Below are 63,307 nucleotides of genomic sequence, written 5' to 3' on the forward strand. Positions count from 1 at the left end.
TCCTAAATGGCTAAACCCTATCCTAAACCCTAAGAGCATCTCAAGTAGTCTTTCCAAAATCTTGTATAGTTTGGAGAGTGAACAATTTTTTTTATCTTTTAACTACCTACTTTTTCAAATACGCTTTTCAGCAGATTTTTTATTTTTTATCTATCTCATTCAAATATTATTTTTTCATTATTTTTTTCTTTTTCTTTTTTTAATTTCTTTTTTCTTTTTTCTTTTTTCAATCTTCCTTCGTTTATTTCTAATAACTATATTTTGTCAAATACCCAACAGCCATATTTTTAAAATCTCCCAATGATAATATTTTTTATTTTTTCTAATGATATTTTTTTAACAAATCTCATGAATCACTTGTGTTAACGATATAGTGGCTTGTAGGTCATCAAATTTTGACTAAAAATGCTATATTCACAATATTTTTCACAACATATTCATAGTAAATCTTATGTGATAAGTTATTGTTGTTTCTAATTTGAACTCATCAGTCACCACTGAAATTATTTTTTTACTCACCAATAACAACCTATCACTTAAAATTTATTGAGAAAATATTGTGACAACCTCTCTTTTTAATTTCTTATTCTTTATTTTATTTTCCCCTTATTTTTTTTATCCATACTATTTTTTCTTTTTTTTTTTCTTTCCCTCTTTTTTGTCCTCCACACATGTACCCTTACTCTTTTTTTTGGGTAGTTACACTTTACCCACCTGTAATTTGCCTCAAATTTAACTTACCCACCTTTGGTTTCATTTTTGACACTTTACCCACCTGTGGTTTATTCCATTACTACTCTGTAACCTACCTCCTTATTTGACGTTACTCTTAACACGTTTTGTATCAAAATCAAAACACAAAACAAATCAAACACTCCTCTCCCCTAAAAGACACTCTCTCTCACGCTTGCTCTCCCACTTGAGATCTTAGACCCGTTTATGAGATTACTAGGCACCACCCAAGAGGTTCTTTCCTTTGGCTATTTTACTAAGATAGGCTGGTGGATAAGAAGCAAAGCCTAAGTTTTCAGTTTTGATTGAAGGAAAAACAGAAATGCAAACTTCATTAGCAAACAAGTAAAAGACATTAACGTAAGAGGGTGAGAGATTTTTGAGAATTAATCATATGTACTAGTGAAGTTCGAGGCAAGCTTTCCATTGCAAAACCTTCCCGTTGGTTTGTGTTTCACAAAGTCTCTTCCATAAGGAAGGAAATTTGATTTTATAATGGTCTTTAGGTCATTGTTGTTACCCACATCAACAACAAAGTCCCCAAATATGATCAATGCAGTAACCAGAGGCTGCCTATTTGCCACAAAGAGCAATAGAACCAGAAAAAGAAAGGAAGCCAAGAAAGAACTTAAGAAGCCCATTATTATAGTCACCAATGTGGCCGACTTGGACAATGCAAGTGTTGAGAACCTCGATAGCATTTGGGTCATGAGTATTGAGAGGCTCGCGAACCAAACCCACCATTTCTTGACTACTTATAGTGCCTGAGTAGTATTAGATTCCAACTATATTAACGATTATGAAACCCACCATGAAAGTCTCTGGCGGAGGCTGTGATGGTGGAAAGTACTGTAGACGTGAAAACTCATTTGGGTTTTGCCACTATTCTAGACTCAAGAAAAGTGATACTGGGTCCACTTTGTCTGCCATAAAAAACATAGACACAGATCTAAGATCTCAAGTGGATGAACAAGCGTGAGAGAGTGTTTTAGGGGAGAGGAGTGTTTAATCTGTTTTGCGTTTTGATTTTGATACAAAACATATTAGAGTAATATCAGATAGGGAGGTGCCAAAAGGCCTTGTAGCTGAATTGGCACCTCCCCATGCACAAAGTGCTTGGGGGTATGGGGGAAAAGGGTTCGAACTGTGGGATTAATAGCATGTTGTAATTATTTCTCAAAAAAAAAAAGAAATCAGATAGGGAGGTGGGTTACAGAGTAGTTACAGAATAAACCACAGATGGGTAAAATATCAAAAATAAAACCACATATGGGTAAGTTAAATTTGAGGCAAACCACAGATGGGTAAAGTCTAATTACCTCTTTTTTGTTTTTTTCCTCATTTCCTCTTTTCTCTCCTACCACTTCGTCCAAAGTCTCTAAGCAACTGCATCAGTTGATGCAAAGTTGTGCAAAATAGAAAAAAGTTGCTCATTTTATACAATTTGAGCAAAAAAACACTCACATTAGTGTGTGTAAAATTGTGCATTTATGCACAATTACTACAGTAACCGTGCATATATGCACAGTTACTATATGCACGGTTACTATAATTTTTGTATTTATTATTTTACATTTTTTCTCTCTCCTCGCGTTACTTTCTCCTTTTTAGCTTCTACTCTCACCTCTCTCTCTTTTATCTTCAGTCCCTTCACATCAATAGCTTCACCGACATGATCAGCATAGAAAGGAGAAGAGATGACATCTTGGCCTGAGCGATGACATCTCGGCCCGGTGAGGCCAATCACGGAGGTTTTTCCGATACCGGACTAGGCCTAATCAATGACATCTCAGCCCTAGAGAATCGAAACCACGACGAAGCTCGTTACTACCTAGACAACTCCAGCGCCTCCTTTGGTGCCTTGGGGTTTTTGTGTGGGGTCGTGGTCTCGATTTTGGGTTTAGGGGTCTCGGTTTTCTGGGTTTTGGATTTTTTGTGGGGTGATGGTGGTTGAGTGGGTTGATGGCGGTGGCTAGGTGGGTGGGTTGATGGGTAGTGGCTGGGTGGGTATGGATTGATCTGAAGATAAATATTTTATTTGAATAAATGTGTATAATAGACAAACTGATGTGGGTGTTTTGTAAAAATGGGAGTGTAAAATAGAAAAAGTAAGTTTTAGATGTGCAAATTTACATAAATTTTGCATTCACTGATGTGGATGCTCTAAAGACAATAGTAGGGCTCTCTCTCTCTTTATTTCACTCTCTCATAAACAGAGATCGCCGGCAGATAACTCGTCCTCCTCCCCACAGCAACTCAGCCAATAACAACCCTTTGACTCCTAAAACAAAGTCAAAAAAGCAAAAACACCAGAAAAATTCTTCCTTTCATACCCAAAGCCTCACAAAAGTATACAAAAAGCTCCCACCAAAATTTATTTTAATTAATGGACATGTCAAGATTTATTGTGAATCAATTGTTGATTTACAGCTCTGACGGACCCATTTTTTTATTAAAATGTGTGGGCCAATGGATGTTGGGCTTAAATCTAAAAGAGGTTTGGACCAAGGCCTAGTGTAGATTTCAGATTTAGGCTAGGTTGATCAGATGTAGGCTTGAACTAGAAGATTGAACCAACGATTGGGCCTAAGGGATTATGGGCTAGCATAAAATGATTTGGGCTTGGTAGGTTTTGGTTCGAGCCTAAGGCTGATTGAGGCATAGGCTGGACCTCATAAATGGGTTGAGCTAGACCCGACCTAACCCTCCTATTTCCTCTCTAACCCAACCGGCCCTCTAGCACATTCTAACCCTCTCTCTCTCTCTCTCTCTCTCTCTCTCTCTCTCTCTCTCTCTCGCTGAACCTCCATGGCCGAAGCTCAAAGAGCTCATCACCATCGCTCGATCTTCCTTTCACCGAAAGCTCTCTCTCTGAACCAATCTTAGCCTAAAAGCTTTCCCTCCTTCTCTTCGATCTCTCCGATCTAGAGCCAAGCAAAACCTCCAAACTCCATCGTGTCAAACACTGACCACCACCACTCAACGCCTCACTCTTTCTCTTTCTCTCTTAGTCTAAACCAAACCAGAGCCAAACATTTCTCTCTATTCGATTTCCCAATCCCTATCTAACTTTCAAACTCTCTCTCTTGATCTAGCTCCTAGGAGAGCCCCAAGCGGCGCGTGAAGGATGGATCGGTGGTCTGGAGGCCAAGGAGGGTCTTCTAGAAGTGAACTCTCTTCGTGTTTACTAATTAGAGCTTTTATTCTCACTTGAAAATCACACATGAGTAACACTATAGGCACAACAATTTTTAAAACAATTTAATTAATTGAAGTTCATTGATTCTCATCACTTAATTACCACATAAAAAAAAAAAAAAAAAAAAACCTTGTATTAGACAAAATGACTATCGACAAACATGGCACAACATGCCAAGCCATATAGAATGCATGTAATAGTATTAGTAAGAGCATTAGCATTGGAGAATGCTAATGCCAAATCTAAATCTAAGGGAAATTTGGAATTTTAAGCCCTAAAACCATATGCATTGGAGAATGCTAAACAACAGTATTGCAATTTTTTTTGCAATACTGCTACAGTGCCATTCTAAACATAGAATTGCATTATAGCAAGTATTGTAAAAAACTAATAATATTTTATCTGACTCTCTCTCCTCTGTCTCTCATCTCTTGTCTCTGTCTCTCCATCGCTGAACCTAAAAACCAACACCACGCGAAACAGCCACCCAGCACCATATCACGCCAACCCAAAAACCGAAACAACCATCCACAACCCAACACCACAGGGCACAGCCAACAATCCACGACCACCCGCAACCCATATCACGAATTCGCAACCTAGCACAGCCAACGATCCAAGAGCATCCCACCCGCAACCTACAACTCATATCACGAATTCGCAACCCAGCACAACCAACGATCCACGAGCAACCGCAACTCGCAACCCATATCACGAATTTGCAACCCAACACAGCCAACGATCCACAACTACAGAGCACAACCACCCACAACCCTGCACTACAGAGCACAGCCACCTGTAACCCATATCACGAATTCGTGATCCACGACCTACGATCCACAACCGGAGTAGTGCGAGTACAAACCACAATCCACGACCCATGAAATTTTGGGTTTTATTGAAGCCGAGTTGTGAAATTTAGGTTTTTTTGTTTGTGGGTTTTGCTGATTGATGCGTTTTTGGTTGATCTATGAAGTTTTTGGTGTTTGAGTTGATGGTTATTGTTGGACTATTTCACCACCTCATCGGAAATGAAGGCTCCGGTGGAAGTTATAGATGGAAGAAAGCTGAAAATAAGAAAGAGGAGAGAGATGGGAGAGAAAAGATATAATTTTTATATATATTATTTTATTTTGTAAATATATTATTTTAATGAGTAAAAGAAGAAAAATAGAAGTTTAGGATGTGAAGATATTGTAAAATAGAATGGTACAATAATAAAGTGAATTTTTAGAATAATAAAATAGAGTAACATTAACATTTTTCAATGCTACTGCAGAACAGCGTGTGTACCAAAATCATGTAGGAGAGCAGGTACGCTTAGCCAGTTTAGCCCGCCTCTCTCACCAATAATTCTCTCTCAGACAAAAAAATAAAAATAGAAATCAAAACAAATTCACTACTTTTATTAAACGCAAAGTCCATTCCCAAATTTCAGAGTCACCCTTCAACTTCAACCCATTTCTCTCTCTCTCTCTCTAAATCGAAGCTTCGAGAAACATATGGAGCCACACAAATCGATCAAACCCTAGATTTTCTCACCAACCAAACACCCTACTGTCCCGAGGAAAAAAAATCATAACACCTCTAATTCCTTTATTTCCCCTCAAATTGACCTCCGAGATCGCGTTCCTCGCGCCGCGGCGAAAAAAAAAGGGTCGGGTTTTCAGGGAAAATCCTAATTCGAGGCCGATATTTCCGTGTTGCGAGTCCACGTTGGCGAATTCGTCTTCGTCTTCTTCGTCTTGCTCGACTCCGACCACGACGACGTCGACCTCGATGACCGAGACGGTGAATGGGTCCCACCAGTTTTCAAGATCTCGGGGTACTCGCTCTCGAAAGGCATGGGGATCGGAAAGTACGTGGCGTCCGATACTTTCGTCAGAAAAATTCTTCCTTTCATTCCCAAAGCCTCACAAAAGTACACAAAAAGCTCCCAGCAACCACTACAACAACAACAACCACTTCAACAAACAACTGCAGCAGATCAAGCAAGAAAAGCAGAGAAAAAAAGGAGGAAAACTGAGTATCCAGAAGATGGGTAACATCACTTCCTATTTTTGCCTGTGTCTACTTGAAACCAATTTTTATGCACATACTCGTATTATTTGATTCACACAACACAAGCATGCATCTTTCAACCTAAAAAGGTCATCTTTTTTTCTTTTTTCTGTCAGTTCCGTACACAGAACACAAGACACGCACACAATACACAATACAGGGCACAAACACACACAACCCAGCTCATAAAACCCACAAATACCTATTTCAAAACAAACCTCAAAAACCCAAAATAAAAATCTTTTCTCAAACCCCCTCAAAACCCAGATCAAATTTCCAATCACAGCCAAAACCAAATCCCAAATCCTCAAACTCACTAACTCAACCAAACAATAGAAAGAAAGGCTTAAGGCATAATCTGATTTGGGTTTAAGATAGAAATAGAAAGAAAAAGATTTAAGAGAAGAGATAAGATGGTGAGGTGGCGTTCTGTCATTGGTCTACAGAGATTTCCTTTAATAGTTTGGGTTTGGACTGGGTTGGACCCATTTGGGTCAGCTACATCTATAACTAAAAATCACATAAGCCCACTCCACTAAAAATACCAAGCCAATTCTCTCCTTTAGGCCCAATCCGAATGCCTCTAAGCTCCAGCCCACATTAAAATTTAGCTTCACCCAGACCCAATCCAAAAAATCACACACATAAGCCCACCAGCCTTTTAAAATCAAAGTCAAGCCAAGCCCAAAAGTAAAGCTCCATTTTAAATCCATTCCACCACAAGGGCCCAATCCGGATCCGTAAGCCAAACATCTTTCAAAATTACAAACCACCCCAAATATTTTCAAAATTACCCTTTAACCCAAAATTTTTCGAAATTACAATTTGACCTCAGGATTTCACAAATTTGCAAAATGACACCTAAAACCTCAAAAATTGCACAAGGGCTCTTGAGGTCACAGAAATGCCTTTTTCTTGTTTTGCCAAAATTAAAAAAGATTTCTTCAAGATTAATAAATTTTCAAATGACATCATTTCCACACTTCACAGGAATTGAACATTTGCATTGTCTTTTTTGCATGAGATCAAATGCTTTGGGAGAATTAATTGCAAAACTGCATTTAGTATGCTATGCTTTGGAGTGAGGTTAGCTATACTTAATTCCTTACGCAATTTACATTCCTAGTGTATGTTATGCTATCATATGCTTAGTAAATATTAAGGTTTACCAATTTACATTCCTAGTGTATGCCATGCTATCATTAGGAGAAATTATACCATACTCATGGTGGATTAGTCTACCATTCCACTAAAAGACTTACAAATTTAAAATAGTCATGTCATTCCCATATGATTAAAAGCCTTAAACAAGGAGGTCAAATTTTGTTTAATTTTTTTTCTAATATCATAAAATGACTTAGCAATTTTAAATAGATGGGGAATATTTTAGTGTGAAGTGGTGGACCAGTAGGCAAAGGTAACGCAGCCCACACATGAGGACAGTATAAGTATATAATTTTTCATAGCAAATCAAAAGGTGTATTAGTAAATCAAAGATTGAGATTAAAATTTTTAAAAATCACTTTTAATTTCAACCCTTGAATAAAAAATATTTTTTTGAGTAAGACTATCAAATTAAATTAGAGCGAATTGTCGAGAATACCGCTAATTTAATTTGATAGGCTTACAAAAAAAAAAAAATTTGCATTTTTTTAGGATTTGTTCTCGGGATTTGTTTTCTACATGCAACTCATTTCCCTAACAATTTGCATTTCCCTAACAATGCAAATTTCTACAATCTGTATTTTCCTAACAAATGCAAATGGTTTGGGAAATGTAAATTGCATTTCCCTAGCATTTTAGGAAATTATATACTAAAAATTGTTAGGAAATGCAAATTGCATTTCCTTAACAACTCAAATGATTGAGTTGTATGTAGGGAAATGAATTTGCCCAACTAATTTGTATTTCCCTAACAAGATTTACATTTACATGACTAGATGCGTGTAAAAATTGACTTGAGGGGCTCCATAGCCTTGGAGCTTGACAAAGTCAGTTTCTACAACGCAACTTAGTCATGAAAATGCAATTAGATGCAAATTGTTAGGAAATGCAATTGTTAGTTCCCTAACAATGTAATTGCATTTCCTTAATAATTTTAGATTGGAAATGCAATTGGATGCAAATTGTTAGTAAAAGCAATTGTTAGTTCCCTAATGATGTAAATTGTAATTCCTTAATAATTTTAGGGAAATGCAATTGACGAGGGATGAAAGCAAGCATACAATTTGTATTTGTTAGGGAAATGCAAACTGTTAGGGAAATTCAAATTGGTAGGGCAAATTCATTTCCCTAATAAGTCATTTTCCCAACAAAGGTACCTAGCATTTCAAAGGTAGCTCAAATTTTTTTAGGTTTTCACCTTTGTAACATCATTAAGACTCTGTTTACTAGCCAAAGTTCCTCAAGAGTCCTCAAGTGCTTTGGAGTGAAGTACATCCTCTCACCATTCACCACCTCAAGAATCTCTCACCACTCACCACCGGCCGTGATCGACCAACCCCACCCATTTGTTAAATCGAATTATATAAATTCTTGCAGACTGTAGGTTTTCTGTAACAAAATTTAACCATGTTTTCTGTTTGATAACAGAGCATTGTGCGACATGTAGTTTAGAATAGACTTTTCATTTAGTAGATTTTATATATACGTGTAACAATATAATTGGCTATAGAGATTAGATGCGTATATAGTGGAGATTAGGTAGAAATTAGTTACACTCTTAGATCTTGTATAAATATCTAATGTTCTCTGACTTAGAGAAGTAATGCAATACCCAGTTTTTCATCAAATTTTCACACTCTAAGGGGTAATTATCATCTATCTTATACTTATAGTATTTTATCTTCATATGAACCAGCGCTCTATGGGCCGTAGAATATAGGGATCTCTAGCTCTACAACTGTTGCAGCTAACTTTTTACTCTAGGCTTGGAGTACAACAGTATCTAAAACTTTATCTTCCTTGCCCTATATCTACAAAAAAACAAATTTCAATTTAAAAAAAGAAATCTCAATTTAAAATAATACATTGTAACACTTCAAAATCTATATTACCTTCAATCACACCTAAAAAAAATCTCTCAGTCTCATCTGATGAATTGAACTTAGGAATTTTGATATTCTCCTCAAGGTCATTCTCTACAAATCCTTTCTCCTTAATCATATGGCCTTCTAAACACCTCCTAATAGAGCTAAACATAACTTTAGTTCTCTCGGAGTGCTTCTCTACAACCTCCACTTCTACAGAAGTTGCGGGATCCTTTAGAACTTCTACTTTATAAGTATCGTCGCTCTTCAAAGCCTTCCGAAAGGTTCAAACTTCCTAATTCAGATTTTCTTCCTCTTCAAGAAGGTGGTAGAGGCAGCCAATTTGTGGGCAACCCTATTCACCGAGCCATGAATTACTCCAAACCAAATATTATTTGGTCTTACTACCTCTGCTCTTAACCTACTCAAGAAACTCCAATTTGGATCAGAATATATATCTCTCTCCATACCCAGAATTTACTATCCTCGGCAATGTGGTCAAATTTGTCTCCACATGCAATTCAGTCATAGATTTTGGCTGAGCCAAAAAAGTAGTCCAAAGCCTCAATGACTCTCCCTCTAATTGAGTGCTTTTCTTGAACTTGTATCCCCAGCACACTCCAACAAACAAGGGGATAGATCGCTGGTCCCTCGCTATAAATGCTGTGGCAGCCATCTTCTTTGGATGAGCTTTTAGCGCACTGCATCACAGGACATTGTAACTCTCTTATTTGCCGAGGGAATCCATAGCCTTGGATGAAACTTGCATCTCCCTAACAATGTAAATAAATCTAAAATTAGAAAATAACAAAAATTGGAAACTAGGATATTAGAAAATAAAAAAGATTAGAAATATACTTCTGCTACCACTAATAACATCAAACTCTTCAGCTTTAAATGTTGACTGTTTTGTAAACCGCAATCATCGAGAATTCACAAAAAGGGCAATGGCTATTGCAACAACATCCTTAACTTGCAACAAGATATATATATATATATATGTATAAAGAAATAAGATAAATGTAAAAATATTAAGCATACTAAACACTAAATTAATATGCTTAATATTTCTTTATATATCTTATTTCTTTATATATATATATATATATATATATCTTATTGTAGGCTAAGGATGTTGTTACAATGGTTATTGCCCTTTTTGTGGATTCCCGATTGCGGTTCACAAAATGGCTAGCATTTAAAGCTGATGAGTTTGATGTGATTAGTGGTTGCAAATGTATATTTCTAATATTTTTTATTTTTTAATACCCTAGTTTCCAATTTTTGTTATTTTGTTATTTTAGGTTTATTTACATTGTTAGGGAGATGCAAATTTCATCCGAGGCTATGGATTCCCTCAACAAATAAGAGAGTTACAGTGTCCTGTGATGCAGTGCTAAAAGCTCATCCAAAGGAGATGGCTGTCACAACATTTATAGCGAGGGACCAGCGATCTATCCCCTTGTTTGTTAGAGTGTGCCGGGATACAAGTTCAAGAAAAGCGTTCAATTAGAGGGAGAGTCATTGGGGCTTTGGACTACTTTTTTGGCTCAGACAAAATCTATGACTGAATTGCACGTGGTGACGGATTCGACCACATTGCCAGGGATAGTAAATTCTGGGTATGGAGAGAGATATATATCTTTTGATCTGAATTGGAGTTTCTTGAGTAGGTTCAGAGCAGAGGTAGTGAGACCAAATAATATTTGGTTTGGAGTAGTTCATGGATTGGTGAATAGAGTTGCCCACAAATTGCCTCTACCACCTTCTTGAAGAGGAAGAAAATCTAAATTTGGAAATTTGAAATTAACACTTAGTTAAAGAACTTGACAAGTTTGTGAGGGAGTAATTAGAAAGTATATCTCGTCATATTTCAATTTGTTATATATATATTTTTTAAGATCGTAAGGAAGATAACAGCTAAAGAGTTTAAGGAGGTTTTGCATTACAGAGTGCCAAAAGATTTATTAAGCTGAAAAGGTATCCGTATAAATTTTTGTTTTTGAAGCTATGTGTTGCCTTGGTTTTTTGAGAATTCTTGGGTGGACAACATAAAAAATAGCTTTTGTCCCTTGAAACTAAAGCCTTTGATATAAAAGCTTTTATGTATAGAAAAATGTTTTAACAGTTATTAGCTTAGTAACCTACTTGCCCTTATTAATACTTGTTTGTCCTCGAGCTCTTTGGCGTCCTCGGGCGGGGCTCATGGCCCAATTTATCCCCCCATTACTAATTGTTGTTGAATATTAGTAACTGATGTTACTAATATTCAAACACCTCCAAAGAGTGCTCCTATTTTATCCTCTTTTTTTTTTGCAAGACCAAGCTTGAATGACTCCCATTCACCCCTCATCTTGATAAAGACTTAATCATAAGTATTATTTGTATCATCATTCTCAAACAACTCGTCTCCATAGTTTAGAAATTTTGAAAACGCGTTTCTCTCTACTTCCATAGCATTTGTCTAAACCCAAAAAAACAAGAAAAGAAAAAAGTTAGAAATTTAAACATTTTTTTAAGGTAAGAATTCATTAAAAAAAATTTACCAAGAAGCGTAAATTGGTTTGATCAAACTTGAATGAATTTGTTTCTAAGACATTGGTCGGTCCCATTACTTGGAACCTCTCTGCTGTGAGGTGGTCTTCCAAGTGATAATGCTTAAGAGCCACCTTAGAGCGATACTTAGGGATGTACTTTCCCAATATGTGAACGTATCCCTGTCGTAAGAAAAAAATAACAATGATATCATAATTTTAAACTATAATAATTATAATACCTTCTGTCATAATTCATAACACTTACACAATCATTCTTAGTGTCAATCATAGTATAGCTATCAAATCCTTTTTGCATATTCTTCCTAAATGATAATAAAATGTATATATTAGCGGTAAAATTAAAATTAAATTATAAAATACACCAAATATGAAAAATGTTATTGAAAAATACAAATGGTTTCATAACTTTACCTCTTCTTAAAAACACAATCATTCTCATACTCAGAAATTGGTTATTGAGAAGAGGTAAAGTTATGAGACCGTTTGTGTTTTTTAATAACATTTTTCATATTTGGTGTATTTTATAATTTAATTTTAATTTTAATGCTAATATATATGTTTTATTATCATTTAGGAAGAATATGCAAGAAGGATTTGATAGTTGTACTATGATTGACGCTAGGAATGATTGTGTAAGTGTTATGAATTATGACAGAAGGTATTATAATTATTATAGTTTAAAATTACGATATCATTGTTATTTTTTTCTTACGGTAGGGATATGTTCGCACATTGGGAAAGTACAACCCTAAGTATCACTCTAAGGTGGCTCTTAAGCATTACCACTTGGAAGACCTCCTCACAGCAGAGAAGTTCTAAGTAATGGGACCGACCAATGTCTTAAAAACAGATTCATTCAAGTTTGATCAAACCAATTTACGCTTCTTGGTAAATTTTTTTAATGAATTCTTACTTACCTTAAAAAAATGTTTAAATTTCTAACTTTTTTTTTTCCTCTTTTTTTTGGGTGTAGACAAATGTTATGGAAACGGGTTGTTTGAGAATGATGATACTTCTAATGAAGTCATCAAGATGAGGGGTGAATGGGAGCCATTCAAACTTGGTCTTGCAAAAAAAAAAAGATAGGATAAAATAGGAGCACTCTTTGGAGGTGCTGTGAGGGAAAGGTTTGTTTATGTTAGATCCTAGCATTAATTGTTTTTTCTCCTTGATTTTTTTCTGCTCATGTGCTTCGAAAGCATACTTGGTAGGATCATTTGTGCCTTTTTGGTGGTAGAGCAATATATCATGTTTTTGAACTCTTTTTGATGTTTCTGGGTTGTATTTAGAGACTTTGTTTTTGGTTACATGCTTGTATTTACCAGATCCAAAAAGTGAATTTTTAATTCTACTTGGCGTTTGCATATGCACTATGAGACTATGACCGATTTGGAAAGGTCTGTAGTTATATTGTTTGAAAACAAGAGAGAACGAGAGTGCAAACTTGGACTTGAAGCCGGACATGATCGAACTCCAGCAAGAGTCTCTAGGGACTGCCGTGGGTCCTCTTTGGTGAAGGATGGGAAATCTTTGCGACGAGATTCCCCACACCATGATGCTTTACATATGTGGATCTTGATGTTTTATTTTGTGTCCTGCTCAAGTTCTAAATATATTGCTGCATGTGTATCTTGCAGCCCTTATACCTAACTTGGTGTTCTCTTATGCTATTACTTCAATGCTTTTTGCAAAGTTTATCTTATGCTTATCTAGAACATGCTATTGTACCTTTAATCTTTTTCGTGCAAGTAGCAGTTTGTGATTTTAATGGTTTTTGTTAAACAATATAATACTTTTTTTGATGAGTAAGAAAAATTTTATTGAAAAAGACTACTTCATGCAAGATGAATGGAGTACCATAAAAATATGTACAAGAAAGAAGAGTAGAAAAACAATCTGTTTGGAGAAAGCTTTGGTTGGAGAAATTTTTCAACAAAACCTTCTAACTTGAAGTTGCTGGATACGTTGTGTGAAACATGTTAGTGGTACCATGGTATTCTTTAGGTTATTAATAATTATGGAACAATTCCATATTTTGGAAGGTTATGTGTTAATGTTAGCTATATTGTCGTAGTCTTTGGGTTTTGTTGTTGTAAGTGTGCTTATGGATGGTTATGCAACACTGAGTGACATGTTTTGGAGTTATTATGGAATGATTTAATATTTTGGATTCATTAGTATTATGATAATGTTATATTTTGTCCAGAAATATTTGCAGGTGTTTATTTCTTCTCGTGAACTTATTTATTGATACCTGGATTGGTGTTCAATTTGAGATGTTATTCAAACTTCCCTTTTCATACCCAGCTTGTTTCTTCTAATATCTATGATTGTACATGTCCAGCTAAGATTCATGCCATATTTGTACCAAATCTGCCTACGAATGCAACTGTTGAACAACTTGAAGCGGTTTTCAACAATTTTGGGCATATTAAGCATAATGGTATTCAAGTTAGAAGTAGCAAGGTATGTTTCATATTTAACTTTGTTAACTCCATTTAGATTTCTTATTTATAATGATGTTCACATGTTTTTTATTTGGCTATCTTCTATCCAGCAACAGGGGACATGTTTTGGTTTCGTGGAATTTGAATCTGCCAGTTCGATGCAAAGTGCTATTAAGGTATTGACTTTTCTGTTTTATATTCTTTGCCACCTAATTTGTTGTTATCTTGTATATTGGGGATTAACCTTTTAATTGACAATAACTTACCTGTCTAAACTACCATTGTACAGTCTAAGCTTCATTCTCACATTTTCCACCAAGCAAGGACACACAAAACTTCATCCTCTGTTTTCTGTATGGCTGCCATGATTAACTTTTCTTACTTTGTGGATATGTGTGCTACGCTTGTTAACTTAATGTTGTGAAGTAACTTATGTGTTTTTGTCTCATGGATTCGGTTATTTTATGTGATGAGAGTCTGGAGTCTTTGAGTGCCTGCTGGATGGGCCATGGCTACCTTTGTGCTTTCTTTTTCATATGGTTGGAACTGATGGTTTGCTGTTTCTTGCAGCTAACAATGACAGAGGGAGGTTTCCTGGATGGGCTGGTTATCGAAATGATAACTTTAGGGGCCGTGGAAACTTCAATGGTGGGAATTTTAGTGGAGGCTGTGGCTATGGGGAGAAATGAATTTGAGAGGCGAGGTGATTTCTCAAAAGAAGTTTACAAGATGATTTACAAGCTTCAGCTAAAGCTCAAAGAAGTGGTACTATAAATAGATTAACCTTTTTAATCATTGGTGATGTCTCAGTATAATTTATCATAGTATCCCTTAAACATTCATGATCAATGTATATTCATTATTTTGAACTTGTATAAGTAGATTAAACCTTTTTAGCCATTCATCTGTCTCTATGTAACTTTTGGAAGTTAATAAAAAAAAATGTTTTAAATTTTTACTGGTTATTTATTTATTTTCCATTTTACGTTGTGCCAAACACTGGAAAATATTTTACATAACATTTTCATGTACGCTGCCGAACACTGTAAAATGAAAATATTTTCCTGCAAATATTTTATATGTAAAATATTTTACATCGAAACAAACGGAGCATAAAACTTCAAGTACTTACTTGAAATGCAGTGAACTTGAATGGAGATGCATTTTGGAAGAATCCATCTTTGAGCCACCTCTCAGGTTTGAATGAAGCTGCATCAAGGCCCTAGTTGTATTCCATTCTACCTATTGAGTAGGGAACGCAAGTTACCATGCCTCCTGCTTTTACTTTGGTTTCACCCGGCAAGACATCATCTTTTAAAATGCCCTTGGGGTCCTATAAACAGAAAATGTTCATTCATTGAGTATGCTCTTGAAAGGAGCTTAGAGAAGTATAATTTCTACGAAAAGCAGGTCAATCCGCTTCATTCATTGAAGAAAGTTGTAGTCCAGTATAGAACATGAAATTCTAAGTATTCCATAGCTTACATGCTTTGGAACCATAATGCAGCTTTGTCCGTTCTGCCCTTGGGGCAGAGCTATGAATTAGACCATTTGGAGTAGCTATAGGTGGACATCAAATGTTTTTTCCTTTGGATTTGCTTCTCGCTCTTCAGCACACTCCAAAAAAAACTTGGAATCATTTTAACATGCAAAAGAGTAGCTGAACAAGGGAAGCAATGTCCCATTCAAGTCATCTTTTATGTTAACTATTCTTGTTTTATCGATAAAAAGATAGGGTATTTAAACTAGTTTACTTTCCCGGTAGAAGGTTTCATAGCATGCATCAATTGAATAGGAAAAAAGAGGCTAAACCTGTGTGACTGCCGGGTACAAACGAAGTGTTTCTGTGATCACTGCATGCAAATAATATAACCTCCCCAGAGAATCATAATTCAAGAGTCCTGCAAATTGTGTTACTCTTGGATTGAATGATTCAGAGTCCTCAGTGTCGCACTGAACCAATGACACATTCTCTTCTTTTGCTTGATCTTTTTCAAAAGTTTTGAGCTCCAAGTAAAGCTTCTCAGCTACATCAGCATGGCCATTATCATGTATGTAGCCCATGAGAGAGTAGTTGCTGTTGTGTCACGGCCAGCAATCACAAAATTCAGGACAACATCTCTGAGATTCTTGTCTGTCGAATTGCTTTTCACGTCTTCACTTAATTAAATAAATCTTGACAATGTATCATGGTTTATCTGATATTTTTATCGTGAAAAAAAATTTCTTAATAGTGAATTTGTACCTTTCAGTAATGCTAAAGAAACAAGCTTTAGAAAAAACATAAAGAGTTTCTATCATTTTACCACATTTTTTATGGGAAAATGGGCATTTGTCCCTAATTTATAAACTATACAGCAAAAGACCCATGTTTTGAAATTATTTAGCAAAATGCCATTGTTTTTGAAACTTGATTTTGACAAAATCGAGTTCTATATAAAACTCAATATCTTCAAAATCGAGTTATATGTATATTTTTAAGTGAAACTCGACATTAGCAATGTCGAGTTTCACTTAAATTTTCAAAAAAAAATTAAGTGGCAAAATAGTCATAAAACTCGACATTGTTATTGTCGAGTTCCACCTTTAACTCGATTTGGTTAATATCGAGTTTTAAAAATGGAAGCATCTTGTTAAATACTTTCAAAATAGGGGTATTTTGCAGCATAGTTTAAAATTAGGGGCAAATGTCCATTTTTCACCCCTTTTTTTCTGCCACTCTCTCTAGCTTCTACTATTTCTGCTTCCCTTCTCCGAATAACTGAGTAGGTGAAGTCATCAATGATTTTAATGCACTTATCAAGTAAAGCTTCTCTGCCCACAACCAGGAGTTTCTTTATTTTTCCACAGTGGATCAATGAACCGAAGTGTCACAATGATGTTTGCACTGTCAAAAGCCTGAGCAAAGTGATTATCTGGTGGATTTGGACCCAAAGTCCCAATTCCAAATCTAACCTTACATATGGAGTCCAAAGTCATCCTCATCAACAAATCCTAGAAAAGAAATTTTTTATATTTTATTTAGATAAGGCAGTACTAAAGGGTGGAGCTTTTGAAAATATGAATTTAATGTCATTCCATTATGAATTTATTTGGTTTGATGTTTTTGATTTTTACAAAACCTGAGTTTTAGATTTTTTTTTTTTTTTTTTTTTTAATGTTTTGGAAGAAGAGACATAAAAGGGGAGTAAAAATGAATATTTACCCTTGTTTTGTTAGAGATTGGTTATGAAACCCCTAATGGAGCATACCTTAAGTGGGTAAAGTTGCACTTTTCAAACCACGGATAGGCAATATAAATTCGGGTCAAACCACATGTGATTTTACTGTAATTATCTTCTAAAAACAAATCTTGGGTTAAATATCTGTATACCATTGCCTATCCATGTTGGCTCTCGATAGAAATGAATTTGGGGTCTTAGTATGCATAGTCCATTCAATTACACCAGCAACAAAAGCCAAGGTTTATCCATCTGGTTCAGGAAAAGAAAATTTATAATATGTGATGATGTCGAAAATCGTAAATGCACATATTTGACAGGATCCTTTCCATATGAAGATTTTGTTGACTAGGGTTAATCGTGGAGCATAAGTCATTTCCATTTAAAGTTCCTTGAGGATCAAATAAACCATGTAGGTGCCACGTGGCTTTGCCACCGTCCACTTAGTACCCGTCCACCATAGGCGATCCATCCACCATAGGTCATCCGTCCACCTACAATACGTGTCGTTGTGTTGCACCATCTCTTTGTCCATTAACCTAGTGTAGTCGCCTGTGGTAGTTCCTGTAAAATTGGACTGTCCACTTTGATTTTATCCTCTTCAACATGTAATATATAAGAGAGGACAATCCACAAGGACTTGAAGACAAATTTTTCAGTACAAATTTGTGATTTTGGGTCACTATCATTGCTATATGTAATTTTATTTACAACACATGTTACTAAGAGGGAGCCAGGGATGGCTCGTTTGGGCTGCCATTAGTATCCTTGACACCCAAAAGACGAGGGGGCAGCAAAAACAACCTAGCAGACCTAATAAAAATATAATTTGCATAGAAGACTCGATATCACCAGGGCAGTGCTTCATTTGAAAGAGCCAGCAACGTTACTTCTGATTGTTTTATGTTAGGGCACCCATGATGTGCTAATGCAAATGCTATACATCACTAGCTAGTTGCCTCCGCTATTTCATCACAAAGTTAAACATTGGGAAAATAAAATCTTAAGGGATGAGTAGCTTGATCCAAGTTATCCAGTTATTCCATTTGACGAACATCCATGATAGGTCATCTGTAAGAGCGATGATCACAACTGCGTCCTTTGTAGAGACGAATGTAGGGGCAAGACCCCGTCGACACGATCAAAGGCATGCGTGCACACATTGATAGCACAGATAAATGCCAGCTGGGCAGCTGGCAATCCATAACTATGCCGAGACAGTTACAAAAGCAGTAACGGCACAACAATCATCTGTTGTGCCTTAACTGAGATTATCACTACCCATTAAATGCAACGGTCAGGAGAAAAATGCTCGACCCAGCATTTAACGAACATAATTGCACCAACTTGAAGAAAGCTATAAAAGGTGAACCCAGCACTAAGGTACAGGACATGGAAAATTACGAGAGAGAAAGAACTGTGAGAAAGTTTATTCTGGGAGTACGTAATCTGACTTAAGCATCGGAGTATTCTTAGCTGGCCTCACGCCGGCGAAAGACATTCCTTTGCTTTCTTCTTGTCTTGACAACAGGTCCTGGAGATTGTCCATTGCACTGACGAGGAACATACTGACGAGGTACATTTTCGGCTTCATCACCATCAGTGGATAAATGGTTATATAGCTAATGGATCTCAGTTTGGTTGCTGTAGCAAACAGTGGTAACATTTATAAAAATCCAAATGTATTTCCCCCACAAGTAACCTTCCAACTAAAAAAAAAAAAAAACAATATTGACAAAGAAAAGAAAGGGAATAAAAGGAACAAGGTCATTTCAATTCTCTATTCACGTATGCAAGTTTGTGTCAACATTACAGAATTACCCTGTAAATGTAGGTATGTTATATGTACTACATTTCATCCCTGGTTTATACAGGTTAATAAGTCATTACAATAAGAATACAACATAATGAGTTGAATGGTTGGGTTTACATGAGACTTCACACCCTAGATTGATTGTCATCAACAGAAGATTTGATGTTACCATAGAAACTGCTCAGCAGGGTGGGAAAAGGGCTAATTATAGCAACTGCCTTGGATCTAAAGTCCAAACTTTACAAGGATTGGTTACTAAGATCACTACCAAATTCAAACAATAGCTTAGATCTTCAATCTTCAATCTCCAAATGCCTAATGTTTTTGTGAGAATGTAAGGTTCAATCAATAATAAATTACATAATAAAACAGATTACATACAAAAGACAAGTCACGAGGTGTTCCAAGATCATCATTAAGACTTAGCACGAACAAATGGTCACCATTTGAAATTTAACTGAGCAAAGAGAGATAACAGAGAATCAGAAACGACCAATAAGCCTATTGCCATCTTTAAATGGTTAGTCATGTTATGTGTAATTCAGTTAAAACATCCTCTGCACATGAAGTATCTTGTTTTTCAATAAAAAAAAATTATATTAAAAAGAAAAAAAGAAGAAGAAAGGAGTCAAGTTAGATTGCAGTTATTGCACTCTGCGAATTTGTTATGAAATGTAACAAGGAAATCACATCATATTCTACCAAGTTCATTTATGGAAAGACACTTGGAAGTTGGAAGTCAGAAGTTCAGAAAAAAAAGGGGGGGGGGGGGGGGGGGAGGAATTTTAACTTGCATGATTCTAATGAAGAGGTTCCAAAATTTTAGCTTGACAAGGTGGTAGGCTGCTTATGAAGCATATAGCTAAATTTGACAGCTAATAAGGTTGTAGCCTCGCCTACTCCCTCACTGACTCTCATACTAGCATTTCCAGCAGGGTCTAAACTAAACTAAAAGGAACACTATGAGTTCAAAGGCAACTTATGCAAAATGTAAAAAGAAATCAATCATGAACCAATGTACTAGAAAACTAACTTGGGAATATAAATGCTCATAAAACTTATTAATAGCACAAGACCGAGATGTGGAAGCCCAACCATGCCAAATAGTTTCATTCCCTGGTCTAGAAGTTCTAAAATTCCCATGACAATCCAAAGGGTCTTTTTGAGGGTTCATCTGTGCTGGTTGGAATTTAGTACCATTCATTGTATGGCAGATAAGGATGTTGTTAACCCAGTTGTAGCCTCAGAGGAGCAGTTCTAGTTAACTGATCCAGCATGCTATTTTCTTGCCAGAATTAGGAATTTCTGAATTTTCACACGTGCCAAAGAAACCAGAATAACTCCAAAGGGGGGAAGTTGAAGAGCACTCCAAATCCTTATCAGAAAAGACGGCTTAATCTTATGAGTTAACCATAAATATTAGATTAAGGCATCAGTCATGAATTCTTCCATGGAATATCATCATACTTGTGTGTAAACTTTCACCCTATCATATGCTTCTCATATAATAATATCTCATCCAAAAATAAAGATAATCACTACAATAGTGAAAAAAAAAAATCAATATTAAAATTCTATTTGGCGCATGACACCACCAAAGTGTCAATATTTCTTTCTCTAATAAAAAATCAAGGGTGTAGATGTGCAGCTTATCAATTAAAAAGAAAAAAAAAGACATACTATGCCACTTACAAGTGTATTGAGGATTCATAACAGATCATAAAATATTGAGACTAAATCTTGATGATTGTTGTTGTTAGATGCCATTGATAACATCAATTCACATTTTTATACATGGCGAAACTTGTCCTCTGAGTTGACATAGCTAAACTAGTTATAAGTTCTACAAAACCAAAACAAGAACTCATCTCCAAAGACAAGCAAAAGGATAATAAAAATACCCCACATTACATCAAACACCTCGCATGGCCTTTCACAAAGAACGTACCGTACTCTACTCTTTGCTGCAAATCTCGATTTTGAGGGCCCATTTCTAAGACCTTTCACCCATATACAGCAATGGTTCTGATGATTCGAGGACCACCCGAATGAACCCATTCAGGCAAGCCAGTGATGTCAACCTTCTTGAAGCCTCGTCCATCCATATCATAGAAAAGCAGCCACGCAAGACTCTTAGTCTTATACAAAGATAGCGGCTTTAGCAATATCTCGCCTGTGGAAATAGTCCCAATAGGAACAGGTTGACCACAATTGATCCAACTAACTGGGTAGAGTATTCTCTTCTTAACCCACACATGATTGTGGTAATCCTTTAGTATCCACATATGCATTATGTAATCTCGTTTATAATCCGTGTCACCAATCAAAGCCAAGCGCCCACCAACCTCAATTAACCGTTCATATTTCAAACGTATCGGTACATAGGTTTCTTCTTTGTAGTCATGGGGAAGTGGTATTAGTCTAAAGTTTTCATCTTTGAGATCAAAAGCCACAATGGAATCCCCATAACATGTTAACCAATGTATTGCACCATTAATACAGAGACTTTCCCCACCATTACCAAACTTGGTACAATCAAAAGGCAGAACAGTGTTTATCTTTCTCCAAGACCCCTTGCCTAGTGTCAAAACCATGCACTCCATATTAATAACTCTAGGAATTGATGGTGGAATGGGTTCTATCCATTTCACACGAAGGATTTTGTGGAGTTTGGTTATAGGGTCGAAGCCAAAATGGGTTTTGATGTCCCAAGTAGTTGCAGTTGCAACAGGGATTGGAGGATCAAAAGGAAGAGTGAGAGTTTGTTGGGTGGTGGGGTTGTAGGTGAGAATAGGGTCGTGATCGTTAGGGCCGTGAAAGCAGAACAAGGGGTTGAGATATCGGGAAGAAGTAAGACCCATGGGATGGGAAGGGAGTGTGAAGAGTGGGGTGGGGGATCCCAGAGATAATGAATCATGGATTATTGGGATGGAGAAGAAGTGTTGGTGGAATGTGTCTTCGTTGAAGGCAGACAAAAGGAGGTGGGTGTTATCAGATGTAGATGTGGATGTGCATAGTTGACGAAGGTGCAAACATCGGAAGGCTCTTCTGAAACGCATCAAGGACATGGCCTGCTGTTGCTGACTCTCTCTAAAAAAGATCCTAGAGAGAAAGGGAAGACAAAAAGGAGTTCACAAGTCTCTCTTCTGCCCTCTCGTTATTCCACAAATAAAAATTTTATAGATGTCTATTTATTTAATTAATTGTTAATTTTTTTTTTGCCATTCTTAACTCAGCTACCGTCTCTCTCTCTCTCTCTCTCTCTTTCTCTCAAAAAAAAAAAAAAAACAACAGTTAACACATCCCACCACCGGTACCACCACCATTTTTCATTGACACCACTTTGTCACCTTCAATAGGTTGCCAAAAAACAAAACAAAGAAAACCTTGAGAAGAAATCCGCAATAGTCTTAGTCTCAGTCTCCTGTTTCTTCTTTATTCGTTCTTTCCAAAGTCTTTATTCATTCTCAACCAATAGGTTGATAAGTTGTAGGCCATCCACTACCAACGGGAAAAATGTAGGAATTATATGCACAAATAATCTCCTCTATGTGATTTTGTGAACAAGGTCATTAAAAAATATATGTATTGTTAGGTGTATATGTGTAAGTGAAGTCTTACATTGAATAATAATAAAAAAATGAGTTATTAATATAATATAGTTGAGTTTATACCCATTGGGTTTAAGCCTTTTGGGGTAAGTGTGTTTCGCAAATGAATAGCAGAGACGAGTCCCTTTCATAGTTGGAGTGGTGACAGTATATTGCACCAAGCAAGCCCATAAAACCCACAAAAACGATCTGGAAAAAAAAAAAAAAAACCAACAAAGGAGTATTGTTAATGTTCTTGACCCATGGAAAGGCCTTGAAGTTCAGAAAGAGACAGAGACTCACACGTGAAGAGGAGATTGCACACCTTATTTAATGGATAAGGCTGTTGACCGGCACTTTTGGAATCAATTTCTCATTCACACTTTAATGGTTTTCGGTAAGTGTCCATGACCTAGTAAACCATTTTTCCAACAAAAAATTAGAGCATAAAATTACCAGATTATATTCTTTTCATATATTTATTTTATACAAGATAGAAATTCTATTTTAGCCTAATCTAAGTGTATGTGTGTGTGAAGCTCTCTCCCAGAGACTTGAACCACGATCCTTGCCCCTCACACCTCACAAGTACTTATACTTGTGGAGTGGTTATCGTGTCAAGGGTGTGTAGTGGTGAAAATTTTACCATCGCGCTAACAAGTTTCTTCTTCAAATCTATGATGGGTACCCACCACCTCCTTGTCATTTTCAAATCTCTTAATGGGTTTTAATTATAGATTATAGCATTTGCCAATGAAACAAATACCAATACCTAATAATGGCGACGATGAATGGTTGTGTCAGGCAGTGTTGAACACATCTCTAATTGCTAGTGGGGCTGATGATGGATGTTAGGGGTAGTAGTGGGCCATGTGATGTCAACAAAAGATGGTGATGGTGCTAGGTGGTGAGGATCTGTTGACTGTTATGTTTTTTAAAATTTTTATTTAATTAAGATAACTGAATTATGAAAGACAGAAAATTAGCAATTAATTAAAAAGATAGATATGTCAAGTAAGACCAAGATCTGTTGAAGAAAATGATGCTTCTAGAATCTCAGTACATCCTCGATCGAGAATTGCATATTCAATTGTTGATCTAACTTAATTTTAATTAAGTTTGCATTACAAGTGGGTTTTTGTAACCCTAATTAGAGAGCCTATATAAATGCCCATTAAACAAGACTCTTAATGAGGTTGTAGATGCTAGATAACTTGAGTTATTTAGAGAGAAAACCTAGCCTCCACTCACGGTTTTAAAAACAAATAGAGAAAAATCAATATGGTTAAAGTGTTGTTGCAGTCATAATGCAGATTAAGGTTGAAGCCATAAAACCATCCCAAGCAGTGGTAGAGCTAGAAAATTTTTTTAGAGGGGGAAGCTAAATATATATATATTAATTATTAATTACTTATACATGGAATGTTTGAAATTTTGATTTGAGATATGATATTTTATTGTGTAAACAAATGTATTTACATTAAATAAGTCTTTACATCTTTGCCAAAAAAAAGGGTAAGTCTTGACATGTCTAAAAATATACAAGTCAATTTAATAAAAACAAAATATAATTAAATTATGTGTGGACACATTATATACACTTTAATTTAATGAGCTATGAATGACATAAGAGTAATTAGAGGGAGTAAAAAATGTGTTAATCAACTATATAAATGCATTACCATCACGCGCCCTTGGCGCGATGGTCACTCCAAAAGTATAAGTGCTTGTGGAGTGTGAGGGGATAAGGGTCAGGGTTCAAGTCTCCCAGAGAAAGCTTAGCACACATATACACTTAAATTAGGCTAGAGTAGAATTTTTATCTTGTATGTGTGTGTATATATATATATGTTAGGACATATGTGTTTCACATGTTAGGAATATATGTCACTATTTTATGTAATTGGCTAATCCTTTGACAAAACGCACTTTACTTTTATTTGGGTAGATTTAAGATGTGTTTAATACTTCTAGAAACAAGGTTTCAAGTTCAAGTGTTAAAACCATGCAAGTCTGTCCAAGAGTCAAGTGTGAAAGTGTTGCTCATTAAAGCTCGACAACTAGCATCTATCGAGATTTAAAGAAAGTAGTTTCAGCCCGTGACTCAACAGCTGCTCGACAGATAGGGTATCTGTCAAGGTTTATGAAAAACAGATTTTTTAGTTCTGTTTTCATCCAATCTGTGGGTATATGTTTGAACTTTCTTTTCTCACAACTCTAGACATATATAAAGATTATTTTAAGAGCCATCAAATGTGACACAAGTTGCATAAGTGTGGAACAAAGTTTTGTTCATGCAAATTGTGATCGGAGACAGAATTTGCCTTAGTTCATCTCTCTCTTGAAGAAGCTGCTATGTTTGTACACCGTAAAGTTTTGTAACCAATAAGCTTCTTGATCTTCATCATGTGATGAACTGAAAAACTTTGCAGCCAACGTCCTTCTCTAGTTGGTGATAGAGTCATGTACTGAGATTCGCGTAATTGGTTAGTCACATATTGAGAGCCGTGCATTGAAATGAGAGATTATCACTATAGAACAAGTCCAATTGGGTATTGGAGTAAGGGTTCAACTGTAGGTTGGTATAAGGTATTGAGATTCCTTTACTTGTAACTGCTTGTTGTGATAATAGTGAATTCTCGGAAGTGGTGACATTAAAATCACTCGGTGGGGTTTTTGCCGTGTAGGTTTTCCCCATTCGTAAACAAATCACCGTGTCAATTTAATTTCCGCTACATACTTAATTTAATTGGTGATTTGTTTGTGCTGCCACGTGCAATTGCATGTTAATTTGATTAATTAATAAACTTGACTAATTAATCAATTAATTCATCACAAGAAGTCAATACATTTTTGGCCTATCAATATATATATATAATCTATATAAATGAATTACATGTTTTTATTAAAAATCTAGGGGGCCGTTATTAAAATTTATGTCCAAATTTATTTATTTATTTTACTGAAAATACAAGAGGGAGGGAGAATTTTTAAAAGGTCAAGGGGGGCCATGTCCCCACTAGCCCCCTTTCCTTTGCTCCTGATCCCAAGGTTTGTTATAGAGATCAAATTTCAAGAGGTTCTTGAAGTCACGAGCAAGGAGTTTGTGTGACAATATCTAGAGTAGAAAAGTCAATGAGTTTGGGTGTAAGTGTGGTCACGGCCATGAATAGTACATGAGGTAACAGTAGATTTAAGATTAATTTTTGTTACAGTTAAAATAATGCTAGATTATCACAAGTAATAATTTCTCATTGAGTCAGAAATTGATCCACAGAGGAATGATTGACACTATGTAAGAACTTCCCTTATTAAGCAAAAAACAAAAATAGTTGTTTATTTGTTTTTTTGACAAAGATGAAGCAAGATAATATCAAAACTACAAATGAAAATAGCAGAATAAATTTGAGAGAAAATGATGGAAAAGATGACTCTAGAAGCAAATCAAATAAAGATTTGAAAGAAAAGAGAGCCTGAAGAACCTACTTGACACCCTGGATTAATTTTAGAAACCAAATGGGGCAAGAAATCCAAAGTAGGTTTTTGCCATCCTACGCAGCATTATATACTACATGTTATTCAAATATATTCTGTATGTTCACCCCATCTAATGTAGCTTGTTTGTACTCCTTGTCTAACTATGAATCTTCCATCACAGCTTCGTTCATTATCACTTTCACTGGATTCACTCCTGGATTATACTGACAAGGACATGCAAGAATCAACATTTGAGGTTTGTTCTCCTGCTTGATCCATTTCTCTTTATATGCTGTCTCTCTCTCTCTCTCTCTCTCTCTCTCTCTGTGTCTGACCTTCTATAACTAGCAAGATTATAGCTTGTTGTTTCTTCCTCACTATATTTCATGTTTCTTGCGGTTGTCATTATTTGCTGAATCGTTGTATGAAATGCTTCAATATTAGATGGGTAGTCGTATTTTAACATTTCTACAGGTTTGTTATGGACTATGTCAATATGCATATTACTGGCTTCCTTTACTGAGGCATCCTCATTTACATGCTTATTTTTATGGGTGTGTGTGCGCACAGAAACTGTGTAAAATTTGTGACAAGAAGAAATCAACATAAGAGGCAATGGGATGAAATTCAAGAAAAGGAAAGGGATAAAAAATCACCAGTGAAGAGAGCAAAGACCAGTGAGCTCCCTGTAAAAGAGCAAGATATTAAGTCTGAAACATTGAACACAGGTCAACCAGATGATGACAAAACCAAGGTCAAGGAGGAGGATAAATCTGTTGATCATGTTGTTGAGGTGAAGATGGAAGATGAAACAGATGACGAAGATCTAGAGGAAGATCTTGAAGAGAACAAAGAAATGGAGGAGTCAGGTATGCAACATGACTTACCTAATGTGAAAAGCGAAGAGTAGAAGACTGATGTGAATGCTGCACCTGAAAAGGTGGTAGGAATTGAAAAAGATGAAGGAGAGGACTATTCTAAGTAGAAAGAGAAACCGAAAGCTTCTGAGATGGAGCTCAAGTCTGATGGGAATGAAAAGACAGACTCAAAGGCTGATACTGGTGAGAAAGAAACTTCTGCCGTGATGAAGCTTGCTGTCGATAAAGAATTATTACAGGTATGTTTTTGGGAGCTCTTTGTCCCCTTCCATTATTTCCCAATTTCTATTATTTCATATTTATTGCATACACTTGTCATTATATTATTTCCCAATTTGTATTATGGCATGTTTGTTGCATACACTTGGGGCAGGGTGCGCAAAGATGGGGCATTTTTACTATTTTTATGAATGTATGATTTGGTTTCCTTAGAACATTCACAACAATGTAACCATTTTAATATTTCAACAAATATATAACTAAAGACTCAAAAAAATCAAAGAACAAATGAATTTAATAATTTTTTTGGTTTTCTAAGCTTCTCCCATTACCCATTACCCATTCCTAGAACAAACACACAGGAAACAAATCATTTACAAATTGGAATTTAAGAATTTTCATTGAAAATCAATCTGAGCAGTACTTTTTAAAAATTTTGAAGTTTATGCTCTGATTGGTCTCTATGTTGAATAGAGCTATGAAATTTAGCAAGAAAATATCATTATAATTAGTTTGCTTACATTAACTACGGAGGTATATGGAGATCCTCTTGTGCATCCCCAACCGGAGCTTGAAGATTTTATGTGTGATAGGCCAAAAACGTGTTGACTCCTTGTGATAAATTAATTGATTAATTAGCCAAGTTTATTAATTAATCAAATTAACATGCAATGTACATGGTAGCACAAACAAATCACCAATTAAACTAAGTATGCAGTGGAAATTAAATTGACATGGTGATTTGTTTACCAATGGGGAAAACCTACATGGCAAAAACCCCACCAGGTGATTTTAAGGTCACCACTTCCGAGAATCCACTATTATCACAACAAGCGGTTACAAGTAAAGGAATTACAGTACCTTATACCAACTTACAGTTGAACCCTTACCCCAATATCCCATTGGACTTGTTCTATAGTGACAATCTCTCTTTTCAATGCACGGCTTTTAGTATGTGACTAACCAATTGTGCAAATCTTAATACACGACTTAATCACCAATTTTAGAAGGATGTTTGCTACAAAGTTCTTCTGTTCATCACTCGATAAAGATCATGAAGTTGTTTGGTCACAAAACCCTACGGTGTACAAAACATAGTAGCTTCTTGAAGAGAATGAAGAACTAGGGCAAACTAGGTTTCCGGTTACACTCTTCTTCACACTTGTGCAATTGTGCTCTTGTGCAACTTCTGTAACTTTTTACGGCCCTTAAAATAATCATTATATATGTTTAGGGTTGTGAGAAAAGAAAGCCCAAACACATGCTCATGGATTGGATGAAAAACAGTCTTGAAAAACTGAGTTTCAAAAACCTCGACAGATACCTATCTATCGAGAAGCTATCGAGCCTCGGGATTCAGATAGCTCTCTAAGCCTTGATAGATGATAATTGTCGAGGTTTAATGAACAACACTTTTTACACTTGATTCTTGGACAGACTTGCATGGCTTTAACACTTAAACTTGAAACCTTATTTCTTGAAGCATTAAACACATCCTAAATCTGCCAAATTACAAGTAAAGTGCATTTTGTCAAAAGATTAGTCAATTACATAAAATAGTGACATATGTTCCTAACATTGAATCACATATGTCCTAACAATCTGCTGTTGGTTGGTAGTAATAGCATTGGAATTTTGCAATGAGAAACTAAATAAATTATTCTAAATGAGTAGCTAAAATATTTACAAAAATGATAACAAAATACTATATGTTTTACAGTAATTTCTTCTTGGTAGTAATTATTTACATTCACATAGCAATGGCTTATGTGATTTTCTCACATTGCAGGCATTAGATAGAATGTACAGTTGAGAAGCAAGAGACATACCAAGTGTGGAACTAAATACGTACATGTGATTTCTTGTTTGTAGTTGTGCAAGGTCACAACACTTAAGATTGTTTAAGCATTTGATCTTGAAGCATGCAAGACTCTTTTTCCTGCCATTATGTGGGAATTATGTATTATGTCAATGGAAAAGTTGACTATTGTCAACTATTATGTCCTTGTGATCAAGGTTTACATATTAATAAAATTTTGTTCATCTTTTGAATCAATTTTTTTTCTTGTTTTCTTTTGTCTTGAATCAAATTTTGATTGTAGTGTATGCCAGGTATCCCTGGAAGACTCTTGATATGTAATCCTTGTTTTCAAGAATTGTGTCAAGTCAAGAAGTTGTAAGTTGACCAAGAATTAAAGCACTACTAGCACCATCTCTGACTTGAAAGATCACTTTTCAGATGCCATCAAAACCACTGAACAATTTCCTGCATAATTAAACATTTAAGTATAGAAGATAGACTATTAATTAATTAAACATTTTGTCTCTCCACACTACAGTTGAGATAGAATTATTATTACTGAATGTAAAAAACAAGTACAATAAAACCATTGAACAATTTGGTCTGGTATATTTAACTAGAAAGCCCTGACAAATAAAATCAAAGAACTATCCCCTGAACCCATGCTGGGTGTCTTTCCTCCTTTGTGCTGCTATTTGGTGTATACACAGCAGTCTCCTCGTAATCTTGTAGCAGTAGATCAGCCATATCCATTACCTAGTTTGGGGGAAGCTATTTCCCCTCAAAATTAAACATGTTCCTTGCACTCCATAATGCCCACACCAGCATGCCCTATATCTCAATTTGGTGCACAGTGAAGTGGGTGGAATGAAAATTTAACAGATTGTTTAATATATGTGTTGCTTTAGTATCCGTTTGGCATGATTAATTTTGCCCACTTATTTTATCATTCAGCTTATTTTTACTACTATTTATGGGTCTCACTGCACTTTTTGGTACTATTCATGGGTCCCAATATATTATTTTAGCTAACTTTAACTTTTGTCTATAGTATTTTTAGCAAAAAAAATTCAGTTTTAGCAAAATAAGCAAATCTCAAACAAACCCTTAGTCATTAAGTCGCTTCCTTTGGTTCAGATAATGAACAAGATAGGCTGGTATAGGTTGGCTCCAAAGGGATATATATATATATATATATATTTTTTTTTTTTTGGGGTAAATGTAGCTTGCCATCTTGCATTGTACATTGGAGTGCCATAAATCTGGTAGTACACAACTAGCATTGGTTGACACATTTGCAATAAATTGTGAAAGAAAATAAGATTTGATTACCAAAAATAAAAAGATTAAGTTTGTAACAAAAGTTTTCTCATGAAGCACCTCAGTTTCTTGAGGCAATATACTAAACTAAAACACAGCTAGAATCAAAGTCCATAAAGAATGTTTTTAGCCCTTGATAAGACAGTTGAGTCAAACTGAACAACAACCATGCATACAATCTAAAATGTCACCTTATATCTCATAGCTTGTGCATTTTTAGTAGCATAGCCACACTTAATTGACCTTAGTCACTGTACTACAAAAGTTTAATGTATTCTTTCACCAATCTAGCATCAAACACGTAAAACACAAATTCTTAATTGACCCAACATCAAGGATGTCAAAATCGGGATTCTACGTAGGATCGTAGGAGGTAGACAGATCATGAATCATAAGATCGGATCGTGGATTGTAAGATCCTACCTATTTTTAGCTTTGAAGCAAAAAACACATTAATAGTGACTTTGTATATTGAATAATCACGTAAATTATGAATCTTCCATAAAAAAATAAAGATTTTGATCATCTGATTTAATTTGATGTCCTACATCGCTACGTCTATACTAATGAAACAAATATATTTAAGTTTTAACGCAATGTATTTAAAAAGTTTAGTGAATGTTTAATTAGAAACCAACCAAGTACCAAAATACTAGCACACTTTTTCCTTCAGCAGCAGCTCTTGAACCCTCATCATCACCTAACATTGATAACCAAATGATACAATAGTGATCACACATTCACACTATACACATGTAACTATTATTTTTTATTTTTTAAATCTATAAAGGAAGGCATTAGAATTGTTACTTCATTATCTTCAGCAAAATCTGCACCATCATCTTCTAGTCAACACCCTTTGCTATCCACTCATCATCTGAAGACAAGTTCTTCAAACCAATTTCTTCTTTCGCACATGATGGTTTAGGTATTTTCTCTTTTATCTTCAAGTTTTACATAACAAATACCAACTCATTCATTTTTTATTTTTTTTTATTTTTATTTTTTGGTTTAAACAGTTTTCTCCTTTTTGAGCGTACTTAAAGTTGTACCAATTTTAATAGAGAATTCTCAACTGGGGGATAATATACCAAAGTCATTTGGTCTTACTATTCCAAATGTACTCCAATTACTTTCACAACCTAAAGAGCTACATCAACACATTGTTTCCTGTAAAAATTCTACAAACATATAAAACACAAAATCTAGCAATCCCAATTGTTTCCTGTATACGGTTACCAATAATAATAAAACTCTCATTTGAACTCACATGATAAAAAGAGATTTACAATTTTAAGGTAAGACCATTCTGAAATTTCGAAAGCTATAGCAAACATGTAAAACACTAACTATAATTAATCCTAACAGTTTCCCTATGGAGTTGCATTTCGGCAACATGGATCGAGTTGGGTATTCAATTTGGAATTAGATGGTATTAGCTAGGCTTTGTTGTTATATGAAAAGTCATGTATTTAAGCCTAGAATATAATTCCAGAGCTCCAGTGCCACGGTGCCAAATTCAGAATCATTAAACCTCTAGTTTGTTTGAGAACTTATAAATATTTATGTTTAACGTTAAGCAACATCCCGTTAGTTTCAAGTGGAAAAAATAAAATAAAAGAAGCCAAATGTCATGTTTTTATTAGCGAAGCATGGAGTGGAGCACAATATGTGAGACAGAAGATTTGGATTCTTCTTTATCTACTTTATTTAATGATTTTTTTTTTCTATGCTATGGTTTTAGATTTGATGGAAGTAGCTTCAAAGGTTGACGCAACTAATAGCTAAACTTGATATATGAAAGTGTTTAAGTTTCTGTTTCTAATTGTATAATAAAATTATTCAAAGATACTGTATTATTTGATTTTATATTATTGTATTTTTTAGTCTTAGAGTTGTGTTGATAGCGGCGTTTTGGACCTGAAATTGATATCATGTAGTAGCTGAATTATATTGGATTTCATATATGGATCATACTAATAGGTGTTTTAAGGTATTTGTTAATAAACTATATTAAAAAAGTTTTTAACACTTCTTTTATGGAAAATATAAAAAACTGTCAGAAAAATCAATTGCTTTATCATTTTCCCATAAATTTTTTCTAAAAATAATTCTTAAACCAATACCCTTAAGATATTTGTTAACATTTTATTTATATATATATATATATATATTCTATCAATCTTATGAATTGAGACGTTGGATAGTATCAAGCAATTTACCATGTTTCTTTGTTTGATGTCAAACAACATATTTTATTTTGTTCAAAAAAGTGTTTTACATGTATAAGTACATGTGTGGTGATACATGAAGGAATTTCCTCTAACGATATCCTCATAGAGTTTACATTTATAGCATCCAAGGAAAGGGTATGCGATACAAATTACTCCTTTTGAGAACGCATTGCGAACCCATGTTAGTATTTTTTTTTTTTCCTTTTCATTTTAGAATATGGATTTTACTCTTTAAAGTTTATGGGTGTTTGGATTTTACACTTGAATTTTCAGAATTTGGGGGTCTAAAATCCAAACACCCCAAACTTTAGGGGGTAAGATTCAAATTTTAAAACATTAAGGTATAAAATCCAATCAACCTCTGTAAAATCCAAATTCTGAAACTTTAGATTGTAAAATCCAAACACCTGCGAACTTTAAGGGTGTAGTTTGCCATTTACCATAATATATATATGACACTACACGAGCATGATCATTTTTATATGTAATGACATGGATATGCATGAGATGATATGTGACCTAGCACTTGCAAAGAAAATCCCCAATTTAATATCATGTTAAAAATGACAAAATTAAATGCAAAAATATATGTTAAGATACTTAGTCATCCAACTGTTAACTTATTAAGTAATTTTTTATTTATATAGTATTTCAACTTATATTGCCCATTCCATAATAATTGCTCTAATCATCAGCTTAAGACATCAATTGATTTTTTATGTAGACGAGGTTCAAATCCTAAATCTCTTATTCAACTACAAGAAATTTTACCATTTAAACCAACTTGAACCCACAAGTAAAGTTTAATTTAATCTCAGTATTATTAATCTATGATTTAACCATTTTAACTTATTGATAATGTGGTTGAAACAATATGCACATCATGTAATTAAATCCATTAATAGAAAATGCAAACAAAATAGTTATCACAAGCCTAATGTTCAAGAGTGAATTGCTTAAATCAAATATCCAATAATGACCCAATTGACACTCAATCAAAGTTCAAGGTAATATTAGTATATTAATAAATAAAAAATCATGTTACACACTTGTTATGGTGCACTTTGGGTCCATTTGAGAACAGTTTATTTAGCCGAAATTGAAAATTTTTTGCTAAAAGTATTGTAGAGTTGGATCTATGACTAGTAGCAAAAAGTGCAGTGAGACTTATGAATAATAGCAAAAATAAGTTAATTAGTAGTAAAAATAAGATAAATAGTAAAATAAGCTAACTTTAAACTCTAATCTTAAACACAACCTTCATACACATTTACTTTAGAATTGTGTTTTGAAAATACAATTTCAATACAAATTGTGAAAGAATAAAATTGTGTTTTCAACTTATGTGACCGTGTGTACGTGCACGATGAACATACAATAATGAGTGTGTGATAATTATTATTTAATAAATAAATAATTAAATAAGGGTAATTCTACTGTACCCCTCTTTGTTTTAGAGGGTACGGTACCCACTAATAGATAACCTGTTATACCATGTGTAAGGACACGATTCGAGGCGGACCGTAACAGTGTAGGGTTCGCACGTGAAAAGGCCCAAACAATGTCATTTGTAGAGCGTGGGTTTGAAAGGCTAGGCCCTGATCACCAGGTGGTGGGTTTTTCACGGTGTTCATACAAGGTTAAGTGATCTTCACCCCTGGAGTCTTTCTCCTGGAGGTGGGCTGGGAGGCTCTCGTTTTTGGCCATTTTTCCCAGCCCCCCGGTTGGTGCACCTTCCTTTTTATTATATAGTCCGTCCTGGCTGATCCTGACCCTTCACTTGTAGGTCAGGCAGGAGCTTATTTCTGTATCCATCCCATCAACCGTCCCGTCTAACTTTCTATTAGTTGCATGGATCGAAGTTTACACCGTCCAAACGTCTTTTCTCATTAATCAGTTCTGGGTATTGGCAGGTGCATTTACTGAAGAGGGGACGCATTTTCCTTGGTCCAATTTCACACCCTGCTTCCCTATGGGCCCCATTCCGTTCACATCCCCTTGAGGGGGCTGTTTGGGGATTGCCTACACCATGATGTTGGTCTTCCCATTGAAGCTCTGGAATGCCGAGGACAGGGTAAGTTCTCAGCCGTTCCCCTTGCTACCCCGGCCACTGATCATTCGTCCTCGGCAAGATACCTCCTCGGCACGGGCCCTAGGCCTAGATAGAGTTTGGGCCGGATTGCAGACCTCTCGGACCCACACCATGTTACCAAATCCTCACATTTGACAGTTCCATCATCACATTATGCAGTTTCAACCTCACATGTGACAGTTCTTTTGTCACATTTGGTGGTTTTTTTTTTTTTTGTCACATTTGGTGGGGTTTTTTTTTTTTTTTTTTTTTTTTCACACATTTGACGTTTGCATCCTCACATTGGCGCAATTCCAACATTACATGTGACAATTCTTTTGTCGTATTTGGTGGTTCCCTTATTTTTTCTCACATTTGATGGTTCCATCCTCACATTGTGCAATTCCAATATCACATGTAATTGTTCTTTTGTCACATTTGGTGGTTCCTTTATTTTTTTTTCTCACATTTTATGATTTCATTGTCACATTCGGCAATACCAACATCACATTTGACGGTACTTTTGTCACATTTAGTGGTTCCTTTTTTTTTTTTTTTTTTTTTTTTTTTTACATTTGACAGTTTTATCTTCACACTGGATAATACCAATATCACATTTAACCATACGCATACCCTAGGGTTTCCATGAACTTTATTTTCCAAAAATAACTTATTTAATTCATAAAAGAGTTATATTTTTTCATAAAAACCTTCTTCAAGTCAATTTAAGTTTGATTGGGCCCTAAACCAACCTTAGGTTTTAGAATTTCAACATCATTGGGGAATGGGGCTTGAGTCATAAGGGGTACAAAATGCGATATCTATAGTCACATTAGTCAATACCAACATCACATATGATTGTACTTTTGTTACATTTTGTGGGACCATTTTTTTTCCACATTTAATAGTGTCATCATCACATTGGGCAATATCAATATCATCTATGACTGTACTTTTGTCACATTCAGTGGGACCCTAGTTTTCTATAATTTGTTTTCTCACATTTGACAGTTTCATCATCACTTTGATCGGTACCAATATCACATTTGACTATTTTTTTTCACATTTGATAGCTTCATTATCACATTGGGTAATATCAATATCACATCTGACCGTACTTTTTTTACATTCTGTGTGATCATTTTTCTTCCACATTTAATAGTTTCATCATCACATTGGGTAGTATCAATATCATATATGACTGTACTTTTGTCACATTCAGTGGTACCTTAGTTTTCTATAATTTGTTTTCTCACATTTGACAATTTCATCATCATGTTGATCGGTACCTATATTACATTTGACTTTTTTTTTTCACATTTGATAGCTTCATTATCACATTGGGCAATATCAATATCACATTTGACCGTACTTTTGTCACATTCGGTGCTACCCTAATTTGTTTTCTCACATTTGACAGTTTCATCGTCATATTGAGCAGTACTAATATCACTTTTGATAGTATTTTTGTCACATTCAATAGTACCCTAATTTTTTTCTCACATTTGACAATTTCATCGTCACTTTGGGTAATATCAACATCACATTTAACCGTACTTTTGTCACATTCAATGGTTCCTTTATTGTTCAATCACATTTGACAGTTTCATCTTATGTTAAATGGTACCAAAATTTTTGGGGAGCAACTTTGGATGCTACATGACCTAAACTAATTATATATATAAAAGAAGCTTATTTGAAATTTCTCACTGGTGACCTCTCTCGATTCTCTATCTCCAAGTATGTTTTTTTGTTATTTTTCTATTTTTATATCTTAATTTATGATTTGTGTTTGTTTCTAAATTTTAAATTTCAAATTATTTTTTATGGGTACTAAGTTGTGTTATATATATATATATATTTTTTTTTTAATTGTGTCATGCATATATGTGCACAATTAAATAAAAAATCTATTTTTCTAAATAGTAAAATTTTAATTCAACTATTTCTTATTTTTATTTTTGTTGTTAGTGTTCTTGAGAGAGTAATTGTTGAAAAAGGTTGTTAGTGTTCTTAACTGGTTAGTATTCTAAAAAAATAAGGTTTAATTTTTTTTCTTGAAAAATATTTAATAGTTAATTGGATTTTTTTTTTTAATTTAAAAAATTCTATAGAAAAATTAAAAATTTGTACCCAACAACATTTAACAAAAATTGAGAGACCTTAATAATTAAATGAACTTGAACTCAAATGAACAAAAATAAAATTAAAGGGCATAAATAAGTTTTGATCAAATATAAAAGGTGCAATTTTCATTTTTGGCCAAAAAAAAAAAAAATGAAATGTTGTTGTGTTTAAGTTTTACTGGCCAAAAAAAAAACACACATCAACTTCTAAAAATCTTTCTAATTTGTGTACGGCATGCAGTTCACCGCTTTGGAAGCAGGGCCACCACGACCTCCACTGCAAAATGCAGTACGGCCACACACGGTAGAACGGCACAGGTCTATACTATATGGTGAGATTGCTTAGTGGTTGCAAGGTCCTCAACAGCGTGATTTGGCCTTAGGATCGCTGGTTATTGGTAATTTTTGTCTTCTATGCGGAGGTTATCAAAACACAAGACCCACAGCCAAAAGAGGATGGTCTCTGCACGCTTTCTAATATCAAATTAGAGAACAAACCCAAACTGATTTTTCTCTTCCTTTTTTCGGTTTTTATACCTGACCTGCTAAACCTGTCACCTGTATAGCACTAATATTAAATGAACTGTCAATATCAAGACACTTGAGTTTGGATACAGCTGAATCATGATATCCAATCTCACGCAAATGGTTCTGTATACTGTTTATGAGATCTAACATTATAAAATTTGGCAAAATAATTTTATAATATTTTCACTTTTCAGCCTCTAGCAATTCAACCATTAGCGGTATCCATGTTTTCAATTTTCGGCCATAAACAATAAAGTCAACGGCTAGGATCTAAGGTAGGTACCATGCCGACTACAAAAACTGGGGGTACCGTAGAATGACCCCCCTGACAATTTGAGAGTGAGAGAGAGAGAGAATGGCAGTTAAGTCGTCGTTCGTGTTCTTCTTCTCCAGCGCTCCTAAGATTACACCTTATAGTCCTCGTTGGTCTAAACTGAAACCTCCACGTGGCAAAATCACAGCTATCAGTTGTTCTGATTTGCGGTATGATGATGATGATGATAAGCGGAAAGCACCAATAAAGAGAAGCCACGGTGAGTCGTTTAGCTGTATATGCGGAAGAAGGCGTTTCATTGAAGGAGCAACGGCAACCTCAATGGCTTTGGCTGCGTTCCCTAATCGCCCCTCTAATGCTTCCGATTTACACTCTGATGATTATAGGGTACACTTCTAACTTCTTCTTTCCAAAGCAAACTAAAAAAAAGGAGAGAGAGATTTTACTTTATGTTGGTAGATAGAATATAATTTGAACCTTTTCCGTGATGATTGTTTTTTTTTTTTTTATTGTTAGACCATGATTTTAATTGGGTTTTAGTATAGGTGGGATTAAACCTATATATTTTATTGTGCATATTATAATTTTTTCGTATGTGTTTGGTTGAAATTTAAGTTGTTTAACTTTAGTTTGAAATTTGACATTTTACCTACAAGAGGTTAGCTTTATTAGAGTTTCGTAACCACTATTTGTTAAAAACATGATTAAAAATGTAATTTTACTCTACTTTTACGTCTCTTTTATCCAAAAATACAAAAAACATAAAAATACAATATCAAATGAGATAAAAAAGAACTTGAATCATATGATTATAAACCACAAGTAGGTAAATTAAATTTTGGTCAAACCACAGATAAGCAACTTAAATTTCAGTCAAACCACGGGTGAATAAGATATAATTTACCCTATTTTATTTTACGAAAACAGATTTTATAATTAAGTTGCTCTAACTAGAACCCACAAAAAAGAAATATTCTATAGAGATCAAGAAAAAAGAAAAAAAAATTCATAATAATTTGGATGAAATATGCTTTTTCATTTCAAAAAAAAAAAAAATTGGCCCGAGTTCGTTCTTTTTCCTCTATAGAAAAAGTATGTTATTTTGAACTTAGGTGACATTTAACGGCCACATCATTAGTAGAGGAACGTAAGGGGGGTTAAGATTTAAAGTGATATAATAGTCTCGTGAATGATGAATTTAAAATTTTAAATAAAAGGTAACAAATTCAAAATGAACTCAAAGGGTGCAATTTACAATTTAGTCAAATATTTAAAAGTTATTAATTTAGTCATTCTATCTATTTGCAAATAAATTTATTTTTGTCAATGACAAGTTAGTCACATCACATCAGCATTGAAATTGATACTATTTAACTTTTTCAAGGATTGAACTGAAACTGTTGAAAAATTTGAGAAACGAAAAGCAATTTTGGATAAAATTTAAGGGACGAAAAGTATAGGCCTTTTGTGATTTTAGATAATATGAGACATTTTTGTTAGTGCTACAAACTTGATTTATATTGGCATAAGCATAAGCTAAGTGTTGTACCAATGTCGTGACATGTAGTGTTTGATGCTCCACCCAACTTCTGAATTGCCTGTATAAGTTGAAAATTATGTGTCAGTTAGGATTTAAGAGTAACAATTCGTTTGTGTAGTCTGTTTTGAACAAGGTTCGCCCTCCAAGACCAGATTGGTACGAGGAGTTCCATGCATCATTTTTGGATAAATTCAAGGACTCTTATGAAGCTGAGGTTAGAGCTTATTTTAGAGCAATTAGTTTGGAGTGTGGTACATGTATGACTTTTCATGTCAAGTGTAAACATATTTGACAGCACTTGTGTGTGCAATCTTATGTTGTGTGGTAGATTGCAGATTACAAGTCACAATTGTTTAGTAACTTGAAGGGGAAGGCTCAGAAAGTGTTGGAGATTGGCATTGGTACAGGCCCTAATCTCAAGTACTATGCCAGTGAAGCTGATGTCCAGGTTTTCGGTATGGATCCCAATAGAAAGATGGAAAAGTATGCTCAGGCAGCAGCAGAGGCCGCTGGCCTGCCACTTACAAATTTTGAATTCTTACATGCAGTAAGAATGCTTCCCTTTATGGCACTACTTTATTCTGAACTTTTTATGATATAACATTTCTCTGCCTGAATATTGTACTTTCCATAATTTAAATTCTAGAAATATCCACTGGTGGTGTCCAAGTAGTAGCACTCTATGCCATTATAATTTGCAACATATGTGGTATTTTGGCTTTAACTACCCATGTGGGGAAAAGTATCCAAATGACTGGAAAATGCTTCTCAGACATTTTAGTGGGGAAAGATCCAATGACAATTGTTTCAAATATCAACAATTGGATTGATAGCCTAGGATTCTTATGTAAGGCAATTGAAGCATCTCTAGTGATGTGCATTTGATCGGTTAAATTTGCATATTGAGTTGGAAAACTGATACTTTAACCAATGCTTCAAGCCCTTGCTACTTTGGAAGGCAGGTTTTGGCATGTTATATCTTTCTACTAGATTTTATTGTTTTTTCCCTTGGTAATATTTGGTTGTGAACTACAAAGCTGTTCTTTAGATTCTGAAGATGCAAAAATTATACAGGTTGGGGAGGCTATACCCTTAGGTGATGCTTCTGTTGATGCAGTTGTTGGAACACTTGTGTTGTGTTCTGTTAAAGATGTTGATGTGGCATTGAAAGGTATTTAACCATCTAGCTCTTAAAAATTCCTTTTTACTTTTATAGATTTAATTAGTTGAAGTTTATATAGAAACCTCATATTCTGTGAGAAGCAATGGAGCATGCATAAGCCAAGTACTTCATATACAGTATGATTTTCTTTTTGCGAATTGGTTAGACTTTTCCTATAATTGCTTGCTTAACTGTGTTGTCGTTCTAACTAATAAGTTGATTGTTTTGGAGTTTGATTTAATAACTTGAGTATTGGTGTTACCTTATTTTCAGAGCTTATTACATTTAATTACTGAGATTTGGATTCAACAGACTGAGTGGAAAAAATGTGTAGCATTTGGATGCACAACACAGTTTTGTAGCATTTGAAGGCAAAAATTCATACGCTAGATTAGAGATAATACTATAATGGAGCATTGGCAGAAATGAAGACTGAAAGTCTGAACTGATTACCTAATGAGGACCAAACATAACATGCATGCTTATGTTAAATGCTTATATGCAAAAAACTGATAGATTAATTTCCAAATGCACCCCAAGGAGGTGCATAGTTACTAGGATTTTCTGACTCAATATCCAAATATTTGACAAATTCTCTATTACCATTGTACCCAGAGGTGAAGAGGGTGCTGAGACCTGGTGGTGTTTACCTTTTTGTGGAACATGTGGCTGCTAAAGGTATTAAGCTGAACTTCTTGGTTACCTAGCAAGACAGAAAGTTGTCGATCTAGTGAATGATAAATTACTTATTGTCCTCAAAACTTAAATTGTTAAGAAATGGTGAATTTTTATTCAACTATTATTCTAATAGTGAATGGCCTTTTCCTTTTCCATTCTTTTTGCTATTGTTTTGGTGGTGCAGATGGAACAGTTCTTAGATTTATACAGAATGTTCTTGATCCTTTGCAACAGACAGTTGCTGATGGGTGTCACCTTACCAGGGAAACAGGAATGAAGATCTCTGAAGCCGGGTTTTCTGGTGTTGAGCTTAACAAGGCTTTCTTGTCTAATGCCTTCTATGTAAACCCCCAGGTCTATGGTATAGCTTTTAAGTAACGCCAAGAGTAACTTATTGTTGTTCTCAATTCCAGTTCCTACATCTCAGCTACTTTTGATGTAGATCGTTGCTTTAGATTTGTGTGGGTACCAGGGGGGTCATTCCATTAGTTAAGGTTCACAACTGTTAGAGATATATTAGCCCATTAGCATAAGCCCAAGCCTAATTCTACTTTGTGTGCAAGTCAAGTCTCCTACTTGTACTAGAAGTCTATTAGTCTACTATATATACACATGTTATGATTCATTGTAATACAGGATTTGTATTATACTATAATATATTATTGATGTAGCCTTTTAGGGTTTCCTCTGTGGATGTAGGCCGTTAGGTTGAACCACGTAACTCTCGTGTGTTATTGTGTTTTATACTTTATGCTTTCGCTTCCGCATCTATACTAGCATATTCAACATTATGTATCAATACTAATATTTAACAACAACCATTGACACATGGGGTTTGATTTGAAGACTGACAAGTACAGAATTCCGACCAAGTCATCAAGTGCTTTTGGTTGTTGGGTACTTTGTAGACTACAGTTACTGTTCACTCAGAGCATGGCCAAATTCATTGGAAGCAGTTGTTGTATACTACAGAATTCAGAAGACATTCTCATTATTTAGATATAGGTTTGAAAAGGTTTGTTCTTTTTTCTACCCTCATTTCATTTGCAAACACGTTGAGAAACAAGCCTTACAGTTAAGTGTTCAAGTGCTGAATATTTCTTGCAGTAGGGTCATGATAGAATGTTTTGCTGAAAACATAATAGATAAAACCATGTGGAAGCAGCAATTTCTGGGTTCAAATTCATCAGGAAATCTTGTTCAAATGTCCTATTTTTCTAGATTTTTTTTTTTCGAGGTATTCAAGAGCTTGTTGATGCAATCTGATCGAACCTGAATGTGCTGAGAACAAAGTGTTCTATACCATCCTTACTTATAATTGTGATGCACATTTGATTATACTCATGTAATCTAAGTAAGAAAATGTGATGAATGTATAGTATATTTCACTCTATTCTTGTGATGACTTTCCTAGACATGTCTGAAGCTATCTTTTTCTTTTAGTTTTTTTAACTTATTTGCGTATTTACAACTTTTTAAATAAGTAAATAAACTCTCAGAAAAAAGTTTCAACTCTAAATGCAGTAAGGCACAGTAAATGGCTAATGCTTGAATAATGTCATTGCTTGTTTCAAGAGGAAGGGATGGTTTCAGAGTTCAACCAAGGGAGCAATGAACATTAAATAAAAGGGGAATATATATATATATATATATATATATATGAATAACTTCGTTTGTTACACCCACTGATTATCAAAATCTAATTGGGAGGTCCACACGTAAGTTGTCACATTCAAGAAGATGCTCAAGATTTAGCAATAATAATGAGCCAATGATTAAGATGCAGGTATACTAAAGTCGGTGGTCTTTCATGGTTGTTATACATTAGCATTACTATATGTACACGTGTGTAGTAATAATGATAATTCAGCTATACTTGAAAATAAGAAGAAAAAAATAATAATAATAACACTAATAATCAAGCTATACTTGGGTGTGTATGACAAACCAGGCAGCTCTTGGCATAGTTGTAAGTCCCTTCTCTCCGGTTTATTCAATCATAACACTTTCTTTTTCATTTGTATTATGTATTTCATTTTATATTTGATTAATCTAGTGCAATAATTATCATATTAAAGATGGCTATTTACATGTTAACGTACAAATGATTGCAATTTTGTCAGCTGTGAGTCTGTGACCCCCTAAACCATCATTGACTGCCCTCTTACCAATGTGGAATGAGACATGAATTTTGGTGGGGGCGTAGAACTAGCTTAGAAAATCCAAATGCAAGACAAAACGATGGGATTTACAAAAACAACCTGCAACAACTAAAAAGGCTCAACAAAACACCAAACCAAACAACACTAATTATTTATTTTTTTCTTTCAATCCCTAATTTTCTCCAAAATCGAATCTCCTTAAACAACATATCATTAATAAGATTTTACATTAGTTATCATTGTATTAACTATTGCAAGATATAGAAGAAAAGGGGGGGGGGGGTGGGAGAATGAATATGTTAATTGGTGCTCGATTGATTCATAATTTTTATAAATTAAAAAATATATACTTTTTTGAAAAATAGATACTTTTTTTAGTAAACAATAATATTTATTAGAACACACACGAAAATAGTAATATTAGTGTTTTATACCGGGTTTATAGCGAGGAATTGAACAATAAGTGAATCTTATTAAATTGGTAAGTAATAAAAACTAATAAATAAATACCTATTTAGCTTAGAGTTGCTTGACTCCCTAAAAAAAAAAAAAAGCTAGTAAAAAAAAATCAATGCACTTTGGCACTTTCTAACACCCCAAAAAAATTTCTTCAGGAGGACATGACAAGTGACATCATTGTTTAAATAAAAAAATCATTGTTACCAACTAAAAAGATTATCAAATGTTTAAGAATTAATTTCTCATCCATATTATGTAACTAGAGCACACCTGCAATCAATTTGGCCAAACTCTTTCTCAAAAAAAAAATTTGGCCAAACTAATATTTTAATCATTAATTTCTATCTATCCAACGGATAGAAAGTTCATCCGCAATCAACTTCTCAACTAAAACCATAATCTATATTTCCAATATTTTTCACAATTTGCTTATATGTCTTGCTTCTAATATTATTTTCAATATTAACTCACCATTAGCACTATTTTCACATGAGTCCACATGTTTATTTAGTTTAGCTTTTTTTTTTTCCCATCTTAAAAGAATATATAAAACTTTTTAATCTTCTCTCTCTCAAAAAAAAAAAAAAAATTTTAATCTTCACATCATTAACATGACTTTATCCCCACTTATTTTTAAATAAATTATACCAAATGAACACCATAATGGACTTCTCAATAAATCATAAAAGGCAACATAAATATAATAAGTTCCGAGACGTTGGTTTTAGTTAGTTTAACCAATCAAATTTCTTATTGCCGTATAATATAATTAGGTTTGAATATCATTTATACCAAAAATCAATTAATGTTTTAACCACAATTCAAATTCCTCAACCTCCACTAATGTATCCAAAAAAAGAGTCTCTTAATCTACTATTAAAGAACAACTATAATTGCTTCTCAAAAAAAAAAAAACTATAATTCAACAAACACAACAGGTTTAAAACTTATTGCATTTATATCACAAAAAAGAATCACAATATTTTCACAACAAGCTAAGTCGTTAGCCCATCATAAGTCAAAATAAAATGAATAAAAAAAAGGGTTTGGCTTACCTTACCTTTTGTACTTTTTTAACCAAAATCTTCTTTTATTTTAATGAGAAACTATCACATTATCTAATAACTAAATAAAATGTTGAAATTAAAACTCACTACCACTTGTCATTGTATATTTAAAACAGGAGATGTCTAGTTACAAAAGTACCAGAGGGAAGCCAAACCTTAAAAAAAATTATCAAACGCAATTCAAAACAAATGTATTGTGAAAAGATTTTGATATTAAATATTTTGTTATGTTCCTAAATTTTCCCATAATATTGGGTGTTTCAGAAGGGAAAAAAAGGGTTCTTGGGTGAGGGTGAGAACTCATAAGGGGTTGAAAATAAATACAGGAGAAAACAAAGGACTTAGAGCACTCACAGCAGTGGTGTTATATTGCTATAATGCTATAATTTAACTCCAATGATACTAAAATTACGCTCCAGCAGTGGAGCTATATCCATATTTATAGATGTGTACTGTTCATCTAAGCTAAACAAAAATAATATTATTTAATTCTTACCGGGATTAAAATATACCGTTCCCTTTTATTTTATTTTATTTTCTTTCATCTCTTTGTCACTTTGTGCCTCTCTCTCTCTCACTCTTCTGAATTCTCTTCCTCTCCCCAGAACTCCCTCAAGCTCTCATCCTCTCTGTTATTGTGCAATCTCGCCGTTCCGACCAGCCGTTCTCAAGCTTTCATCCTCTTTCTCACTCCGGCCCGACTAGCTATCCTCAAGCTCTCATCTTCTTTCTCACTCCGGCTCGACCAGCCGTCCCGACCAGCTCTCAAAACTCACCGTCACTCTCCTTTCTCACCATCACTCTCTCAAGATCCCTTATTCCCCTTCGCTGGCCCAACCCAGCCGTCCCAAGCCGCTGATCTCAGACCCACGCCGCCAATCGCAGACCCACGCCACCGATCGCCTATTACAGAGATTTGGGTTTTTTTTTTTTTTTTTTTTTTTTTTTTTTTTTTTTTTTCTGGTGGTGGTGGTGGTGGTGGTTGTGGTTGTGGTGGTGGCTGAGGAAAAAGATTTGAGATTTGGGTTTATTTATTTATTCATCTTTTTCCTGCTGTGGATTGGTGGTGGTGGTGGTGGTGGTGGTGGTTGTGGTTGGCTGTGGTAGGTACTGTGAATGTTTTTTTTTGGTAGTAGAATATATTATTTTATTGTAGTGGTTATAATATTTTATTGTGAAGTTTATATTATTTTATTGTGTTGAAAGCTAAAATAGATCCACTGCTGCAGCGTATGTATGCATATATATAGGTAAAATAGATAAAGTAAGTTTTAGTGGAGCTAAATAGCTAAATATTTAGCTCCACTACTGTGGATGCTCTTAGTGCTAGTCGAGTTTCCATAAGAAAGAGAACATCAGGCTTAAACTCGAGGGCAATTTTTTGACATTGTAGAACTGCAAAAGATTTGCCTAAACCTCTATAGTTTCAACTTATAACTCTCATGGTTGTAGGGGAAGCTGATAGGGGTTAGCTTCCCAGAACCCATCTTGATTTTATGTGGCAGGTGTGAGTGAATCTGCCATAAACCCATCAGAAACAACAGTGCTTGGTTCCACAATATCATCCAAAGGTATGACTTCCTTTTGCTTCCCTAGAGTGATTGAGTTAGAGAAGAATCCACACAATAGCTTCTATCTGATGTTTCTACCTAACCTCCCTATCTCTTTACGGAATCTCTTCCTTGAATTAGGTTTGGGAGCCTTCAAAACAACTTGAGTGTCCTTACATTCTTCAAATCGAAGCCAAGTTTGTAGACAAGGTTCAGAGTGTACATAGCTAGGTGAGTTTCGGCCTGGGTCAACAACAATTGGGCCCGGCGAGCTAAGAGTGTATGTACTAGCATTCATCAAAGGACTTGGACCAAGGCCAGCAAGAGAATCCGAGTGATTAGTCGCACTAGGTGGTATCTCCTGATGGGCCACAGGGTTCGGATTATGGATTTGGTCTTGAGAATGGGTTTGGTCCTGAGAGATTTGAGGCCCCCTGCTAGTTTCCCCTCTTTCAAATTGCAATCTATCTTGGTTAACTCGATGAACAAGGGCTTCAGCTATAGAGTCAGGAGATTCAGGGATTTGTCCCATATTCCAAATTGAAGCTGGCAGAACCTCAGGTCTATCTCTATTTAGACTATCCAGATTAAACAGAATGGTCGTACTGGACTCACTTTCAGTGTCAGAGACCAAATGTTGGTGGTCCTGTAGTAAACCAGTAGTGATAAAAGGCCCCTCTTCACCAATCCATGACCATCTTAGAGTGGAAGAGCTTGTTGGGAACCAAGGGGGGGCGAATGGCAAACGAGGCATCAGAAGTTTGGCTAGAGAGGAGGTTATGAGTATTGCTAGGTTCCATAGGGGAAGGGTGAGGGGGTGAAGAAGCTGGTGAGTTGAGGGGAGTGTTTGGAACTGGTTGGTGGCCAAGGCTTAGAGAGTTTATGGCAGTGTTCAAGGTGGTTTGTTCTGTGTCTTGGTTGTGTTGGGGTTGTGGGGACTAGTGGCTTTGTGCTATTGTATTGGGAACCAGGTTATGCAAAAAAAGGGTATCAGGGTCAAGGTATCTGTGAGAGTAAGTTGCATGTGTTTGGGAAGAACTATCAGAGGAAGAAGGATAAGGCATAGGTGAAGGATTATGGGTTCGGGAGTGAGGTTGGTGCTGCCTATAGCCATACCTAATTTGTGTAGTCCACCTCCTACTATTATAAAAAGCATGAAGGAAATTGCCAAATTGAGGTTCCGGTGTATCAAAATTGAAGTTTACTTGGTGAAGGTCTTGAATGCGAAGTCTTTATCGGAAAAGGCATTGTTTCAATATCTTCCATGCTCTGTGAGCACTGACTTCGCGTATGCCCAATTAAACCACATCTGTTGCAGAGCTTGTGAACCTTCTCATACTTACACTGTATACAAATTTTTGAACCATCATCTAGGCGAAGCACAAAACTTGAAACAACAGGCATCCATAGGTTGATTCGAACTCTGATTCTCATAAACCTAATATTATGAGGAATGCTATCCTCCTAATCTACACACTCAAAAATACCCATAATATGTCCTATCCTCTCAGCTAAATTCGGGTATTGGTACTCCAAAGGCAGTCCATGCAATTAGACCTAAATTGAAACAAAGTTATTTTGGAGCCTCTAAATCACCAAGTTTGGCCTCCACTTCTCTAGTATAAATAAAGCCCCATCCACAGCCCATGGTCCTTCTAAACAGATGTGGTTAAGATAATCAACATGCTCAAAACTTAAAATGTAGAAGTATGAATCCCTTTCGATGATCATCACATTACCTCTAATCCACCATGTAGAATTAATAATTTGCTAGAGATGGTGCACAAAAAACTTCCTATAGTCTAGAATGAAGCGAATGGCACAGAGGCTCTAAAAATCTCATTGGATTAAGACTTCTTCATGGTCAGGTTCTACTACAGGGCCTTGACGGGCAAAAGGAATTTCTTTATCATCACTAGAGTGGAAGTCAGTCTACACTTCATCTGCAAACAAATCAGCATTGGTGTCGGATCCGCTACTTTCCATCCAGCCAAAGTCTCGAAAATTGAAAGGGTCATCCATGAGAAAAACAAGGATGAGGTGAAAAAAGTTGCATGCAAAGGACAAAACAGAGAGAAGTACAGTTAAGAAAGTTGACAAAAGATAGAAGGAAAGAAAGAAAGGGAAAGAGAGTAAAGATGTCAACTAGCAACATGTAATCAAAAAGCCATAGGAACGGACAAGACAAAGGAAGCTAAAGAGAAGAAAAGTAAGACACTTAGCAGACATGCAAAGGTTAAAAGAGACTAAGAAGACTAAGCAAAGGTTAGTATTAAAGAGAAAAGACAGCTGAAAAGAGAGATGCAAGGGGGTTTGAAGTTGGCAGGTCTGATGAAAGGTGATAGGTAAATGAGCGAACTATCATAAAGACAAAACGCCGGCACTTAGGGCCTAGAGGAAGAACGCTCTCATAGAGAGAGAAAATCATTATACTATTTGTAAAATTTCAAAGCAGAGACTGTAGCTTCAAGGTTGATGCAATTAATAGCTATACTTGATTTATGAAAGTGTTTAAGTTTCTATTTATAATTGTGTAGTAAAATTATTCAAAGATATTGTATTATTTAATTTTATACGGTGGAAATAGCCAAATATCACGATTTGATAAAATTTGTGACAAACTAGCACTATTTCAAAAATATTTAGCTCTCTACCACGTTTTTAGTACTCGAGTTCAGTGAACTCGAGTTCCTAGGTGAGTCGCCAGCGTAGCACTGCTGAACTAAAATTTAAGTAATTAAAAAAAATAATGTGATACTCAATATTACAAAAATCGAGTACTTTTTTTTTTTTATAGTACTTGAGCTTAACAAAGTCAAGTATCTTAGTTTTCTTTTTTTTTTTTTTTCTATTTTTTGTTTCGTACAAAACATTTTGAAAAGAGTGGTTGACAATTGACACTTGACAGCATGTATTTAGTAAAATTTTAAAAATAAAGAATAAACAAAAGCTAGAAGAGTGCACAGACAAACCATTAAAAAATTGATTAACCCAACGAAATTTAAAAATGAGTGGTTGACAACATGTATTTAGTGGTTGACAGAATGCAAGTTGTCAATCATCTTCAAAGCGACCAGAAGACTCTAGAGTTCAAAGGAGAAAAGAAAACTACAGAAACAACAAATGAAAAAGATGCAGAGAAAGAGAAAATGTAGAAACAGCAGTTGGCAAAAACGCAGAGAGAGAAGGCGAGCGAGACTGAAAAGAAGAGTAAGAACAAATAGTGGTGTGATCTCAATGTTTGAGGTTGGAGCTTCATCAATGGTTGAGCCTGTAAGTACCAAAAAGAAAAATAAGGTACTCGACTTTGCTAAATTCGAGTACTATAAAGAAGTACTTGATTTCCATAATATTGCGAGTACCATATTACTTTTTTAATTACACAAATTTCAGGTTAACAATGCCACGCTAGCGACTCACCTAGGAACTCGAGTTCACTGAACTCAAGTACCAAAAAAGTGGTAGATTGCTAAATATTTCCGAAACAGTATTAATTTCTCACAAATTTTGCCAAAACATGGTATTAGGCTATTTTCGCCAATTTTATACTATTGTATTTTTCAATCTTAAAGTTGTGTTGATAGTAGCGTTTTGGACCTAAAATTGATATCATGTAGTAGCTGAATTATATTGGATTTCATATATGGGTCATGCTAACGGGTGCTCTTAAGGTAATTGTTAATAAACTATATTAGAAAAGTTTTTAACACAATTTTCATGGAAAATATAAAAAGTTGTCAGAAAAATTAATTGGTTTATCATTTTCCCATAAAATGTTTCTAAAAATAGTTTTTAAACCAATTCCCTTAGGACATTAGTTAACATTTCCCTCCTTTTATATATATATATATATATATATATATCAATTTTATGAATTGTGATGTTGGATAGTATAAAGCAATTTACCATGTTTCTTTATTTGATGTCAAACAACATATTTCATTTTGTTCAAAAAAGTGTTTTACATGTATAAATACATATGTGGTGATACAATAAGATGGACTTTCCTCTAACGATATCCTCGTAGAGTTTACATTTATGGCATCCAAGGAGAGGGCATGGGCTACAAATTACTTCTCTTGGGAACTCATTTTGAACCCATTTTAGTTTTTTTTTTTTTTTTTCTTTTTGTTTTAGAATATGGATTTTACTCCTTAAAGTTTAGGGGTGTTTGGATTTTACACATGAAGTTTCAGAATTTGGGGGTGTAGAATCCAAACACCCTCAAAGTTTAGGGGGTAAAATTCAAATTCTGAAATGTTAAGATATAAAATCCAATCACCCCCAAACTTCAGAGGATAAAATCCAAATTCTGAAACTTTAGATTGTAAAACCCAAATACCTGCAAGCTTTAAGGATGTAATTTGCAATTTACTATAATAAATATGACTCTACACGTGCACAATCTAATCATTACACTAAGACACTAATTAATTTTTGATGTAGATGAGGTTCAAACTCTAAATCTCTTATTCAACTACAAGAGGCTTTGCTAGTTAAACTAACTTAAAACTACAAGTAAAGTTTAATTTAATCTCTCAATTATTAATTTATGATTTAACCATTTTAACTTATTGATAATGCAGTAGAAGCAATATGCACATCATGTAATTAAATCCATTAACAGAAAATACAAACAAAATAGTTATCACAAGCCTAATGTTCAAGGGTGAATTGCTTAAATCAAATATCCAATAATGACCCAATTGACACTCAAATCAAAGTTCAAGGTAATATTAGTATATTAATAAATAAATTAATAATCATGTTACACACTTGTTATTGTGCACTTTAAGTCTGTTTAGGAACAACTTATTTAACAGAAACTGAAATTTTTTTGCTAAAATACTGTAAAGTGGAATCCATAATTAATAACAAAAAGTGCAATAAGATCCATAAATAGTAACAATAGTAAAATAAATAATAAAATAAGCTAACTTTAAATTCTAATTTCAAACGTAACGTTCATACACATTGAATTGTGTTTTAAAAATACAATTTCAATACAAATTGTGAAAGAGTAAAATCGCGTTTTAGCTTATGTGACTGTGTACGTGGTGCACGTAAAATAACGAGTGTGTGATATTGATTATCTAATAAATAAATAAGTAAATAAAAGAAACATTAAATTACATTTCATACAAATACTGTTGACTGTTGAGTGATTAACGAATAACGAACAACGAACAACTGACAATTTGAGAAAGAGAGAGAGAGAGAGAATGGCAGTTAAGTCTTCATTCGTGTTCTTCTTCTCCAGCATTCCTAATATTACACCTTATAGTCCTCGTTGCTCTAAACTGAAACCTCCACGTGGCAAAATCACAGCCTTCAGTTGCTCTGATTTGCGGTTCGATGATGATGATGATAAGCAGAAAGCACCAATGAAGAGAAGCCACGGTGAGTCGTTTTGCTGTATATGCGGAAGAAGGCGTTTCATTGAAGCAGCAACGGCAACCTCAACGGCTTTGGCTATGTTCCCTATTTGCCCCTCCAATGCTTCCAATTTACACACTGATGATTATATGGTACACTTCTATCTTCTTCTTTCCAAAGCAATTTTTTTTTTTTTTTTTTTAAAGGTGAGATTTTACTTTATGTTGATAGATAGTATATAATTTTTAGGGTAAATTGCAAATTACACCCCTAGCGTGAATGGATTTTACACACTAAAGTTTCAAATTTTGGATTTTACCTCCTTATATTTGGGGGTGTCTGGATTTCACACTATGATGTTTCAAAATTTAGATTTTGGCTCCTATATTTTGGGGGTGTTTGGATTTTACACCTTATAATTTTAAGGTGTAAAATTCAGATATTCACAAACTTTAGGGGTAAAATCCAAATTTTGAAACATTAGAATGTAAAATCCAAACACCCCAAACTTCAGAGAGTAAAATTCAACTTTTGAAACATTAGGGTCTAAAATCCAATCACTCCCAAACTTTATGGGTGCAATTTACAATTTACCCTAATTTGAACTTATGAAGTCCTTTCGGTGATGATTGTTTTTTTATTGTTAGGCCAAGATATTAATTGAGTTTTAGGGTCCGTTTGGATACAGTTGAAAACTGAAAACACTGTAGTAAAATAACTTTTAAATGTGTGAATAATACAATGGGATTCATTTTTAATGAAAAATTTGCTAAAAAGTGAAGTTTGTGGGTCCCGTGAACAGTGCGCACATGTACTGTTCACGGGAGAAAAATCAACCATCACTCCTTGAAAAAAAAAAGGGCAAAACGTGGACGTGGGAAGTGCAAAACGCAATTCCCAAACACACACTTAGTGTAGGCGGGGTTAAACCTATATATTTTATTTGACAAAAATAGATTTTATAAGTTACACTAACTAGAACCCACAAAAATAGAAATATTCTAGAGAGATCAAGAAAAAAGAAATAATTTTTTCATAATAATTTAGTTGAAATATGCTTTTTCATTTCAAAAAAAAAAATGGCCCAAGTTTGTTCTTTTTCCTCTATAGAAAAATTACATTATTTTGGACATAGGTGGCATTTTTTAACTTAGGTGACATTTAACAGCCACATCATTAGTAGGGGCAGGTAAGGAAGATTGAGATTTAAAGCGATATGATAGTGTTGCGGAGGATGAATTTAAAATTTTAAATAAAAGGTAACAAATTCAAAATGAACTCAAAGGGTGATTTACAATTTAGTCAAATATTTAGAAGGTATTAATTTAGTCATTCTATCTATTTGCAGATAAAATTATTTTAGATGATGACAAGTTAGTCACATCACATCAATATTGAAATTGATACCATTTAACTTTTTCAGGGATTGAATTGCAATTGTTGAAAATTTTGAGAGATGAAAAGCGATTTTGGATAAAATTTCAAGGACGAAAAGTGTATATTAGTCTGATTTTAGATAATATGAGATATTTTTGTTAGTGCTACAAACTTGATTTATATTGGCATAAGCATAAACATAAGCTAAGTGTTGTACCAATGTTGTGACATGTAGTGTTTGATACTCTACCCAACATCTGAATTGCCTGTATGAGTTGAAAATTATGTGTCAGTTAGGATTTAAGAGTAACAATTCGTTTGTGTAGTCTGTGTTGAACAAGGTTCACCCTCCAAGATCGGATTGGTATGAGGAGTTCTATGCATCAGTTTTGGATAAAGGCATGGACTCTTATGAAGCTGAGGTTAGAGCCCATTTTAGAGCAATTAGTTTGGAGTGTGGTACATGTATGATTTTTCATGTCAAGTGTAAACATATTTGACAGCACTTGCTGTGTGCAATCTTATGTTGTGCGGTAGATTGCAGATTACAAGTCACAATTGTTTAGTAACTTGAAGGGGAAGGCTCAGAAAGTGTTGGAGATTGGCATTGGTGCAGGCCCTAATCTCAAGTATTATGCTGGTGAAGCTGATGTCCAGGTTTTTGGTATGGATCCCATTAGAAAGATGGAAAAGTATGCTCAGGCGGCGGCAGAGGCCGCTGGCCTGCCACTTACAAATTTTGAATTCTTACAAGCAGTAAGAATGCTTCCCTTTATGGCACTACTTTTTTCTGAACTTTTTATGATATAACATACTCTCTGCCTGAATATTGTACTTTCCATAATTTAAATTCTATAAACATCCACTGGTGGTGTCCAAGAAGTAGCACTCTATGCCATTATAATTTGCAACATTGTGGTATTTTGGCTTTAACTACCCATGTGAGGAAAAGTATCCAAATGACTGGAAAATGTTCCTCAAGACATTTTAGTGGGGAAAGATCCAATGACAATTGTTTCAAATATCAACAATTGGATTGATAGCCTAGGATTCTTATGTAAGGCAATTGAAGCATCTCTAGTGATGTGCATTTGATCGGTTAAATTTGCATATTGAGTTGGAAAACTGATACTTTAATCAATGCTTCAAGCCCTTGCTGCTATGGAAGGCAGGTTTTGGCATGTTATATCTTTCTACTAGATTTAGATGATTTTTTTATTGTTTTTTCCCTTGGTAGTATTTGGTTGTGAACTACAAAGCTGTTCTTTAGATTCTGAAGATGCAAAAATTATACAGGTTGGGGAGGCTATACCCTTAGGTGATGCTTCTGTTGATGCAGTTGTTGGAACACTTGTGTTGTGTTCTGTTAAGGATGTTGATATGACACTGAAAGGTATTTAACCATCTAGCTCATAAAAATTCCTTTTTACTTTTATAGATTTAATTAGTTGAAGTTTATATAGAAACCTCATATTCTGTGAGAAGCAATGGAGCATGCATAAGTCAAGTACTTCATATACAGTATGATTTTCTTTTTGCAAATTGGTTAGACTTTTCCTATAATTGCTTGCTTAACTGTGTTGTCGTTCTAACTAATAAGTTGATTGTTTTGGAGTTTGATTTAATAACTTAGAAATGAGTATTGGTGTTATCTTATTTTCAAAGTTTATTACCTTTAATTACTGAGATTTGGATTCAAAAGACTGAGTGGAAAAAATGTGTAGTATTTGGATGCACAACGCGGTTTTGTAGCATTTGAAGGCAAAAATTCATCCGCTAAGATTAGAGATAATACTATAATGAAGCATTGGCAGAAATGAAGACTGAAAGTCTGAACTGGTTGCCTAATGAGGACCAAACATAACATGCATGCTTATGTTAAATGCTTATATGCAAAAAACTGATGGATTTAATTTCCAAATGCACCCCAAGGAGGTGCATAGTTACTAGGATTTTCTGACTCAATATCCAAATATTTGACAAATTCTCTATTACCATTGTATCCAGAGGTGAAGAGAGTGCTGAGACCTGGTGGTGTTTACCTTTTTGTGGAACATGTGGCTGCTAAAGGTATTAAGCTGAACTTCTTGGTTAACTAGCAAGACAGAAAGTTGTCGATCTAGTGAATGATAAATTACTTATTGTCCTCAAAACTTAAATTGTTAAGAAATGATGAATTTTTATTCAACTATTATTCTAATAGTGAATGGCCTTTTCCTTTTCCATTCTTTTTGCTATTGTTTTGGTGGTGCAGATGGAACAGTTCTTAGATTTATACAGAATGTTCTTGATCCTTTGCAACAGACAGTTGCTGATGGGTGTCACCTTACCAGGGAAACAGGAATGAAGATCTCTGAAGCCGGGTTTTCTGGTGTTGAGCTTAACAAGGCTTTCTTGTCTAATGCCTTCTTTGTAAACCCCCAGGTCTATGGTATAGCTTGTAAGTAACACCAAGAGTAACTCATTGTTGTTCTCAATACCAGTTCCTACATCTCAGCTACTTTTGATGTAGATTGTTGCTTTAGATTTGTGTGGGTACCAGGGGGGTCATTCCATTAGTTAAGGTTCACAACCATTGACACATGGGGTTTGATTTGAAGACTGACAAGTACACAATTCCGACCAAGTCATCAAGTGCTTTTGGTTGTTGGGTAGTTTGTAGACTACAGTTACTGTTCACTCAGAGCATGGCCAAATTCATTGGAAGCAGTTGTTGTATACTACAGAATTCAGAAGACATTTTCATTATTTAGATATAGGTTTGAAAAGGTTTGTTCTTTTTTCTACCTCCCATTTCATTTGCAAACATGTTGAGAAACAAGCCTTACAGTTAAGTGTTCAAGTGCTGAATATTTCTTGCAGTAGGGTCATGATAGAATGTTTTGTTGAAAACATAATAGATAAAACCATGTGGAAGCAGCAATTTCTGGGTTCAAATTCATCAGGAAATCTTTTTCAAATGTTCTATTTTTCTAGATTTGTTTTTTTCGAAGTATTAAAGAGATTGTTGATGCAATCGGATCGAACCTGAATGTGCTAAGAACAATGTGTTCTATACCATTTTAACTTATCATTGTGATGCACATTTGATTGTAGTCATGTAATCTAAGTAAAAAATGCGATGAATATATAGTATATTTCACTCTAGTCTTGTGATGACTTTCCTAGGCATGTCTGGAGCTGTCTTTTTCTTTTAGTTTTTTAAATTTAGTTGTGTATGTACAGCCTTTTAAATAAGAAAATAAACTCTCAGAAAAAAAGTTTCAACTCTAAAGGCAGTAATGCTTGAATAATGCCATTGCTTGTTTCAAGAGGAAGGGATGGTTGCAAAGTTCAACCAGAGGAGCAATGAATATTAAATAAAAGGGAAAAAAATTATATGAATAACTTCGTTTGTTACACCCACTGATTATCAAAATCTAATTGAGAGGTCCACACGTGATATGAGATTTAGCAATAATAATGAGCCAATGATTAAGATGCAGGAATACTAAAGTCGGTGGTCTTTCATGGTTGTTATACATTAGCATTACTATATGTACACGTGTGTGTAATAATAATTCAGCCATACTTGAAAATAAGAAAACAAATTTAATAATCTATATATATATATATATATATAAAACCGAAACTTTTGAAGTTTCCACAATTTTCCACGTCATCATTTAATTTTTTTTTTATAAGTTTTTATTTTTTTTCCCCACCCAATACACGTTACAAAACCCAATACCTCTTTAAAACCTAAAACTAAAACTCAGCCGCTATCTCCTTAGATGCTATCTCCTTCCCCTAAACCTAAAACTCACTTTCCTTTCTCCAAAATCAAAACGCAAAACTCAGATTTTGAGAGTGGAAGTCATTGGGTAAAGAGAGATCGAGAGAGCCACCATCCACTGTCAGACATGCATTTCGTAACACTAATAATCAAGCTATACTTTGGTGTGTATGACAAACCAGACAGCTCTTGGCAGTTGTGAGTCCCTTCTCTTCTGGTTTATTCAATCATAACATCATATTCTTTCTCGTTTGTATTATGTATTTCATTTTATATTTGATTAATCTAGTGCAATAATTATCATATTAAAGATGGCTATTTACGTGTTTAATATACAAATGATTGCAACTTTCTCAGGTGTGACCCCTAAAACCGTCATTGATGACTACACTCTTACCAATGTGGAATGAGACATGAATTTTGGTAGGGGTGTAGAACTAGCTTAGAAAATCCAAATGCAAGACAAAACGATGGGATTTACAAAAACAACCTGCAACAACTAAAAAGGCTCAACAAAACACCAAACCAAACACACATCATTAAAGATGGCTATTTATTTTTCTTTCGTTAGATAGCAAAATCCCTAATTTACCCCAAAATCGAATCTCATTAAACAACACTAACATTAATAAGATTTTACATTAGTTATCATTGTATTAACTATTGCAAGATATACAAGAAAAAGGGGGGGGGGGGTAATGAATATGTTAATTGGTGCTCAATTGATTCATAATTTTTATAAATTAAAAAATATATACTTTTCTGAAAAATAGATTTTTTTTTAGTAAACGATAATACTTATTAGAATACATACGAAAATAGTAATACTAGTATTTTAAACTGGATTTATAATGAGGAATTGAACAATAAGTGAGTCTTATTAAATTGGTAAGTAATAAAAACTAATAAATAAATATCTATTTAGCTTAGAGTTGCTTGACTCCCTTAAAAAATAAAAAAATAAAGCTAGTAAAAAAAAATCAATGCACTTTGGCACTTTCTAACACCCCAAAAAAATTTCTTCAGGACATGACAAGTGACACCATTGTTTAAATAAAAAAAAATCATTGTTACCAACTAAAAAGATTATCAAATGTTTAAGAATTAATTTTTCATCCATATTATGTAACTAGAGCACACCTGCAATCAATTTGGCCTAACTAATATTTTAATCATTGATTTCTATCTATCCAACGGATAGAAAGGTCATCCGCAACCAACTTCTCAACTAAAACCATAATCTGAATTTCCAATATTTTTCACAATTTGCTTATATGTCTTGCTACTAATATTATTTTCAATATTGACTCACCATTAGCTCTATTATAAGCCACTAACGACGACGTTTAAATTTTAAACCCTAGGATTATTTACCCATCCCCTCTCTTTCTCTCCCTCACTCTTGTCAGTCTTCCTCTCCTAGTCCCAACAACAAAATCTTCACATCTGCTCTCTCTCTCTCTCTTGCCTTGTCTTCCGTCAATTTCTTGTGATGTTCTGACTTCAGAGTTTAGATGCTTCTCCATACAAATGCAATGCTTTTCTACCGGGTTTGTTTATGTGATTTATTTTCAATGGTGTTTGTTTGATCTTTTATGGGTTTGGTTTAGTTTTTTATTTGGGTTTTTAATTGTTTGTTGTTTTCTTTTGTTTTTTTTTTTTTTAATGGAATATTTGGGTTTTTTTTAATGAGCATGATGTGGTTTGGGGTTGTTAATTGCATTGTATTTGGTACCTAAAAAAAGAGAAATTAACCGAACTAACTGCACTGAACCAGTATCTTGCATTGCACCTTGTGTAAACTGGTTCCCAACCCTCCACAGGTGAGGTGCGATTAGGGATGGGGGAAAACCACCCTTATAGGTGCGGTGCAAAAAAGCCCCCCAAAATCGGCTGCACCGCACCGTGTACAGCCCTAGCCGTGTACCTCAACCCGTGGGTGCATTGTTGTCCATGAAGATGGGAGCTGGGGAAACCCTCCGGAGCTATACCAGTAGGTATTGGGAATTGTACAATGAGATTGGTGGGGACAACAAGAAAGTTGTAGCAAGTACGTTCCAGATAGGGCTGCAAGAGAACTCTGAATTGCTAGAATCGTTGACCATAAGGCCTCCCGAGGATATGAGGCAACTCATGAGGCATATTGAGGAGTATAAGAGATTGGAGGATGATCAGCAATAGAACAAAGGCAAGGCCCCGGTCACAAGTCAGCCCCAGCAAGCGGGTTTCCAGTTAAGACCCCGGAGGGGCTTGAGAATCCAGGAGCCGAACACTCAAGCCGGGGAAGTAAACATGACATTCAAAGAACTAGTGCACAGGATTGTAGATTGGATTAAAGGTGAGCCATATTTTCGGTGGCCGAGTAAGATGGGAGGTAATCCCACAAGAAGAAATCAGAATTTATATTGTAATTATCATAGGGATAAAGGACACATTACTGAGCAGTATAGGGTGTTGAAAGATAATTTGGAGCAGTTAGTAAGGGCGGAGCACTTAAAAGAATATATTGTGGAGTCGAGCAATTAGGAGTCCGGACAAGGTGCCCGACCCTGGGGGAATCCACTTCCACCCCTTTTAGGAGTGATAAAGGTCATCCATGCTGCTTTGAGGGGTACCTTAGTGACCTGGAAGAAAGGGGTATTGACAGTGGTTCCGGTGGAAAGTAGCTGGGACGAGTAGCCTTCTGAAAAGAAGATGAAGTATATTCAAGAGCCCATCACTTTTAATGATGATGACTTGGAAGGAACTACTCATCCACATGATGTTGGTGGTCACAGCTCGAATAAATGGTTTTATAGTGAAGAGAGTGTTGGTAGACCAGGGAAATGGTTTTGAGGTAATATATCTTGATTTGTACAAGGGGCTAGGTTTGAAGAACTAAGATTTGTCAAAGTATGATACCCCATTGGTCGGGTTTGATGGTAGGATGGTGGTCCCGGAGGGGCAGATTTCACTTCTTGTGAATATGGAGGGCAAGGAAGTGATGGTGACCTTTATAGTGTTCAACTCATTCTCTCTGTATACGGCAATTCTTAGAAGGCCCTGGATTCATGCAATGGGAGTGGTTCCATCTACATTGTATGTAAAGGTCAAGTTCCATACCGATCACGATATGACTACAGTAAGGAGAAGCCAACAAGTGGCTAGAAAATGCTTGTGGCCGCTGTTAACTGGGAGATTAAGCAAAAGGAACCAGCCGAGAAGGTCCCTTTATAGCAATTACAGGAACCCCAAGAGGAAAAAAGGGGCTAGTTGTGATGAGGATTTAACAAGAGTGAAGATATTGTTGGATGAGGATAGGAGTTTTTAGATAGGAGCGGGTATGAAAGACAAAGATAGGGTGGAGATGCTGTTATTGCTTGTACAGAATATAGATGTATTTACTTGGAGCCCGTACGAGGTGCCCTGGGTAGACCCAGAGTTTATAGTTCACATGCTTAATGTGGATCCATTATTTCCTCCCAAGAAGCAAAAGTCAAGAAGGTCGGCTAAAGAGCACGTCGAGGTAGTCAAGCAAGAAGTTAAGAGGTTGAAGGAAGTAAGGGCAATAAAGGAGGTTTTTTTTCCCAGAATGACTTGCGAATACCATGGTGGTGAAAAAGAAGAAATGGAAATGGAGAGTTTGTGTAGATTTTACTGATCTAAACTGAGCATGTTCGAAGGACCCTTTCCCTGTGCCGAAGATTGATCAGCTGGTAAATGCAATGTACGGGCACCCGAGGATGAGTTTCCTAGATGTTTTTCAGGGTTATCATCAAATTGCCCTAGTTGCCGAGGATCAGGAAAATACCGCATCTATTTCTCCTGATGCTAATTACCACTATATCATGATGCCATTTAGTCTAAAGAATGCTGGAGCCACCTATCAATGAATGACGACAAGGATGTTTAGGGATAAGATTAGGCATATAGTGGAGGTGTATATTGACGATATGGTGGGCAAAAGTAAAAAGAAGCAGGGGCATATTGATGATCTAAGGGACATGTTTGAAGTACTTTTGCGACATAAGCTATGTCTCAATGCTGACAAGTGTGCATTTAGAGTAGGGGCTGGTAAGTTCCTCGGATATATGATCACTCACCAAGGAATAGAAGTTAATTCTAATCAAATTAAAGCTGTAGAGTGCCTCAAGTTACCAAGTAATCCAAAGGAAGTCCAGGTGCTAACCAACATGCTAGCTGATGTGCATGAAATATATACAATAAAGTACCATCAGATTTGCATAGTTAGCCTTCCTTTTATATTATTTTGTGACTAATTATACATTATATTTGTTTTATGGAAAATAAAGGCTATTCACAATTGAGAAGCTGAACAAGTCACAAGTTGAATGCTAGGTGGGTCAGGCCGATTATAAAGCCAACTCAAGAGAAGAGAGCTTGCCATGAAGTAAAGATTTAGCCCAAAGAAATAGAACACCCAGCCCAGGCGTGTATTCAAGAAGAAGCCAAGATGCAATCCAACATGGATGACGTTTGCTAGGAAAGAAACTCTTACAATCAAGCCATGAGGTGTCCGTATTACAAAAGAAATACAAGTCAGCGTGTAAAGCTAGGCCATGGAGTCCCCTGCATGTGCGTGGCTTGGAAATATGGATTCCTTATTCTGATTGTATTAGGAATAGAGCTTAGTGTAAGGCGGCTATTTTCATATATAAGCCTCTAGGTTAGATTGTTTAAAGGGAGACGACTAGGACTGGAGCACAGGCAACAACACATGGTTTCTTTTATGGCTCTTCTCTAGCACTGTGACTATTTCTTTCTCTATTTTATTTGTTTAGTTTAATGTTTAGTATTTTATTTTTATATTTTCCTTCAATTACTATGAGTAGCTAAATTTATAATTAGGGTTAAGGATGAAACCTTGTTAAGGATTATTAGTAATATTTATGTGATTTTATTTTTCCCACAATAATTGTTCTTTAATGATTTAAATTGTTCTTGCTTCATATCAATTGACTAAGATGAGATTCTAGATATGAGTTCAATCATGTTTTTCTCATGATTTAGGATTTGTCTTAATTAATTGAATGTTTGGTTTATTAATTCTTGATTATAAAATTGGATATCACTTGTGATTTGTCTGTCAATGGATACAATTTATGATTTGATTTTATGAATTGCATATATCTTGTGATTTGTTTGGCTACGGATACAATTGATGATTTGATTTTATACTTAAGAAGCGAAGAAGAACATGCTTTTGATTTTTAAAATAAGGGTTTAAATGATGATATTTTCCATGATAGCAAGATTGATTTCTAGATTATCATGTAGTGAGTTGGGAAAAATTAATGATCATATATATATGCTGATATGACTTACAAGGTGGATTCCAAAACCTTAATTCCTTTCTCTTGATTGTTTACATCTTTTTATTGCTTTATATCTTTTGCTTAGTTTAACAATTTACTTAATTTTATTATTTGCTTAGTTTATTTAATTGCAAACAACCAATTTTTATTAAACTAGATTAGGATTAATTTGGTTAAGGTTTAATTAATTTTCCTACGTTCATATAAGTCCCTGTGGGTTCGACCTCGTTCTTGTCCAACTATACTTCGGTACAGTTCGTACACTTACGAGTATTTTAAAATTTCATAACACTAGCTGCTCTAAATTGGTGCATTTCTAAGTATGCAGATCGGTGTCGTCCATTTTATCTGCTTCTGAAAAAATAGAAGGGATTCCAGTGGGCCGAAGAATGTGAAAAGGCTTTTCAGGATTTAAAGGAATATTTGATGCAGACACCTATGTTGTTAGCCCTCGAGCCCGGTGAGGATTTGTTCATGTATCTTTCATTGTCTGAGCATGCCGTGAGTGCTGTGTTGCTGAGGGATCAAGGTGTACAGCATCCAATATATTATGTCAGCAAGACTTTGGTCAATGCCGAGACAAGATATTTTCCCTTGGAGAAGTTGGTGTTAGCACTAATACATGCTACAAGGAAGTTGCCCTATTATTTTCAAGCTCATACCATATATTTATTAACTGAGTATTCCTTGTAGTCATTGTTGAAAAGATCTGATTTTACGGATAAGATAGCCAAGTGGGGAACTCGGTTGGGCTCTTTTGACATTAGGTACAGACTTAGGAGTTTAGTGAAGGGTTAGGTTCTTGCTGATTTTGTTGCAAAGTTTTCCGCGAGAAGGGAGACGGAGATAGTTTGTCATATGGAAGTTCACCAGTGGAAAGTAATTGTGGACGGTGCGTCTAGTGCACTGGGGGCTGGGGTTGGAATTGTCATCATCACACTGGAAGGGATAAGGGTGGAACATTTTTTTAGGTTGGGTTTTAAGGCTTCCAATAATGAAGTTGAGTATGAAGCCCTAGTTGCAGGATTGAGAGCTGTTTTGAATTTAGGTAGGTGCTCGGGAAGTGGAGGTTTACTCAGATTCTCGGTTGGTGGTTAATTAGGTGCAGGGTAGCTTTGAAGCCAAGGATCCCTAAATGATGAAGTACTTACGGTTGGTAAAGCAGATTATGAACCGGTTTTAGAAAGTAAAGGTGGTTGAAATAGCCAGGGGGCAGAACCGGCATGTCGACTCTTTGGCCACTTTGGCGTCATCACTAACCGAAGAGG

At 35.0% G+C, this 63,307-nt stretch overlaps 3 protein-coding genes, 1 long non-coding RNA gene and 1 pseudogene across 7 annotated transcripts; 3 read left to right on the forward strand and 2 right to left on the reverse strand.

The window, feature by feature from the left end:
* The first annotated feature begins 5,131 nt into the window (after positions 1–5,131).
* On the forward strand, positions 5,132–14,984 carry LOC115978716. Of its 4 annotated transcripts, XR_004088842.1 has the most exons (7): positions 5,133–7,078; positions 12,154–12,211; positions 12,297–12,467; positions 12,553–12,706; positions 13,924–14,045; positions 14,137–14,202; positions 14,597–14,984. It is a non-coding gene; the product is annotated as an uncharacterized LOC115978716 (long non-coding RNA). The 4 variants fall into 4 exon arrangements; XR_004088841.1 differs by having other exon boundaries at positions 5,132–7,078; positions 12,154–12,467; XR_004088843.1 differs by lacking the exons at positions 12,154–12,211; positions 12,297–12,467 and having other exon boundaries at positions 5,135–7,078.
* Positions 14,985–15,146: 162 nt separating this feature from the next.
* LOC115981332 lies at positions 15,147–18,829 on the reverse strand (annotated as a pseudogene).
* Positions 18,830–21,063: 2,234 nt separating this feature from the next.
* LOC115981333 (F-box/LRR-repeat protein At2g40920-like) lies at positions 21,064–21,921 on the reverse strand. The gene has a single exon (XM_031103483.1). It carries the CDS (start codon positions 21,919–21,921, stop codon positions 21,064–21,066), a length of 858 nt encoding a protein of 285 aa, XP_030959343.1.
* Positions 21,922–37,446: 15,525 nt separating this feature from the next.
* LOC115979700 (methyltransferase-like protein 7A) lies at positions 37,447–41,460 on the forward strand. Its single transcript, XM_031101762.1, has 6 exons — positions 37,447–37,965; positions 39,237–39,332; positions 39,447–39,665; positions 40,193–40,289; positions 40,896–40,958; positions 41,143–41,460. Exons 1-6 carry the CDS (start codon positions 37,660–37,662, stop codon positions 41,334–41,336), a joined length of 975 nt encoding a protein of 324 aa, XP_030957622.1. The 5' UTR covers positions 37,447–37,659; the 3' UTR covers positions 41,337–41,460.
* A 9,896-nt stretch (positions 41,461–51,356) lies between these two features.
* Positions 51,357–55,886, forward strand: LOC115979109 (methyltransferase-like protein 7A). The gene is made up of 6 exons (XM_031101076.1): positions 51,357–51,724; positions 53,276–53,371; positions 53,487–53,705; positions 54,246–54,342; positions 54,957–55,019; positions 55,204–55,886. The coding sequence occupies exons 1-6, from the start codon at positions 51,419–51,421 to the stop codon at positions 55,395–55,397; spliced, it is 975 nt and encodes a 324-aa protein (XP_030956936.1). The 5' UTR covers positions 51,357–51,418; the 3' UTR covers positions 55,398–55,886.
* Positions 55,887–63,307: the final 7,421 nt, after the last annotated feature.

This window comes from Quercus lobata, chromosome 3, assembly GCF_001633185.2.
Source record: "Quercus lobata isolate SW786 chromosome 3, ValleyOak3.0 Primary Assembly, whole genome shotgun sequence".
Lineage (NCBI taxonomy): Eukaryota > Viridiplantae > Streptophyta > Magnoliopsida > Fagales > Fagaceae > Quercus > Quercus lobata.

Excerpts from the sequence above, each read along its gene's own strand:
- LOC115979700 (XM_031101762.1), top strand. The coding sequence starts at position 37,660 with ATGGCAGTTAAGTCGTCGTTCGTGTTCTTCTTCTCCAGCGCTCCTAAG. Across the intron at positions 39,666-40,192 it reads ATTTTGAATTCTTACATGCA|GTTGGGGAGGCTATACCCTT; the intron begins GTAAGAATGCTT and ends AAAATTATACAG. Across the intron at positions 40,959-41,142 it reads GGAACATGTGGCTGCTAAAG|ATGGAACAGTTCTTAGATTT; the intron begins GTATTAAGCTGA and ends TTGGTGGTGCAG.
- LOC115981333 (XM_031103483.1), bottom strand. The coding sequence starts at position 21,921 with ATGGGTCTTACTTCTTCCCGATATCTCAACCCCTTGTTCTGCTTTCAC.
- LOC115979109 (XM_031101076.1), top strand. The coding sequence starts at position 51,419 with ATGGCAGTTAAGTCTTCATTCGTGTTCTTCTTCTCCAGCATTCCTAAT. Across the intron at positions 53,706-54,245 it reads ATTTTGAATTCTTACAAGCA|GTTGGGGAGGCTATACCCTT; the intron begins GTAAGAATGCTT and ends AAAATTATACAG. Across the intron at positions 55,020-55,203 it reads GGAACATGTGGCTGCTAAAG|ATGGAACAGTTCTTAGATTT; the intron begins GTATTAAGCTGA and ends TTGGTGGTGCAG.